Raw genomic sequence first — 71,414 nt, forward strand, 5'->3', positions numbered from 1 at the left:
GCATCAGATTAGCTCGTCAATCGCTGCAACTATAAGGATCTGATAGCAAACTAAATTCAACGCAAGGATACTTACACGTTAGCCTCCCGTTACATGTTTCTAAACAGGCGCTGCCTCCCCGAACCCAAGGCACGGCTCTGGGATCAACCCACATGTCCTAAGCTAGAGGTCTAACTACCCTAGCCGTCGGCCTCTCCTCTGCTTGTTGCTCAGGGACTCCCTTCGCCTACTACTCAGGGATTCCCTCCCCTCCCTTCATTTGCACCTCCATGTGCGTGTTGCACAGAGGCGCTTCAGTGCTCGGAGGATTATCTACTAGAGCCCTGTCATCATCCGACCACTCGGACATCATCGCACTCTACGTCCGAGTGGTCTGGTCGCCACCAAGTGAGATGTTGCTCGGCTTGCGGGGAGCTGCACCAGCCGTCTTCCTCTTCTTTTAGGCTAGCTCATTTGTGGCCCTTTTCCCCTAGACTTTCTCTGACACTGGGGGGACTCTTTGTCCGACCAGCGTCCGTGCCTTAAGACTCCAACAAGGCGCTGACGGCACCTTCCTCAGGCTGAGTTGTTGGCCAGGCATCCACTGCCTTCGGCCAATCGCTCCTCGGCATGCCCAAGAAGTACGCCGCTCATTCCTGTGAATGGATCTTTCCATAAGTGAATCAGTTCACTACTCAGCAATGGTACAGGATAAAAAAGATCAGGAACAAACAATTGAGACTTTTACCTGAGGAGGCGAGTTCGTATAGTTGAAGGCCCTGGTCTACCCTGACACGCTAAATGAGGCATTTGGAGCGAATAGCTCTACGGCCCACTCTAGCACATCATCCCTCGTTGGCCTCTCCATCCTCTCCCAGGTGTCATCGGTGTCCCCCTTAAAGTCAAAGCCCGCATGGGCCCTCTCCTTTCAGGGCTGGACACGACGCACTATGAAGCTCACCACCACAAGTCCGTTGTTCATCCTCACGCCCTTTATTAGGCTGAGGAGCTCCTTCACCTGATCCATATCACCACTGCTCAGCTTCTTCGACTAGCTCTTCTAGTTTTTTAGGATGTGGTCGACGTCATAGAGGATGGCTGGATAGCTCTGCTTCATGTAGAACCACCTGGCGTTCCACCCCTTTAGTGAGGTGTTTAGCGGTATAGTGATGTACTCGCTCACCATCCTATCGTGGAGTTGCAGATACACGCTGCCAACCACCCTAGAGCCACTGCCGCCCTTCTTCTTCAGCCAAAACAGGTGACGGAAGAGGTTGAAGTGGGAAGAATCCTGAGATACGCCTCACAGAAATGGATAAAAATAGAGATGTGCAAGATGGTGTTTGGGTGGAGATTGCATAGACTAACTCCCTAGAACTCCAATAGATCCCTCAAGAATGGATGAATAGGAAATCCTAATCCACGCCAGAAGTAATCTTCAAAAACTACTACTTCGTCAGTATGCGGCATCGGGTAGGGCTCACTGCTGGTTGGCCGCCATCCGGCGATGACACGGTCAGAGAGAACGCCCGCCTCCACCATCCTATTGAGTTTTGCCTCTCCCATGAGCGATGGTACCCACTCATTGTCACGGTTGGCTCTAGCGGCCGCCTTCTTTGGGTTCCCAACTCCCCTCTTCGACGCCATCTCTCAGATCTGGTTTGGGGCTGGTGGCGGAAGCACGTGTGAATATGAATCTAGAAGCACGAGGGCTGAGGAGGAAGATGAAGTGGTGAAGTGGCAAAGGTGGGAGCGCGGAGTCCGACGACGCATTTATAAAGCACTCCCCCACCTTTCGCATTCAAGGGTTTTTTGGGAAACCACTCCATAATTTGCGCCTCTCCAAATTCTCCAAAGTAGCATGATGGGCCATCACCTGGGCTTTCGTGCAACTGCAGACCGTATCGCCCATTTTTTCACCGCAATTTGTTGCTGCTCACTGAATATTCGCTAACTTCTCCGCAATCCATTAAGGCTCAATAACTCCTACTATACAGCCATTACTCTAGTTTTTTCTCCATGATTTGTTTTCTCTAAGATTTCCACTTGTGGCTTGGGGACTACGTCATCAATATGACTTGGTTCCTCACCACACTGGGGACTTTCTTCTGTTGACTATTGTTTCTGACTCTGGCACCACATGACCATGTCACCTACTGTTAGGCTTGGGGACTAAGTGGGCACACTTCACCTTGCGGTGAATGTGCTTTTCTCATTTCGGGGCTACACCCGGGGACTAGCTGCCTGCTCGGCTGGTCTTCTGCTTTTCTTCTACTTTGGACCCTGGCACCACGTGACTGCGTCACCTACTATCAGGCTTAGGGACTAAGTGGGCACACTTCACCTTGCGGTGAGTGTGTTTGCTTTAATCTAGAAGACTCCGCGCCTCCTGAAGTTGAAGAAGACTATCTCCCAATCTCATGGTCGGACTCTAAGTGGGCACACTTGGTCCACTGTGAGGAAATTTTCAATTTTGAACTTGAGCTCCTTACATCCTTATAGCAAGCCTTACTTGGGATACACTATTCGGCGATGGTTCACAGCTGCTCGGCGACGGTTCACAACTGCTCGGCAACTCATCACGGTGGTCGGACCATGAGTCTAACTGCTCGGCTTTGTTCACACCTGCTCGAACAAGCTCAAGACGGCGTTACATAATGAATACAAGGCGCTCGAGGACTAGCTATGGGGGTATGACCCTAGATGCCCATGGCAGACCACATGGGCTATTCCCCTAGGGGTGGCCCAGCCCACAAGACGAAACCTTATGGAGCACGGCGCTACTCGGCATGTCCCGCAAGACACCGGGAAGATATCATGAAGATACTACGAGATCTGTTAGGATACGTATGATCCCATAATTCTTGTAATCTGTTATTACTTTTCGGTTATCTCCTAGATCTAACCGACTTGTAACCCTACCCTCAGACTATATAAGGCGGGCAGGGACCACCTCCAAACACATGCAATATCATACGATAGCCAATACAAACCAATAGACCATAGGAGTAGGGTATTATGTTGCGCTGATGGCCTGAACCTATCTAACTCTTGTGTCTCTATTGCCTTCTTGTTCTCGATTACACGCATCTCTGCCGATCAATCTACCTTCGTGGGATACCCCTTGGAGGACTACGGATGATATTCTATCGACAAGGAGGGTCATTCATTGGTGATGCTGGTGAAGTGGTGATTGCCCTTCCACCAGCTGCCATAGAAGAAGCCAACGACAGTCTATGAAAGCTTCTTATGGTGATAGGAGTTAGAGATAATGCGCTTCTAGGAGTGACAGGCACACCTACAGTAGCACAAGTACTTAGTGGGAAGGTAGCAGAAGATGTCAGCAAGCACATCATCTGAGAGGCTGTCCACTGCATTCCTCATGTTGGGGGCCTCCTTCATCTAGAAGGACACCACCAGCCGAAGAGATGAGGCTGCCCTACCATGGAATTGCATCAATAAACATTAGTAAGGAGATGAGTTTTGAGGCGAAGGGACGATGATGCAAGTAAGGCCTTATTACAATTGCTTTGGATCTAGTGGTGGTGAGCATGAGGGGCAATGCAGTTGGCAGCAGCAGCTTGTTCACCGGTGGATCTGTGCGGGAAAGCCAGCAATGTGCACCGGCACGGAGCAAGAGCTGAGCAGTGGTGATGAGCAAGAGCGGCAATGATGAACAGCAGCAATGAGGACAAGAAAAGTTATGTGTGTGGGGGGGAGGGAGGGGGCGATAGGGGTGGGGGATGATGGGGTAGGGGTTGCTTGCTCTCTGCGTAACTTTTATGACATGTGGGAATCGAACTTTCATCACTTCCGCGTAGGAGGGTTCAAATGCGGGATTGGAAATTTTGCAACTAAGCGGCGGTGAATGCATAGTACCATCACCGGTGACTGGTTCCTAGTACCACTAGGAGACCTCTGTATGATACGGTGATAAATAGTAAGGCACACAATTTTAATGTTTTGGCATTTTCATCTGTAGATCAAAAAAATTTATTGTAGCTAGGTTGGAGGTGAAGGAGCAGAGAGCACGAGAGAGCACTACAAAGGAATATAGAATCTAGTGAAGGAGCAGATCCAATGCAGTTACCTTAGATCTAGATGGAGCAGAGAAGCAGGGACAGTGCGCTGAAGATTTGTGCGCCGGCGAGGTTCGAGGTGAAGGAGCAGTGAGCACGCGAGAGGCTGCCCTTCATCCGACGCTAGCAGGGTGAAGCAGAGCAAGGGAGCAAAGTGGGGAATGGATGGGAGAAAGGTGTGGTAGGACCGTAGGAGAGTGTATATACAGTTCAATAAATTGGTTACCCCTATACCAGGGCCCAGTGTCTAGAGAAGTAGTATGCCTCCAACACATCAATTGATACGTGGATCTACTATCATTTACAGTTCAATAAATTGAACACATGGTTAATCATCTTGCATTTAGTTCAACAATAGTTGTACAAAAGTGATAGATTTAAGTCTGATACATAAATTGATATTTGAATCTACTACGGTGAACTAAGCAACTTGTCAATGAACATGCCAAGAACTAAGGTAAGTACAAAATAGGTGAAAGAAGAACAGAAAACACATTTCTTTCTCAAAGGTACAAAATCTTCCATGATCTTTGTTGGAACCTGTCCATTTCATCAATCTGTGGCATAATCTCTTCCTCCTCCTGCAGATGTTCTTCATTTGTTCTAACATTGGCCTCCGCCTTTAGCTCACAAATCTTGTAACGTAAATCCAAAATCAAAGTCCTTAGATATCTTCCATATGGGGGATCATACCACTCATAGAACCCACAATCTAAGATGGGCTATGAAAAAACAAATTACCATAAGTACAACAGGATAGTTTAGCATTTGCATTGCGAAAATAGAATGAACAAGAAAGAAATCGAGTTACATCATTTGCCTTGCAACATCTATGGTACCGACATCCTGGGTTTCCATCACTCCACAAAATCCACCGAGGTGTCTTCAAACTGTAGCGACACAAAAGTGGTGATTGTTATGCGTAGGGGTGGTTCTCAACACGACACGGGATGGGCGGCCCCCTCCCATTGTAGCCTCCTCTGCTGGAAGCTGGTGTTCTCCTCGTGACGGTGACCTAGGATGGTGTCGACCACTAGGAGGAGTTGGAGCTAGATGCAGCCATGGAGCAGTCATGGTTCAAAGTGTTGCACACTCTGAGTGAAGAGGCCAGCCCAGGTCTTTTATCTACGCTTTTGCCTCCCGCCAAGGCGCCAAAATGTCCTTGAAAACCCTCGCACTCCCGCCAAGATAAAATGTTGTGTCACCGGTGGTTTAGGGTACTATCCGCCTATAGAAGAAGGCATGTTTTGGATCCTCTTTGCTTACATAGCGGTGTACACGTGGACCACAATCAAGACCAACTAATTCAATTAATAGTTCAACCGAAGTAATAGTTCAATGATTATGTAGTACTCATACATACTAATCTAGAGGTTTCATCAGTACATATAAACTTCATTAACATAAAAGTTTCACAAATTCTAAGACATAATGTCGGATGGGTAGGCAGTTGCTAAGGTACTCAATTGGTTGATGCGGTCCTGAAAGCCAGAGGTAGTGAACCATAGCGAAGATGATAGCATCTCCGTCCATAGACACATTGTATCTATAAAGTATGTCTACTTCCTGTCTAGTCCTGCAAAGCACAAAAATCTCTCCACAAACAGGGTCTTGAAAGATTCTTGTCAAATTTTGTGGTCCGAGAAGGTGATGAACAGCGGCTTCAACAATCAATAGTCGGTCCGGGTGAATACTCTGTCCCCAAGTAGCAAACAACATCATATGGGTCCTGGTGCCAACCCTAGCCACCAAAACGCAAGGTTGCTCGCATTGAAATCGCTTCTTCCGAAGTATGACATCTATTGCAATGAAGAAATTCCTAATATGAACAAAACGGATACCGAACCTAAAACTAATTGGAACCAAATGCAAACAGGGGGTGACCGAATCCATCTAACCTTCATGGGGTGTTGTCCATGATGACAATGCAAGGTGTTCGAGGCAGGGCGAGTACAGGTGATGGCTCAATATGAAGATGAAGCAATGGGTGGGGAGAATGAAGATGAAGCAACAACAGGTGTGGAGAACTAATGGATTCATATTGGGGTTTTTAGTTGGTCAAACCACCGCCAAGGCATCGATAGGACCTGAGGGGAGTTGGGAACGGGCCGGGCGCTTCTAGGTTTGTTGCCAAAAGGACGGTCTAGATTGATCGGCAGCGAGAATGGATGGCACTAGATAAGTTAAATAGTGTCTGTATTAAGCCAACCATTGCCACGCTAATCCAACACTATAATATGGTGATTGTCAGCGGTTAAACTGGTTTTAGATTCTCCTAGAAACAATCATAACCGTACATGATAGTTTTTTCCCTTTTCATTCATAAACATACAGAAAAACAAAAAAACATTCATGGAGAGATCAAATCCGTGCATTTGCACTTTAGAAGTAGTATTGGAAAGAACTTCCTTTGCATTTCATATAAAAAAGGTGGCATCAAAGAGATCAAATCTGTGTGAATAGAATTTTTTTCATTGATTCATTTTATATATCTAACATATAGATACAATTTGGACAAGTATATGATTGTACTTGTCCGGAAGCATAGTAACTAACCTAAACTATTAAAATAAAACTACTTATACTAACTATAAACTACTTAATCTAAATATGATCCACTTGCTTGGGAGGAGGCGAATCAAAGTCGGAGTCGGAGTCGTCGGAGTCGGAGTAATCATTGTCATTGTCATCGGCGTTGGTGTCGTCCTTGTCCTCGTCCTCATCCTTGTCCTCATCGTCCTCCTCCTCTTGGTCCTCCTTCTTGGAGCTCCACGGAGGACTATAATTGGACGACAACCACTCATCGGAGGAGATGTCCTCCTCGAAAGAGTGGTGGGCAGGCAAGTCATCCTCGCTGGACGACGGGCTGCTTGGAAACTTGATGGGGCTATCCAACATTTTCTCTTAAGAAGATTGGAAGAGAAAGGGGTGGTGGATGAAGAAGAAGGGTGGTTTCAGAGGGCACCGGACTTGAAGTATATGTAGAGCAGTGGGTACAGCTCTTAGGCTTCAGGCGGCAGAAGTAATGGTGATTTGATGGCCTTGGAAGTTGAGGCAATTCAACACTCATACTGAATTTACTGCCACTTGACCAAACGCTAGTTTAGGGCCGGCAGCCAAAATGCGAATCCCAGTCGGCCTAGCTTTGCATGCGATGGTGCAAATGCAAACCTAATACCACTGCCACATCTATCATTAACCCGTCGGTGGTAGAAGTTTGAACTATCAGTTTCATTCCTAGGAGGCCTCGCTATCGTTCCAACCAATGGTGGAAGTATCACACCGTCGCTTCTATCACTACGGCAGTGAAAGTGGTGATAGTGATAAATCAATCTGTAGTAGTGTTAAGAGTGTCATCAGTTAGTTCCCTGTCAAGATCATTGAGGAATAGAGCATTAGCATATGGCTTGTTTCTCTTGGTGCAGACTTCCAAGTGTTCTGGGACAAATTTCTCCCCACAGTTAAAATAGAGACCATTAACTTTTTTGTAGTCCCTTAACTGCCTGTCCTTCCACAATGTACTTTATTGTTGTGGTGGCTTGTTCTCTATCTTTGGTGTAGTATATGTTCATGCTTGAGGTGTGTTTCTGTTGTATTTGGATTTTTTTCTCTCCAATGCCCCTTGCTGAATTCTAGCTGAAAGCATCTAGGCCCCTAGTTCAGTTTCGATGATTAATGACGACACAAAATTACTGTGACTAATGTGTGTTTTGTAGAGACAACTTGAGTTAGGTCATGGTAATGGTGATTGTTTGGGCAATTATGGTTTTCATGCCCCTATTGATGGAAATTGTTTTTTTGTTTTCAAAGGATGGACGACAAGGTTAAGGACGGACTAGTTCTAAGTGTCGATTGGCGTTAGAGAGGCACTTAGAGTTGTTTAGGACTTTGTTTTTCCTTTGTCCATACTATAAAGGGGGTATGAACTAGTAGCTTGACCTAGGTAAGTCTAATGCGTTAGGTGTGGTGCACACTTGTTAAACTTAGCACTAGGTAGCTCAGGGATGGCCCAAAGATCAAATGGAACAAACCCCATTCACAAAGTTTTTGAATTGGATGTGATTTGGGGGGTTTTAATGTGAACCAGACCCTAACTGTTTGTTTGAGCCGGACTGTGGTGATGGGTCCGAAGGACACATGGTAGCCTGAGGATTCTCTCTACCAACACAATGAATCGAACCCTGACTGCATGTGTAACCGGACCAAGGTTCTTGGATCCGGTTGCTGGGGTATGTGCTAAGGGAGAACCAGACCCAGTGATTAGATAGGTCTAGACCCTATGCGGCCTCAGTTCAGTTGTACACAGTAAGGTCGAGAGAGGCCATTTTCATTTCAGACTAGGTCCAGTTGGGGCATCCGGACCATGGCTTTGGGTCTGAACCCTCCAACGGTCCTGTCTGACATAGTTCAAGTGTTGTAGCGTCTATGAGGATCGGACCCAAGGGGACTTGGTCTGGTTCCACCTCGGTCCAGTCTGGTTGCTTCGTAAAAAGAGAATTTGGCTCCAATGGTTATGTTTTTGAGTGGGGGTATTTATACTTCTCCTACTCATCCAATTTCCCTCTCTTGCCCATTTGTTCAGCTGAGGAAACACTTTGGAGTGCAAGGGAGAGCAAGAGCCTAGTGGGGTGATTGAGATTTGATAATATAATATTAATGACCTCATTAGTGCGTAGGGAGTAGCAAGTGTGCATCCACCTTTCTCATTAGGCTTGTCTTGGTCAAGTGAGAGTTTGTGCTTGTTACTCTTGGTGATCGCCATCACCTAGATGGCTTGGTGGTGATTGGAAGCTTGGTGATCATCCAGCAGAGCTTGTGGTTGACCCAAGTCATGGTGTAAACGGTTGTGGGTGATTCACCATGACAAAGTGGCGAAGAATCAGCCCACAGAGAACACTTGATCCTTACGCGAATGAAGGGGGAGCTACACCCTTGTGTGGGTGCTCCAACGAGGACTAGTGGGGAGTGGTGACTCTCCGATACCTCAGAAAAACATCACCACGTTCCTCTCCCTCTCTTTACTTTGAGCATTTACTTTTGAGTAATTCAATTCATGTCTTTACATTCCTAGTATTGCCATGCTAGAGTAGGTTTGAAACCTCTGATGCAAAACTTTTGTGTGGTAGATCAATAGATAACACATTTAGGCACTAGGGGTGAAAATAGGCTAAGTGTAGGGCTTAATTATTGCAAGAAATTTAGAATTAGCCCAATTCACCCCCCCCCCCCTCTTGGGCATCTTCATCCTTTCACTAGCTATGATAGCTGCCCTGCTGATAGTTTGTGGCGATTGAGGCTCAACTGTACTCCTGATTTCCTCCTTCAATCCCATGATGTACTTGGGTGTAAAAAATAAGTAATCAAAGTTGGCATTGTGCATGATGATGTTAAACTGTAGAGCTTGAAACTTAGTGGTGTACTCCTCCACTGTACCAGTTTGTTTCAACTCCAATAATTCATTCATTGCCGCCCTTAAGTCATCAGCTCCAAATTCCTGTTCCACTGCTGCACAAAACTGTTGCTAGTTACCTAGAGTATGGTTTTGCTTGTAAGCCTGGTACCATTTGGTAGCATTATCCTTGAAATGCAGTGTAGGGACCGTGATGCCTAAGAGGGGGGTGAATTAGGCAACTTAAAATTCTAACTCCCAAAACTATGGCCTCTTTTTCTAACCCTAGCAAAACCTATGAATAGATAAGCTATCTAGATGTGCAACTATGGTTTTGCTAGTGTGTTGCTATCTCTACCGCAAACATAGTAAAGTAATCAATGTAAATGCGGAAGCTAAAGAGCAAGGTAGAGATATGCAAACTCCCGTCGATGACTCCGGTATTTTTACCGAGGTATCGAGAAGCACGCAAGCTTCCCCCTAGTCCTCGTTGGAGCCCCTCGCAAGGAATCCCTCGCAAGGGCCAAGCTCCCGGTCAGGTAACTCCGTGGATAGCCTCGGGCCTTCCCCACGCGCAAGTGGGTCTCCGACGTGCCTTTCGGCAAGCCTCTCCCGGATGCTCCCCGCCATCTTCACTATCAAGCTTTCGGCCAAAACGCCGCGGGCCTTGTTCCCTCCGGTACACGATGGCGGCCACACCACAAACCCGGTTGGTGTGATCTCGCAAGACTTCAAGCCCCTCCGATGTACAACACTTGTGCTCGCAAGCATGGGGTGGCAAGAGGTATGCAAACCTCACTTAAACACTAGGCAAACACCTAGAGCAAGCGCATAAGCGGTGGTCTAATCAACCTAAGCACTTCGCAAAGCACTTATGCTAATCACCTAATAAAACACTAAGCACTATGCATGTGGAGATCACTCAAATGGTGTATCAACACTCTTGGTATGTTTCCTTGGCTCCACGCCACTCAAATGGCCGGTTGGGGGTTGTATTTATAAGCCCCACTGAGAAAGTAACCGTTGGGGTCGAACTCCCGCAAAACTGCTACTGACCGGACGCTGAATCGTCCTGACTGGACGCGTCCGGTCGTCCCGACCGTTGCAGCCGCGAACCACCGATCGGACGCTGCCAGCATCCAGTCGCCTGCCACCAGACGCGTCCGGTCGTAGTTTCGCGCGCCTGGAACCTCTCTGTACTCGATCAAACGCTGCGTTTCTACGTCCGGTCAGTTGCCGCCAGCGTCCGGTCCTTACGTCCGGTCGCCTGTCTGCCGAGCCACCGGTCCAGCGTCCGGTCGCGCTTCTAGCATCCGGTCGCCTCTGCGAGCTCATTTCTTCGTGATCTTGCGTACGGCTTGGTTCCTATCTTCATGCTTGGACTTTGCTTGATATCTTGGGTCTTTTCTTGTGCTCCTAAGGTCTTTCTCAAGGTGTTGATCATTGGATCATGACGTCGCCTTCGTCCAAGTCATGTCTTGCACCCTGTTGGACTACAAAACAAACACTTGCAAATTCATTAGTCCAATTTGGTTGTGTTGGTCATCAAACACCAAAATCCAAAGTAAATGGGCTTAGGGTCCATTTTCCTTACATGCAGAGTTGATGTTGTGACCCACATGCCCTCAGGTAAACTGTAGAGGTCAAAGTAACTCTTACAGTTATCCTTCCATATCTTGGGATCAGTGCTATCAAAGGTTGGAAATTGCATCTTCGGTATGGATTGTCTAGGTAATGTGGACTTCTCACCAGTAGTATTGCTAAATTGTTTTCCCTTGGAAGGGTCAGGTTTGGAAGGCTCTGGCTTGCTTTTACCTTTGTTGTCAGCAAAGACATTCTGAAAGCTTGTGTCTTCCTCAAACACTTATGAAGCAGAGTCACTATCATCTTACACCTTCTCCTCATGTTTGAACTGACGCAGGGTCAATTGGGATATGGCTTGACCATTGGCCTTAACCTGCTAGGCAACATGTGTTTCCAGCTGCTGCTGCACTACTCCCATTTCATTCATCTAAGAGAAAAAAGGTCAAAATTTTCCATGACCTGATCCCAATGGGATTTCTCTTCATCTGCGCTCTTGGACATGGTGTCCAATAGGATCTGAGTCTACTTTGAAGGTTTTGGAGGAGCCATGAAGACTGACCAAGCAAATGCAATGAACTACCGAGTACCAACTGCCGGTTTGGGTTACTCCTCCCTAAATTGAGCCCAATACCGTCACCGCTGCTTGGGAATGAGGCATAACCAAGGAATTTTATGCTAGAACAGGTGCCTCACAACCCAAGTCATGGACACTCCACCAATGCCACAACACTGGAGTGAGCGCTGAAGCTACGGAATTTTACACAGGAACAAGTGTCCTGCAACCCTCGCCCCATGTTCAACCATGCTAGATGATGAAGAAAGAGCAAAATTGAAGATGCTCACTGTGGTTTTCGCCGCCGAACTAAAGTTTGTTGGTGTAGTCCCCCAGTCAAACAGTTGAGCCTAAAAGGGGACCGTGACGCCTAAGAGAGGGCGGGTGAATTAGGCAACTTAAAAGTCTAACTATAAACTATGGCCTCTTTTTCTATTCCTAGCAAAACCTATGCAAAAGATAAACTATCTAAATGTGTAACTACGGTTTTGCTAGTGTGTTGCTATCTCTACCACAAAAAGGAGTTATGCAAACATTGTAAATGCGAAAGCTAAAGAGTAAGGTAGAGATATGCAAACTCCTATCGATAACTCTAGTTTTTTACCGAGGTATCGAGAAGCGCGCAAGCTTCCCCCTAGTCCTCGTTGGAGCCCCTCGCAAGGGCCAAGCTCCTGGTCGGGTAACTTCATGGATAGCCCCGGGCCTTCCCCATGCACAAGTGGGTCTCTGGTGTGCCTTTCGGCAAGCCTCTCCTGGACCGCTCCCCGCCGTCTTCACTATCAAGCTTCTGGCCGAACCACCATGGGCCTTGTTCCCTTCGGTACACGGTGGCACCCACACCACAAACACGGTTGGTGTGATCTCGCAAGACTACAAGCCCCTCTGATGTACAACAATGGTGTGTGCAAGCACCAAGTGATAAGAGGTATGCAAACCTCACTAAACACTAGACCTAAACATAGAGCAAGCACATAAGCGGTGATCTAATCAACCTACGCACTTCGCAAAGTACCTAGGCTAATCACCTAATGAATCACTAAACACTAGGCAAGTGGATATCACTAAAATGGTGTATCAACACCCTTGGTATGTTTCCTCAACTCCACTCAACTCAAATGGCTGGTTGGGGGTCTATTTATAAGCCCCACTGAGAAAGTAGCCATTGGGAACGAAACCCAGCTTTCTGCTACTGACCGGACGCTGATCATGTCCTGACCGGACGCATCCGGTCGTCCCAACCATTGGAGCACGCGCATTGATCGGACTCAGCTCAGAGTCCAGTCATCATCGACCGGACGTGTCCGGTCACACTGGCGCCGCTCTAGCCATGATGATGAATAGTGTCACTGGTGTGTCCGGTCACTGTTGCTCAGTGTCTGGTCACAGTTGTCGATGTCTGCTGTTGCCTGGCACTTGATCAGAGCGTCCGGTCACTCATACGGCCGCGTCCAGTCACCTCTGTTGGGCTCGTTTCTTCGTGATTTTGCATCCAACTTGGTTCCAATCTTCATGCTTGGGCTTTGCTTGACCTTGTATGTCTTCTATGCATCTTCACATGTCTTTCTTGAGGTGTTGATCTTCAGATCATCACATCGCCTTCATCGAAGTCACGTCTTGCACCCAATTGAACTACAAAACAATTACTTGCACATTCATTAGTCCAAATTGGTTGTGTTGATCATCAAACACCAAAATCCAAAGTAAATGGCCCTAGGGTCCATTTTCCTTACAATCTCCCCCTTTTTGGTGATTGATGACAACACGACCAAAGCAAGCAAATAATAAAAATTTTAGAATTTAAAATTTTTCTACTTGCTAGGATGCAATGCAAAGGGCAAGGTTATATGATGCTGAAAAGTACCACATGTAACCATCTTTGGAAACTTATCTTGCCCTTGTAAATGTCCCCATGTGGCATTATGGATTTAAGCCTCCCCCTAACTCTATAATCCACTATCCTCCCTCTCTCGGACCATTACCACTTGTAAATTATTATTATCGGGCTTGCTTTTGGTCCTACAAATTCTCCCCCTTTGGAATCAAACACCGAAAAGGAAGACATTAGTAGCACAAGGGAGGGTCAAACTTTGTGATCCTTTGTATGTGGAGTGGAATAGGTCAAAAAATTTGACTCTCACATTACATAGACTAAGCTCCCCCTAAATATATACATACATGTGATGAAGAATATAGTTTATGCATAATTGGCAAATTAACGCTCAAGGGAGTTTAATCTATATAATGCATGGAGAAAGCATATAAATACCAAAGTGGAATCAACATGATGATATCGGTTTAGAAATACCACATGTGGAACCAATTTGATTTATACCACTTGCAATAGGTGGTGGATATTTGAAGTATGATGCTTAACTCCGGGGACTCCATTTTCCTTGCAATGAGACTACTACACACATGATAAGCTTGAAAAAGGTGTTAGTCTCAAAGCATCCAATTTCTAGAGTAACCTCCCACTAAATTTGTACACACAAGTATGGAATACTTGTAGGAGACATGCACATTGATTTAAGAATCAAAACTACCACTTGAAAGATGACATCACATGAATGTGAGAATCATTTTCGAAGGTGATATTCGGGAGAAACTATCTACAATTTGGACTTTGGCACATATTAGATGAACAATTGTAAAACAAGCTATGTGCTGTGCTCCTAAACAATTTAAACCATGTAGGTTTGCTCTAAGGGTTAAGAGTGAAACCGAGCAAGCCTACCATAAGATATACCTAGTGTATGCAAGACAAAAGATTAAACAAGCAAATGCAAACCTAGGCATAAAAAGGAACTAGATGCTAATTGAAATTACAAGAAATTGAATCTAGCTACCTAATATGGGGAGGGGAATTTGGGTCTATAGTATTCACTAACCCACTTGGCAATTACCTTGTCTATAATGATGCACCCCATGAAATGCACCCATACTTTGCCAAGTCTCCAAATTCCCCGAAGTCCATCAGCCTTCTCACTTCCCTTTCGGGATCCAAACCTTCTTGGTGCTCTTCATGTTGGAAATGATCTCCTTTGGCACCCAAATGTGTTTGGCCCCATTATTGGCTTGCTTGTTCACCTTGATGACCACCACCTTGTCATTTTTCTTCTTCTTCAAGAGATAAGGTGTGGAGGCCTTTTTGTCCACCTTGTTGATGTAGGTGTTCGAGAGCTTGCTTGTTTCCTTTTTGTTTTTCTCTTTCTTCTTAGCTCCTCCCCCATTCTTCACCTTGCACTCATAGGACTTGTGGCCTTCCTTGTGGCACATGTAGCAAACCATGGTTTGTCCTTCATCAAGCTTCTTCACACCCCTTGATGGTGTTATCTTGATGAAGTTGGGCTTGCTTTGTCTTGCCTTTCACTTGAGTCAAGTCCTTGGTGAGGCGAGCTACTACTTTCTTGAGTTGCTCATTCTCCATTGCAACCTCTTTGTGTGCATGTATCTACAACAACTTTCTCAACACAAACTTGGTTGCACAAGGGTGAGTCTAAACATAAATCATTGCATGAAGTAGAGGCATCCCTTTTAGGCATGTCAAAGGTAAAACTTTTTCTTTTTTAGGTGCCTCAGTGGGGGTTGTACCGACGGCTTCAAGATTAGCAACTTTATTAGTTAGCTCATCACAATGTTTGCACATGGTTTCCATTTTAGTGAGCAAACTTTTATAATCATCTTGTGAGCTAGCTAACTTTTTCTTTAATTTTTCATTTTTCTTTACAAGTTGCTCATCATTAATTGTGTAATTATTTGTGTTTGCACTAGTCTCAAGTTGCTCAATTTTAGTAGATAGCTCCATATTAAGATTGGCAAAAGTTTCATATTGTTCAAGCAAAGTAGCATAAGCTTGTTGTGACCTATCTAGTTTTTCTTTTAATTTTTCAAGCTTCTTTTGTTGACTAGTGCAAACTTTAGCAAAGTTAAGATTTTGTTGCACAATTTCATCATAAGAAGGTAGCTCATCATTACAATCACTATCATTGTCACTATCACTAGGGATAGGCTTTTTGTTACCTCGCGCCATAAGGCACACTTCTTCACTTGAAGAATCATCCCATGATCTTATTGATGTGAGGGCTTTGTCCTTGCATGCCTTCTTCTTTGTCTTGGGTGTGGTCTTGTTTGGACAAACTTCCACAAAGTGCCCCAACTCGCCGCATCCATAACATCCTTTCTTTCTTTGCTCATTTCTTTGATTGGTGAAGATGAAATCTTAAATTTGGATGGGCATACCCTTGACATTGAGCCTTTGGATCATCTTCTCCACCTTGTTGATAAGCTTGATAGATTCTTCATCAAGGTCAGAGGTGGAGGAGGAAGCTTGATCATCATCACTTGATTCTTCGTCGTCGTCATCCTCATCTTCTTCTTCATCTTCACTTGAGGAGCTTGAGCTTGAGCTTGTCTCAACTTGCTTGCCCTTCATCTTCTTTTTGTCACTACATGTGAGAGCTTTGCCTTTGCTTGATGAAGAGGCTTCTTCTTGACCCATCTTGCATGATATTTCAAATGCCACTATCTTGCCAATGACTATGGCTGGGGTCATGGTCCTCAAGCCCTCCATATTGTGAAGGATGGTGATGATGCGGCATATTTCCTTTGTGGTAGCACAGAGATGATCTTCCTCATGATGTCCGCATCATCTAGCTTTGTTAATCCTATTGAATAGAGCTCAATGATAATTAGATGTCCTATTGAATACATATCACGAACAAGCTCATCATCATTCATTTTAAAGGAATCATAATTTTGTTTAGCTAGACAATATTTTTGCTCACGGACATTAGTTGTGCCATCATGGAGCTCTTGGAGTTTTAACCAAATTTCATGTGCCGTGTTTAAAGTGAACACTTGATTAAACACATTCATGCTAAAGGATTCAAACAAGCAATTTTTAGCTCTAGCATTGAAATGAATTTCTTTTTCTTCACTCTTTGTGGGTTTATCAGGATTCTTAATGGGTTTCATCCTGTCATGAGTGACTCTCCAAACACCCAAATCTACCACCTCAAGGTGACAAGCCATTCTAGATTTGTAGAAGGAAAAGTTAGTGCCGTCAAAGTGCAGAGGCCTAGAGATATCCATCCCAACCACTCTAAATAGTGTCGGCTCAACGGTGGTGAAGCCAAAGGTCCAAATTTGAGCCAACCTGCTCTGATACCAATTTAAAGGGGACCATAACACCTAAGAGGGGGCGGGTGAATTAGTCAACTTAAAAGTCTAACTCTAAACTATGGCCTCTTTTTCTATTCCTAGCAAAACCTATGCAAAAGATAAACTATCTAAATGTGCAACTACGGTTTTGCTAGTGTGTTGCTATCTCTACCGCAAAAAGGAGTTATGCAAACAATGTAAATGCAGAAGCTAAAGAGTAAGATATGTAAACTCCCATCGATGACTCCGATATTTTTACCGAGGTATCGAGAAGTGCCCCCCTAGTCCTCGTTGGAGCCCCTCATAAGGAATCCCTCGCAAGGGCCAAGCTCCTGGTCAGGTAACTCCGTGGATATCCCCAGGTCTTCTCCACGCACAAGTGGGTCTCTGGTGTGCCTTTCGGCAAGCCTCTCCCGGACCGCTCCCCATCATCTTCACTATCAAGCTTCCGGTCAAACCGCCGCGGGCCTTGTTCCATACGGTACACGGTGGCGGCCAGACCACAAAAACGGTTGGTGTGATCTCGCAAGACTACAAGCCCCTCTGATGTACAACAATGGTGCGCACAAGCACCAAGTGATAAGAGGTATGCAAACCTCACTAAACACTAGGCCTAAACCTAGAGCAAGCACATAAGCGGTGGTCTAATCAACCTAAGCACTTCGCAAAGCACCTACGCTAATCACCTAATGAATCACTAAGCACTATGCAAGTGAAGATCACTAAAATGGTGTATCAACACCCTTGGTATGTTTCCTCAGCTCCACTCCACTCAAATGGCCTGTTGGGGGGGTCTATTTATAAGCCCCACTGAGAAAGTAGCCGTTGGGAATGAAACCTAGCTTTCTGCTACTAACTGGACGCTGATCATGTCCTGACCGAACGCGTCCGGTTGTCCCGACCATTGGAGCGCGCGCGTTGATCAGACTCAGCTCAGAGTCAGGTTAGCATCAACCGGACACGTCCGGTCGCCCTGGCGCCGCTCTAGAACCTCTCTAGACTCGATCGGACGCTGCACTTCGTGCATCCGGTCGTCCAGTCTGTTGCGTCCGGTCACGCTAAAAATACTGCCGTGACGATGAACAGCGTCACCGGTGTGTCCTGTCACTGCTGCTCAGCGTTCGGTCACAGTTGCCGACGCCTGCTATTGCCTGGTACTTGATCGGAGCGTCCGGTCACCTCTGCCAGGCTCGTTTCTTCGCGATCTTGCGTCCGGCTTGGTTCCAATCTTCGTGCTTGGACTTTGCTTGACCTTGTATGTCTTCTATGCATCTTCACATGTCTTTCTTGAGGCATTGATCATCGGATCATCATGTTGTCTTCGTCCAAGTCACGTCTTGCACCCTATTGAACTACAAAACAATTCATTTTAAATTCATTAGTCCAATTTGGTTGTGTTGATCATCAAACACCAAAATCCAAAGTAAATGGGTCTAGGGTCTATTTTCCTTATAGAGTCATAGATGGAGTGGATCCGTGGAGAGGTGGATGGTGGATCAGGGTTTGGTGGATGGCAAGGTGGCGGAGCTCAAGGTAGGCGACACCGACGCCGCTGCTGGCCCAGTTCAACCAAAGGAGGGACCTATGAGACCTTCCATCGAACACCTCGAGAGGTGGATAGAGGTCACCTGCCGACCAGGATTACGAACCGTGATCTAAGCAAGCAAGATCGGGAAATCGCTATTGGGTTAGAGCTACCGAGGTGGTGGTTGTGGTGGTGTTAGTTGAAGATGACGGCGCCAGACCACTAGATCCGTCGTCGGAGATGAGGTAGCCAGCGGTGATGCCGAGCGGCCAGCGCCCATCACCCACACCAAGGATAGAACGTCTCTAATACCACTAGTCACACCCTTAGCCGCCGGCGAGGTCGCCGCCGACGTGAGCACACAAGAGATACAGGAACGAGGACACCGACGAGGCAAGCCCCTTTGCCTTGGCGAGTTCGATTACACGAATTGTCTGAATGTCGGATGGGGAACAGGGTTCAGGCACTTAGTGCCGTTTACGGACACTGGCCTCCTAGGCCCACACGTCAGTACACATTACTGAAAATGTAAACAGCTAAATGATAATACGCCATCACAAATACGTCTTCTCTTCAGGCACCTTCTTCCTCCGCAGTGACACCAGGCGTGACAGAGGGCTCCATGAACCAGTTTCATTATTAGAGGTGCTGATTTAGATGTAAAACACTTCTCTGGCTGAAAAACTAGATCAGCAACAGAATGACCTTGGTCACCAGATTCCTGCAATAACAAGCCTCTTTATGTATGGAAGAAATGAACCCCACGTTATCCTTGCCCATGGAAACTCTTGGGTTGACCTAAGGAAATAACCAGAGGATTATCATAATCGTATTGTACAAGAATGTTCCTTGCTTTCATCAAGATCTCACTTCTCTTCCGTACAACAAAATGAACTTCAACATCATCAACAAATTGGGTCAACTTGCCATCCTTTCTATCAGGCGAAAGAAACATCATGCTCCTAAGTTTGTTCTCGAATTCAGCTGTACTCCGCACATCTTGGAACTCAATTAGCTTGGATGCCTCATTGGGTACAGCCTGAAAACACATAATTAAAGCATCAGTCAAAAATTACCTGAAACAGCAACAACCGGCTTCCAATGCAAATGTCTATAGACAAGAAAACTTAAATGAGGAAGTTCATAGAACCCTAAGTTTCTTGTAGCCAATAAGGATAGTTTGTAAGTTAGCTCATATCACTCTGTTCTTTTTCAATAGATTTGATTCTTCCCATCATGAAACTACAAAGATATATTTGACTCAAGATTTCAATTGGTGATAAGTTTGATAATACAAAGTGCGAATTAGAGGGACAACGTATTTTCTAGTTATTCTACATATATGTTTTCTGAACCGAGCCATAGCTAGGTTGGTACTGTGGTACATACTACCTACGCCCTAAAAAGGATGCAATTATAGGGGGGTTTTCTAGAACAACGCAGGAGAGTTGCATGTCATTTCATTAAGCCAAGGGAGAAAGTACAAAGCAGGGCAGAGCATACTCCCCAAAACGCTCCATATTAAGAAAACCCGTATCTAAAGTTGACCAAGTTTATAGAAAATAGTGTCAATATTTATGACACCAAATAGGTATACCATGAAAATATATTCCATGACGAATCTAATGACACTTATTTGGTATAAAAAATATATTGGTACTTTTGTGTATAGAGTTGGTCAAACCAAAATGGTTTGACTCGGTATTATACTAGAATTGCATTCTTTTCAAGACGGAGGAAGTAAGTCAAGTCCAATTAATGAGAATATAATCAACAAAACTAACTTCACTAGATCATTATAGAGTGTACTTATAGAATTATACCATGAAAATGTCTACAAACAAGAAAAGAAGAAAAATGAAAATAGGAAGCTCATCGAATCCCAAAGTTGCTTGTAGTAAGGATAGTAACCAAGTTTAGGTCACTTTGTTCCTTTTTCTATCAAATATGATTCTTCCTATTGGAGGACTCAAGTCAAGTGTTCAATTTGAGGAAAGTATAATACTATAACCAAATTAGAGGGTCAACATAACATGAGCTTTAGTGATTTATATACATATTTTGTAACATCACATAGAGCTCACTATTGGAAGCATATACACAGGCCGATGGCTACAAAATCAAAACAAACCATATCGTTGCAGTTGAACCATTCAAAGGATTAATTTATATAGCAAAAGAAAGATTCACAGTTCAATTAACAGTAAACAAAGAACCTATACTTGCTGGAAAGCCCCATATGTTCTAGCAGAAGTAGATGCTTGATGAAGATAATACAAGTTAAGATATAATAGTTTTGTCTCGTATTATAGACACTAGACAGCAAAACTAATCATAATTCACAACGATAGTACTGTAGCAGTGTAGCTGATGAGATATGAGCACTAAAAGAACCACAGGAAATCAAGCAGTTCTTGAGTTCCCTTCCTCTGGTAAATCAGGAAGAACCATACCTTGGAGAGAAAGTGTGTGATAACCAGATCAGAAATTCTTGGCCAGATTAACTTTGCAAAAGACTTAACCCACTTGCTATTTTCCACGCAAATGAATTTGCACGCAAACTTGATGACATCAATTATTCTTGAGTATGGATTTGAACCATCTTTGTCCTTTAACAGTAAAAACCAGCTATGTAAGGTAAACAAGAAGCAAGTTTACTTAATCTGCAGAGTAATGGAAATAAAACTAATTACTGATTGTGGTTCCAGATGAACAAATATCTAATTCCCCTGCTCAATATTGCTAAAAAACAAAATATAATATTTACCGATTGAATTGTTTCTTAAAATGAAGATACACACTCAGCACATATATAGTAATGTGTTGAAAAACTATGGCAAAGGCACACAGCTGACAACAAACTGGGTCAAGGTAGCCCTTGAAAACAGAAAGTTATTACTTAGAATAAATGTATTGACAAACAATTTTCTTTAGAAATCAGGAAACACGATGAAAGCCTTACTTTTATTTCCTCAGAAGGGACTACACTCAAGACTGATACAGAGTGTTCTGGACCACCTTCCTCAAGAACTTCTAGAAACCGTGACCTGTATGTTACTGATTGCTGGAACCAGAATATGTTTCATCATCAAGTCTGCAATTTTTGCCATCCCATAGCCTAGGGCATCAATAGTCTGCGAAACAAAGAAATGAAAAGATATACATTTGGAGTACAATGCTATCATATAATGTGGTTCAACACTGGCAGCAACTGCCATCTCAAAAAAAGGGAAAAAGTCTACTTCAACCCCCCCCCCCCCCCCCACCTTTCATACTTAGTCTACTTCACCCCCCAACTATGAAATCGTCTGTTTTACCCCCTGAACTTTCCAAAATCGTCTATTTTACCCCTTGGGCGGTTTTTCAGCGGCGGCTTTGCTACAGTAACAGCGGGCTTGCTACAGTTACGGTGGGTTGCTACAGTTTCGTCAGTTTTGAATTTCCTTTTTTTATATTTATTTTCGGTGACTTTTTGAAAAATCATAGTAAATCATAGAAAAATCATAAAATGAAAAATCTAATTTTATTGGACTCCACATGAGTAGATCTACACAATGAATATATAATAAAGTATGCTTTAGTACAAATTTTTTTTTTAGCTTTAGATTAATTGGAAAATCCAATTTTGTCTGTAATTAATTGGAATAATTCATAGCTGCAGCTTCTATGGTCCAATTGTGGTGAAATTTTTATGCTATGCTAATTATTGTATGCTTGAACTATAGTAAAAATTTTGTACTTATTGGACTATGTATAACTTAGTTATAGATAAATTCTAATTAATTACAGATAAAATTGGATTTTCCAATTAATCTAAAGCTACAAAAAAATTTGTACTAAAGCATACTGTATTATATATTCATTGTGTAGATCTACTCACGTGGAGTCCAATAAAATTAGATTTTTCATTTTATGATTTTTCTATGATTTACTATGATTTTTCAAAAATTCACCGAAAATAAATATTAAAAAAAATTCAAAAATGCGACACTGTAGCAACTCACCGTCACTGTAGCAACCCTCTGTTACTGTAGCGTAACCGCCTCTGAAAAAACCGCCCAGGGGGTAAAATAGACGGTTTTGGAAAGTTCAGGGGGTAAAATAGACGGTTTCATAGTTGGGGTGGTGAAGTAGACCAAGTATGAAAGGTGGGAGTGTGAAGTAGACTTTTTCCTCAGAAAAAGCCTAGAAGAAAGCGTCTATAGTCTGGGCCTTAAGTAACCTACGTTAGAGATACAGAACTACAGAAGTAAGGCATAAATAGAAATTAGTTGCAGTTAAGGATGCTCCCATCAATTACTTGTTTGTTGTCAGCAAACTCCCCTGTTTACAAGAGAGGAAATTATCAATAAATGGCTAACTTGGATTGATATTTAGATCCTACTTTCTCTCTGAGCAGCATAGGTCTACCCAACCTAGCCATGACACCGCCTTCTGCACAGGCTACCCCTCCAAGGTGCACAACATCGCCCTACCATCTACTCCTTCCAATTCAAAATACTTGTTGCTTTAGCCTCTTCTACTATCTTCAAAATACTTGATGTACAGTATTGAGGTAAATTTGAGTCATTTTTTTCCTATCTTATGCATCCTTAATTCCTTCATTGACTAGTATGGGGGAGAGTGAGCATCAGAGGTGTGCTTTTGGCATAATAAATGACCACTTTATAGAGGATTAAACATTGGTAGGATGGTCATTTCATTTACCTCCTTAGTTCCCATGCAAAAGTTAAAACAACAAGTGTTGTCAGTTTCAATCTAGTCCACACTCCGCAACATATCAAAAGAAGATAGCATATTAACTCAGGGAGCTGGTGCCTGGTGGAGCTTCTAGTGTCACAGATATCTTTTTTCCCAAAGTTGTCGCAATTTTAGCTGGCGAAGGATTACATCAGTGTCTGAAATGTCCAGCACAACAGCCCACAAGGCCACAATCCTTGAACAACAGCTATCTTTAACAACAATTGTATTCATCATTTCTATAGCGATGCAGCTTAAACTATGTACAGCTTATGTTCCACTCAGTGTCCATGAAAAGCTCCCAACTAAGTTCCATTACCAATTGCATATTTTGTTTACAAGTTAGGATGGTCAAATTTACTGGAGCAGTCAAGCTGTGATGCAGAAGTACCGACTGAATTTTCTCAGTAAAACTCACCTCCAATGCCTGCAGGGCAACATGAAGCTCAACACCATAACTTCCACCAGAGTGGCGTCTCGGAGTAGCCCTCACCACCACCTTACCTCCCTCTGGCGCAAATTCCGCACACTCCTCCACATTCTTTGCAAGCCCCACTTGCAGCTGTATCACCATCATAAGGACAACCCAACAACAACAATTAGCACAAATGCAAACCCTGACATAAGTTGAATCATTCTAAAGTGGAATTTCCTCATCACCTCGTCGACAAGTTGCTCCCAGTCGCTCCTGAGGAGCCCAAATACGACCGGATCATCTTGAGCAGATTCAGATCGCTCGGGATCGATCAGGAGGGTCTTGAGTTCAGCGACCAGCGGCAGTGTCAAGGGGGCTTGCTGCGGCACGGGCCTCGCGGAGGCGGGCAGCGAGCGAAGCAATTGTGGAGGCAGCGGCGAGGTGCTCCTGGTGCTCGGCGAGCTCGCGGCAGGCGGCGAGGAGGCGGTCGATCGGCAAGGGCCCTAAGGTCGGAGAGGTCGGGCGAGGAGGCGAGCGGGGCAAGCGTAGGGTCAAGGGAGGACTCGAGGGAGGCGGAGGAATCGGCGGCGGAGGCTGCGCGGAGGAGCGCATTGGCGAGGGCCCCGTGATTAGAGGCAGCGAAGGAGAGGGCCGAGGCGTGCAGGCGGTCGGAGCGGAGGCGTAGGCGGTCGATGAGGAGGCGGAGGTCGGGCCCTGAGAGGGGCGTGGACGGATCAGAGGCATCGGCTGTGGTGGAGAGGAGGAGCTCGCGCACGTTGTCGACTGCCATCGCCGCCGGCGGCGAGGGGGTGCTCGGCGGCGGCGCAAGGATCCGGACGGGCTTGGCTTGCTGACTTGAGCAACTGCGCTGCGGGAAGGAATTTTCCGCGTGTTGAGAACTTGAGATCTGTATTTCGTCAGATTTGCCGTATTGCCCCTAACCATTTTGTTTCTTTCAAGTTTGAACCTTTAGATCTTTGCTAGAAGAATTCAATTTTCAAGTTTAAGTTTGCATTAAGAGCTATAGCAAACTAGCAACATGGCCCCTCTTGGTAACAGTAACTCTCCGGCAATTTCATATCCATGCATACGTGCCAATTTGAAGCCGAACCATTTAGGCACAAATGTAGGGGGGGCTACCACTGCCAAGTTGGATTTTGTGAATTTTATCCAACCTATTGTCATGTGGTTCATGCAATGGACAATCGGATCAAAATTCCAAACCAAGTTAGCAATTTACTATGGTGAAATGCTAACTTGAAAATTTTTGGCATTTTCATATCTTTGTTAGGTTGTCATCCATTACCAAAAAGATGGTGGCTGAAAGTCCTAGTTTAATTTTGGTGATTGAGTGACAACTAGTGAAATAATGCTTTGCTTGAGTTGCTAAGCTAGGTTAGTCCTTGAGATGAAATTGAGCTAAGATAGGAGCATGGTGGAGATGATACTGACCACAGTGCAAGTATTCAACAGGGAAGAAGAGTTGCAGTTGCAAAGAGTTACAAGTTCTAAGGAGTTGAAAACAAGACCGAAGCCAAAGATACGATCTATAGGGGTTTTGTTTCGTCGGCTGAGGTGCAATAGAGTGTACAGTCAAGTTTAGAATAGATAGTCGAACTATAAAGTCATTATGGTTATCTAATATCACTAGGTGAGAACTAACGGTACAGATGAATGACCTAGTGACATGGTGAGGAAGCAAGAGAAAATGATTTGAAAATGGTAACTTAATGCTAAAAGGTATTGTGATCCTTTAGAACACGTTTGGAGTTAGCATATTTGAAAAGATGTTTAAGAGAAAGGCTTAGTGCAGGGTTTCTGCACTCACTGGATTTTTCTAATGCCCCTATGGGGGAGCACCAGAGCTTAGGTTCCACTGTTAATTTCGTTGGGGCTTTTAACTGGGCACCTATTCTTCCGGTGACCACCGGAGCACCGGAAGAATAGGTGGACACATGGCGGCAATCGGCAAAGGATGGCAATGTGCTGGAGTTTTCAAATTGCATCTGCATTTTGTCTGGTAAGGGTCCAAAGTGTCCTGGTGGTTCCTAGAACCAGGGACGGATCCAGAAAAAAAATTAGGAGGGGCTGAACAAAAGAATAGAGGTTTTTTTTTTATCTTCTCTTAACTTTAGCCTATCCTACTTAATACATATATGCATAAAATTTCAAAAGAGGACTTAGGGGGGCTCCACATGCCCAGGATCGGTAGGGGGGGCTAGAGCCCCCCCAGCCCCACCGCTGCCTCCGTCGCTGCCTAGAACCTTCTCCAGAGAAGTTTCAAACCCATTGGATTTCTCTGGTAGTGTCTCTAGGGGAGCACTAAAGCAAAGGCTCCAGGGTGTTCCTCTCTGCAACGAGTTCTCAGACACCAAATTTGTCTAGTGGGTCACCGGAGAGAGCACTAGAGAAAACAAGAAAATCAACTTCACTGCATGGAATTTTTCCAGAGAGTGAGTGGGCACCGGATTTCTCTGATGTTGGCGATTGGGGAGCACCAGATAAAAGAATCCCCCAACGGCTAGTTTTGAATAGTGTCAATGACTGTTAACTGGTTATTGGGGTAGCTCCGGTAGTTTTCGTCAATGACCACCAGAGCTTTCAAGTATTAGCTCAAACAACCCATTGAAAATGAGTAACGACTAGTCCTTGAGGGGGCTTATAAATATAGTGTGTGGTTGGCCTTTTCAGCTCTCTTGTCTATTTATACTGATCACCACTCACACCTAGAGGTCAAGAACACGTTTCACTCACTTTGCTTACGTGAGACTGCATATTAGAGTGAGATTGGAGAGAGATCTAGTGTATTTACTTTGAGAGTTAGCGTCAGTGGTACTAGTTCATCGTCCTACGGTTTTCTTATTTTTATTGGTGGTTTTTTGAAAGGAAGTAGCTATATTAGAATCGAAGCAACGGCTCTAACAAAGTGCAGCTATTTTTAGCTGGTACCTTTGCTACCGACCAGTGCGTGCGTGGCATACCTGGCCAAATCAAAGCATCCACGGAGTCCCAGGCGTGCACTCTTCATCGTTGGGTGCACACACACACACACACACACAAAAAAAAAAAAACTTGAGCACCCTTCACACCTGAAACATTACTCTTTCTGTTCCACGAGCACATTGCAACACGAAGAAAGTCTGAAACCAACGGGTTCATCATGCTACAATCCTGAGAGTTGAGACGTGTCATGTTAACAGCAGGTCGAATTCAGGCACCGGACAGATCCTGTGATTAGGAAATTTGTAGAGGACGAGCAGAAAGGATACATGGGATAGAATACATGAGAGCAACCAGGATAACATGAGTAGATAACATTCAGCTAGACATGTTGAGAAATGGCTTGGCATCAAGACACGCAGAGTTTACCTTGTCCGAGGTACGTGTACTACCCGGACACAGGCAGATACATATGCTGTACTAGACTTAACTTGTAACACGGTTATATGAAAGGTCACTCAACCCTAGGGATGTGAGGTGTTTATCTTTCTCCAGTTATTCTCTACTGGAGCTGAAAGGCGATGCATTACCCTTGTAACACAGTTGTTCAAAAGCAGTGTCGGTTTCTGTTCGATATGGTTGTACGAAGCACTGAAATCTGCGGAGGAAGTACCTGATCACCTCTAGCGCCCCTCCGGTGTTGCGAGGGTCATATCAATTACGCAGCTTTCTCCTCCTCCTGCTTCACCAGTTTCATAATGCCTCCTTGCAAAGTATGTAGGCTCCCTAGGCTGTGGGAGCTCTATGCCTTCGTTATCAAGGCTCGCGACCACCCATGGCATAGGTGGACGAGCATTTGGGTTGTCTTGCACCAACAGGAGTCCGATGTGGATACATCGTAGACTTTCGCCAAGTGAAGAGCCCTCAACAATCGATGGATCAACCAAGTTCCGCATGTTTCCATCCTTCCATAATTTCCATGCCTGAGTCAATGATCACGTCAAGGTTGCATTTCATATGGGTCAAGTTTTAACTTTTGAGAACCTGAAAGTACTTACGTAAGCTATAAGGTTGGGTGAGCCTGTGACTGGGCCTGTCGTGCTGACCTTTGAGCCACTCACAATCTCCAGAAGCAAGACACCAAAGCTATAAACATCGGATTTGACAGAAATGATGCCTTCCAATGCATATTCTGGTGCCATGTAACCACTTTTTTGGAAGATGAGCACACATCACAATTTTAACTAATTAGTTCAAGAACAATGGTGTGTTGCTTCAAAATTACTTCATGTATGAAATCACTCACAAAGTTCCAATGACCCGATTAGTACTTGTGGTACTTGATTGTTGCTCGTTGACAATGAAAGTCTTGGCTAGACCAAAGTCAGATATTTTGGGGCTCATTTCAGCACCCAACAACACATTGCCTGCTTTGAGATCTCTATGAATTACTGTCAATCTTGAATCTTGGTGGAGATATAGAAGGCCTCTAGCTACACCTTTGATTATCATGAATCTTGTGGGCCAGTCAAGCAGTGATTTTCTTGCAGCATCTGTCAAGGGTAGAATCAAATGAAGTTCTTATCAGTGCTTCATGTTTCTTTCATCAAAAGTTGAGCTTTTGCAAGAAGTGAACAGAACGTACTGAACAGGAAGGCATCCAAACTTTTGTTAGGAAGGTATTCGTAAATCAATAGTTTTTCATCTGCATGAATGCAGAAACCTAGAAGTTTAACTAAGTTTCTGTGCTGCAACTTGGCAATCAGAGCTACTTCATTTTTGAACTCCACTGCCCCTTGGCCAGAACCTTTGCCAAGCCTTTTCACAGCGATTTCCTTATCTCCCAATGTTCCCTGAATAAATGAAAGGTTCTTGAATGTTAGAAATTACATTACTTTCCAACCACCAAAAGTTACCAGCAAAAGCCTTGCTTACCTTGTAAACAGTACCAAATCCTCCTTGTCCAAGTATGGTGGAATCAGAGAAATTCTTTGTTGCAGTGGCAATTTCTCTAAAGCTATATGATGGCAATTCTACACTTTCACCAGCAACTTCATTAGCAGTGCTCATATCTCCTAGCATCAGTCTATTCTGGATCTCTGTATTTCCTTGTTTGTCTGAAAGGAACACAGGGGATTTGATACAGTTTCTCCAGTTTGCAAGAACTAGAGAAAGCAAATAAAAAGGGAAGAAAATACTTCTCTTGTCTACCTCTAAACCAGTAGGTACAAATAACCCCTATGCATATGAATACAAGGAAACTTGTCACAGCTGGCAGTGCAATTTCTAGGGTTTTGGTCTTTGTCATGTCACCTGCAAAAACTAATTCATGGAGAATCAACAAATTATTTCCAATCCACAGACTATATGTGAGTATTTCTCATGCAACACCTCCTTTAGTTTAACGCTTCACAAATATAGATCCCTCTTCACTTTACCAGGAAGAGTTCAAAAACCTATCTGGGAAGATAAACATACAATTAATAGCAATAAATCATACCGCTTGATTTGTTGATCCGAATATAGAGGGTCTCCCCTCCTTGGCTATACCTCTCCATGTCAATCATCTTCCCAGTCCATATCAAGCACCTTGTGTCATCGCCATTGATGCCTTTGGTGCTCATGTTGGCATGAGCATATGCCACACAGGAGCAGTTGCTCCAGCATTCAGCTGCACACTCATCAAAGCTTTTGTTCCGGAGGAAGATGAAATGATCAGGGGCCTTCATGTGTGGCAAGGTCAAGAAACCATGTCCACCACATCTTAGCGCCGTCTTCTGGCGACATCCCTGTGAAAATCTGCCACTGACCCAGCCTTCATCATCATTTGGCTCAAAACCATCAAGGCACTTGCATGTTGGGGCAGTTCCAGTGTTGTCACAGTAACCATAAGGACCACAGTAACCATACTCATTGCACTTATGTGCAGGCTGTGTGTACAAGCCTGTCCATACTGACATGTTACTGTCCCAGCTTAGAATATTTACCTTGCCTGAGTAATTTATCTCCATTCTAATCAGCAAAGACAAGCTGGCAATCGGCATGCCGAAGGACATGTATACCTCCTCATCGGCGTCACGATGTAGTGCCATGTAAATGGTAGAATGAAGGCTTTCCATGTAGCCACCGAGAAGGAAATAGCTAGTCCACACTGGGCTTCGACGGTGCGGTCTTGTGCCATTCCAAATGAACTGCTGCAGAATACTGTTGGGGTCTGCACCATAGGAGAAGACCCCAGGGGATGGGTCCTGCAGGCCATTCCAAGAAATGAGGTGTTGTATTTGATGCATCTTGTGGCTGATCCTAAGTTTCATCCCAGGCAGAAGAGTATCAGATGGATGGTCGAAGCTCTGCCATAGTGTGGTGCGGTTAACGTTGCCCAATGACCGGAGGATGAAGTTTCCGGTGTTTTCTAGTGTGGCTTCTGCAGAGACGGTGGTGGCAGGTGAACAACTGATGGCATTGGCTTCTGTTGTTGAACTCCAAAGGACACGGCCATTGGCATCAGACAGGACAAGGTTTGTGCTACTGTGCAAGGCGAGCATTGCAGACGAAAGATCAGTGATTGGTGCACCACGGTTGGCAACCCACACAACGGTGCGCTGCGGGATGTTGTTATACCATATACCAAGGTAATAGTGTTTCTTGGTGGATTTGGATGGGGAGAAGAAGCCCAGGGCGAAGGTGCCATCATCGGACACAAGAGTGTTACCTGGGGAGAGCGGCCTGCCGGGGACAAGGCTATTGCGGGATGCGCATAGATGCATCAAGTTGAATGAACATGAAAGAAACAAAAGGATGGCATCGATGGAAACAGAACGCACTGGCATTCTCAGCCTCCTAGGCAGTAAGCAGTTAGGGACCATGGAAAATGATCATGAAATCATGGAAGAGGGAGTATTATAGGAATCTGTGGGTGAGGTTGCCTGGAGAATTGGACTACAAGGAGCAAAAGAGTGGTTGAGTTGTCCCAAAATTAGCAGCCTCACAAGGTGCCAGTGTTTTTGCTGGAGACGCTACTAATCATGCTGCCTTTCTTTTATTTTTATTCATTTACTGGTCCTCTAGATTCTAAGCTATTGGTTAAAAAAACATTCAGAACACGTGCTCCATAATAACAGAAAGAATCGACAATGTAATGTGACCAAGGGTTACATGAACAAAGCAATACGAGGAGAACTAAAGCATTGAAACTACAGGAAAGCAACCAGAGCTGACACAGCAGCCTCCAGCATGAACTCATTCAAGCCTTTTTATGCAAAGATTTCTGGTTAGGATGAGCCGATGCAGAGCTTCGTGTTTGTTACCTGGCACATACCTACTGTGTCCGAGATGCCCACACAATTAAGTCATCATGATATGAAACTAACTACCCGAATCAATTCCACCACAAATCTTGAGCTCATCATGATATGAAACTAACTACCCGAATCAATTCCACCACAAATCTTGAGCTGATGACATGACATCATCATGATGACCTACGTTGCCCCTTGTTTCAAGCAATTAAGTCATCATGATATGAAACTAACTACCCGAATCAATTCAATTCCACCACAAATCTTGAGCTGATGACATGACATCATCATGATGACCTACGTTGCCCCTTGTTTCAAGCTTTCAATGCGCGTATAGCTAGTAATCTGAATACACAAGTTTTCTTAGCAGAATTTAGCGTCGAGAATATGTCCTTCAAGTGGGTCCACAGGCTTCGGTTCGAATTGTAAATGGCACGGGGTTTACACTACTACACAGAATCTTTTACGAGGCGTTTTCAAATTGGTCTCGGCCACCCGTCTCGGTTATTCGTGGTAGGGCAGCCGGCCCAGCAACCACGTCGGTTAATCGTTAACCGAGACAGGCAACCTAACGTGACCGCCTTGGTTAATATTTATTAACCGAGGCGGTTTCCCTAACGTAACCACCTCTGTTAATACATTAACCGAGGCGGTCAACTTATAAGGCCGCCTCGATAAATAGTGGCCTAGCTCCCAGTCCAGGCAAAGTCCATATCCATTATTCTACTGGGCTCATATATAACCAAGCCCCTATTCTTCTCACCTCCCCAGGCCTCTCTCCCGGCCGCACCCTTCTTCACACCTCGCACCCCTCCTCTACGGCGCGCAGCCAGCCACGCCCTTTCCCTCCCCTCTCGGGCCGCGACCCAACCCTTCCTCTACGGTGCCCCACCCTTCCCCCCCTCCACAGCAGGCAGCGGCGCCCCACCCTTCCCCTCCTCCTCAGGTGGTCGAGCAGGCACGCCGCGCGCGCGGGGGCCCTTCCGACGGCGGGCGAGCCACGGCGGCTCCTCCCTCCTTCACCAACGGCGGCTCCTCTCCCACCCTCGGCGTGGCGGCGGGGCTCCCTCTCCCTCCGACGGCGCGGCCTGCCTCTCCCTTCTCCGGCGGATCTGGCGTCTTCTCCCTCCTCGAGCAGCGCGGATCCTTCGGCGACATGAGTGTGGAGGCCAGATCCGCGCATGGGCAGGCCCGATCCGGCGGCGGCTCCCTCTTCTCCTCCCCTAGCGGCGCGGATCCGGCGGCGACGCACGCAAGGAGTCCGGATCCGGCGACGGCGGCGCGTGGGAAGGTCGGATCCGGCAGCGTCTCCCTCTCCTCCCTCCCCGAACGGCGCTGATCCTGCTTCCCCGGCGGCGGGGAGCATGCAGGGGCGGCGGCGCGAGGCCTAGATCCAAACACGGTTTGGGCTTCGACCTTTTTTTCTTTTTTTTTTTTGTTATTTTAATTTGATTAGCCTAGGCGGGCATTTGAACCGCCTAGGTTAAGATTGATTTAGTGTGACCTTTCGACCGAGGCGGATGAGATGCCCGTCTCAATAAATCATTTTTGTCCAGCTCGGTTAAGATTTCTGTAGTAGCGTTAACTTACATTCAATTTGGGACAAAAAAGTGGATAACCTGTTAAGGTCTAGAGAAATGAAAGTTGTGTGTGTGTATATATATATATATATATATATATATATATATATATATATATATATATATATATATATATACACACACACACACACAAAAAAGAAACGTACCAGTTCCTACAGTTCATCAGAAGTGACGACTGGTGAGAGATGAGGAGGCAAAACCAGCTTATAAGTTTTAAGCAGGGGTAAACCAGCTTATTTCTTATAAGCAGAGGTGACTTATAAGTTGGTGGTATTTGACAAAATCAGTCACTTATTTTACTTTTTAACTTATAAGTAGATGACTTATTTGGAACAAAACAGGTCCCTAGTGTTCCTGCAACTGCACCTGCAGAGAACCTCAGTAAGTGAGGGTGAGTCGTGGGAGCATCCAACCAAACCACCCTTTCTTCCACAGGATTTAATCGACGTTCACCTTTTTTTAACCTCATTTCAGCGACAGAGAGAGGGGACAGGGAGGAAGAGCCGGAGATTGCACTTGCACCAGGGGGAGGGAGAGGTGGCGGGGTTCAGGGACGGCAGGGTGGTCGGCAGTCGGCGGCGCCGGCGCTGGCGCTGGCGCTGGCGGAGGATGCTAAGAGGTCACGAGCCTGGCCTGGCAGTCTCCCAGGCGCATGAGGCAGGACGGCAGCGAAGGTAGGCAGCTGGGCCGGCGTTTGCAGTTGGACCATCCAGGGTGTTGGGCTCTACGCTCTAGCCATAAGGTGGGCGGAGCAACGCTTCCTGGGCCAGCGTTTGGCTCTAGTGATAAGGTTGGTACATGGTAGCAGCACCCTTTAATTTTTTTCTTTTATTGGTTTTGTATAAAAGGAAAAAATTGAAGCCAGTCAAGCACTCATCATGTACACGAACAGCCTGCTGAGATATCAGGCAATGGATTTCTTAGTAGCTGGCAAAACAATACATACATAACCACCCAATAAATGAAGGAATGCTATACAATGACATGTAACTCTGATGCATCACAAAATGCATCCAGTTCATCCCTTATTCTGTTTAATTTACATCCCCTCACAGGGGGTGTTATCACTCTGTTCTATATTTCTCTTCACATAGATGCAGGTCCAATATCAGAGCTTCTTTCTGCTGTTTATGTGCATAGAATTTGATAATTAGTCCAAGTCTCCAAGACATGCTGATCTGGTGTCTGCAGTGTCAGTCAGTCCTCGGAGTACTCGTAAATTGCACCAGTATGATTGAAGCCACACGATACATGGACCGCTCTTGCATTCTTGCCAAAGGGAACCATCATAGGTTCAAAATAGTCTACGTCGCTTCCATGTCCCTGCAAGTAGCAAGGCAGTTTGACCATATGACTGGCGTCCTGTGGGGATTATGCATGCTGCACATCATCACCATCAAGTAGAAACAATTGTAGTGGTAGAAAGCAACTCACTAGCTGTCCACCGGAAGAATGCCCCTCTTCAAAAAAAGTTCCATTGGCGCCTCCCCAACCCCATGTGTAAATGTCATCACCTGGATGTTTTGAGGTGCTCAGAGCACAAAGCGATAAAGTATAGCTGAAAAAAAAATCTTTTGACAACTAAAACTACCCAATACATAACACAGCCAATCTTGTCATCCATTCACCTTAAAAAGCTAGACCAAAAGAAGAAAAAAAATGAACTTCACTTGATACTCTGCCCCAAAAACCTTACATTATCCATATTGGCACAGTTTGGGCCACTACCCAGAACCCTGCCAGAGCCTTCGTTGTTTTTAATAAATTTACAGTCCTTTTTATACCTAGAACTATGAGTTCAGAAGATCCAATATCAATTTTTAAAGATACACAGTTAATCTGATTCAACCAGCAAATGACCTTTAGGACCTGTTTGGAAGGGGGGGTTGGGATCCAAATCTTTGGGATACAGTTCAAATTTTGACCTAAATCCAAGAAATTCCTAGACCAGTTCCTAGCAGTATGTTTGTTAAAAGGTTAACACTCACCATAGTAGGCACATTGCTAATCTGACCCTCAGACAGACAAGTGTCAGATTATAGTAAACACAAAAGAATTCAACTCAAAAGTGTCTGTCACATCAAAGTATAGTCTAGTCTACTGTTCTATATTATTCTTGCTAGAGCTTTTAAAACAACCTTTTTGACCTACAAGATACTATCAAAACAAACCATGTATGGAGCCCTTGATTGAGACAGCTGTTGTCAAGACTAAAAAAGGAGTTTCTGTTAGCATTTCCTACTAATTAGAACCAACATACTAGTGAAAAAGAAGCATAAATTATGATACCTGAAATTACAGCTGTGTGCTTCCAACCACAAGATACCTACAGAGGGCAAATGGTCAAGGACTCCATGTCCAACATACATTTGAGAGCTTAAATGCCCAACATACATTTGAGAGCTTAAATGTCCAACATACATCAAACAAGAACTGTCTTTAAGTGGTGCAATATATAAAAATATGAGATAGGTGCCCAGAAGCACAAACCTTAGATACAGGAAGTTTAAATAGCGAGCTTTTCAAAATTTCTGGAGAGCGAACCATATCTGTACCTCTGGTTAGAGATAATCATGTAAGAATACAACTTCGGCATTGGATGCACACTGATATAGGTAGGATACAAGATGATGTACGAAAGTTCTTGAAAAAGTCATAGATGAAATACCCCAGACCAAGGCAGCCATTTTCATTTGAACCCCAAGAATACAGATCACCGCTATCTGTAAAAGCATCAGCATATATGTTTCAAAATTGTATGACAAGTTAACAGCTGAAAATTTTGATAATTCCACATTAACAAAATACAAAACAAAGATTGCATCAAACACCAATACCTGTTACGACACAAGTATGATAACCTCCACAAGCAACTTCTTCTGAAAATGGTATCTCTTCAACAATATTTGGTCTGAATGCTTCGTTTGATCTTCCAAATCCCTAAAATGTTTTGTTAAATCCAAGGAAATGAAGGGAGATAAAAAAGCATTTTGGTAAGGGAAGGGAAAAAACAAATGCCAAGGTGGCCTGATTGGATACCACCTTCTCAGTCTTCTGCCCAAATATGAATAAAGTACCTTTTTCTGCAATTTTGACATAGGGAAATCATAAGATGGGTAATTGTGATTTGTACAATTTGAATATTGCTTTTCTGTATGCTTACCATCAATGCAAGCTGAGTGCAACATTCCTGCAGCTATCTTTTTAATCTAGCCAATCCATAAACAAATAGAAATAGAAGACAATCACTACATAACAATAAGAGAACCTTTTCTGATTAATAGGCATGTTGAGTTTCAAGTCAAAATACCTTGATACCATCAAAGTTTTTGATCAATCTTGGAGTATATTCACTACACAAGTGAAGATATAGTTATCAATCTATTATCTTTCAAACAATTTAAAACCATATAGTACAAACATATCCAGAATCGTCAGACCTATTTTACCCTAAGATATCTGACAGAAGCCTTCCAAGTTTCAAACTTCTGTATCTATATGTCATCAGGCATTTTACTCAAAACTCACACTACAATACTACATATCTGACAACCTTGTTCAGTTTAAGGAGCACAAACAATACCCATATATGCCACACCAATTCATTCGTCACAAGCTTTAACTGCTTAAGATATTTAGAAGGCCCATTCCCTCTTAAAATCATGCACATAACTCTCTTGTGCACTTAGGCACGCCAGCTTGTAGTAGAAAATTTTCCATCGCTTATGGTTATGGATTTTCTTATCTTCTTAATAGATGACAGTGAATCATTCCATGACATAGAGTACATACACAATTAAGTTCCAGCACAAATTTTTTACAGAGTAAGTTTTTACGAAATATATTTTAACATACCTTGAGGTCAGAGAAAATCCCAGGATGCTAGATTGACGGCCATGTCCGAACCTACCAGAACCAGCAGCTCCCCAACTCAAGACTTCACCTTTCTCTTGAGAAGTAAATGATAGCAGAGATTTAGACTCTTGAAGGTAGAAATATTCAAATACAACTGGTATAAAGCACCAATTTCTTAGTCACCTGTAACAGCAATTGAATGCTCTGATCCCAGAGCAACCATTTTTACTCTGAAGTCAGTCAAACAATCAACCTTTGCTGGGGTAGAAACTACTTTACCTGCCCCTAAAGAAAGAAAAACTCCATCTCAGAAATAAAACTGCCAAAAGGATAATTGATGGAAAATTTTCCTTAGCACGATCTACCATAGTCCCTAGCAATATCTTAATAGAAACATGATTATGCTGCGTGAAAAAATAATATAAAGACATGTATGGTGAGTTGAAACAGTGGTCAAGTAATACCAAATTGCTATGAAGCTATCTATTAGGATTTCCTAAACTCATACAGAGATTTTATTATTTTTTGTGGGATCAAGCACTCATCAATGTCAGTAAGTTGCTGTTGATAGTGTCAGAGTATAATAGATACCAGAACATTCAATTATGATATCACATTAATAAGTGGCATTAAGGAAGTAAAGACCGGGGATGACACTATTACCTTTACCAAGGCCAAGCTGGCCACCTGAGTTTCTGCCCCAAACAAAGAGCTTACCATCCGCTGTTCAAGAAAGTCAAAACACAAAATTTTAGTGGAGATTGGTAATACAATTATTACAATGCAAATATGTGCAGCACAAATAAATTTGGGAAAGAAATAGAAGAGATGGTAATCACACTTCTTTTCTGTTAGACTTATCCAGATATCAGTAAAACATTATTATAGTGTAATGTGTTGTATGCTGCAGTGCAGCATTCAGTGACAATAACCTTAAAAAAATAAATACATTTTACAGAGCATATCACAGCTCAATTAGCAAATGAGCAATAACATATTTCAATTAAGGTGCTATCGCACTTAGGTCTAGGGAGAGTGTACAAATCCATATGGCCCTTTTTGCTTGAAAGTGCAACCTACCCAATATGTATTTTGGTTTATCAAATCCGTTGTCAATATCTAGTAGAGTAACTGGGGCTATAATAAATATTATAATGAACTTATTACAGCACCATACCCACATGTAGCTTCCAAGCGATAAATGGCAATATTCTTGAATCATGAAGACTCAGCACTAGATTAATATTCAAACAACTAGAAAGGCCAAAAAAGTTTATTTCCTCATCCCGTACTTGTGTGTTTTGGCCCACACAAACAAGAAGCAAGGAAGCACAAACTTCTACACCCGAGAAGCTTGAACTACCTGCTGCTCCATTAAAAATCTATAGTAACAAAGAAGATGGCTCCCTCCCTTCCGTCTGCTATCATCAGTTAATAAATTCACCTTATTATGGTGAATAAAATCAGGCACCTAGAGAATCTAATTATTTTCTATTACCGGTAACTGCACAAGAATGATGGTTGCCAGCTGAAACTTCTACAACTCTCTCGTGAAATCCAGAAACTTCAACAGGCTCCTACATGAAAAGGAAAAAATAAATTATATACTGTAGACAAAGGAAGGACACAGTATGTGGAATAATCAAATTCATATGGTTCGTAGCTTATAGAAAAAAAAAACATCAAATTCATTCAAAGCACGGATAGGAAAACCAAAGCTATTGAAGTTATACAGAAATAAAGTGTAAATAAATGTTGTCAATGACCAGTAATACCTGCTTTGCTTCTTAAGTCTGATGTATCTAGCAACTGATGTAAATGACTAAACTTGACTCTAAAAAGTGCCAGTAAAATAATATTGTCTACTTCGAAGGGTATCCAAGCCCTCGCGGTAATACAAAATGTACTTTTTTACTGAAATGCATGATAAGTCCTAAGTAAATTGGTTAGCGTTGTATGAAATAGGAGACACGATTGTTCCCCCCAGTTAAATGTTAATGCATGCAGCTTTCAATTACTTAGCCAAGGTTTTTTCTTCCCTCAGCTAGGATCCATGCCAAAGTTCTGCTAATAGACAATGTGGAAGCAAACATATGAAATAAGATGGGCAAGAATCAGTACCAGTGTATGTGTAACAGAGGATCCTATCCCGAGCTGCCCAAAGTCGTTCAGCCCTGTAGCAAACAACCGCCCACTCTCTGCATAAAAACAGAAAGGAAAACCTCTGCCGCATCACGACACCACAATTCAAACAGAAATAAAAAAATGCTGATTGTTCACTTGCTTATGCTAATTTATTGGCCGGAAGAGCAGGGCAATGTGACATTGTGTATTAGTATAACAACGATCACTCCAACTCAGAGCATATGGTCAAAATCAGCTCATTACATATCTAGCAATGTTAGTATGGTAGGTAAAAATAAAATCATTTTAACTGCGTGAACCAAGACAATGAATCAGCTCTAGCATGATCTCTGCTCTCGTATAGTCGTATTACTAGACGGGCAGATGGTGATGTTAAGTGAATGAAGATGAAAAGGTGGGGAAGGAAAGCGGGGGCTTACGGGTCAGAAAGAGGGTGTGTGCGCCGCCACAGGCGAGGGAGGCGAGCGGGTCGGCGGCGCGGGCGAGGAAGAAGGGGCAGACCGTGGGGCTCCACCGCGACTCCAGCGCGCCCAGCCCCAGCCGCCCGTAGTCCCCGTTCCCCCACAGCGCCGCCACCCGCTGCCGCGGCGCCTTGGAGACGGCTGCGTCCGACGAGAGCCACCGCAGCAGCGGCGGACACCGCCTCGTCGCTCGCCACATCGCGCTCGGGCCGGAGCGGAGAGAGGAAGGTGGAGCTCGTGGCGACGGCGAGCCCACGTCGGCGACACAGGACCCAAGACAGCGTTCGCTCGCAGGCGTTTCCAGAAAAAAACAGAGAGAGGCGGAACAGACGGGGCAAGCCCAAGGTGTGATGGCTTGATGGGCTACAGTGGGCCGTAAGCGTTAGGATGCAAAGATCCCCGCGGTTTGGTGAATATTGGGCTTACAATGTTTTTTTTTTTGTTTGCCCTTGCCCATGTAGGATGAGGTTTTCGCTCAGAAAAAAAATGTATGGAGGAGGTTGAGGTGGCAGAGTAGATTCATGTATTTGATGCTCTGATTATGTGGTACACCTTATTCAAAATTGCTTATTTCCTATATCTTGATTCCTAATGCGTTTGGACCATTTTATTCCTTGTAATTAAATCTATGATTTAATACCCATGTTTTGATGATTCTATATTTACAATCTAGATTCTGGAGAGTAGCAGTGTAGTCTATTTCGATCCTTAGATTATATTGTTGTTGAGTCGCTAAATACCAATAATCTCCTATTAGCAGGTTTGATGAGATAATGAGATTTTAATTAATAATCAAGTTATTGGATTATTATAATGATTTTTTTTCTATAATTTGGGGTGTTTGAATTGCCTGCATATTATTTATCATATTTCTATAATCCATAGACGACCTAAACAACCTAAAAATCATGTTGTTCAAATGAGATTTTTGGACCAGCTAACAATTAAAATGAAACTACATCCCCTTGTCATATTTTATCACAAAGCCACACTCTAGATGTAAACATTCACACACACTTGTGCTATGAAAGACTAGGCTGATTGATTTTGAGAACGACAAACTTATCATTAGTGTCTCCTGGTTGTCGCACATGTTGTCTACCACCAAAGAAATAGCCACATTGTAAGATACATGAGATGCTTACATAGGTAGGACTCCACCTTCCTACCTTAGGTATATCATGATAGGTAGGACTTAGGAGTACAACCATTGGGTAGGACTCCGCCTAGGTAGGACTCCACGCATGTTGTTAAGTATTGCCCTGTCTCCCTAGGAGTACAACCAAGCAAACATTGATGCTAAGTATTGCTTGGTTCTCAACCTAGGGAGACATTTGGAATTTCAAATTTTGATTTCTTAAACTATACAACTAAACATCAATTAGAATTGATTTCATATTATTTTTGTTTTAGCAACTTATTTGATAACCAAACAACATAGTCAACATAGTCCAAACACCAAAACATTTATGCATAACCAAAGCGACCAACAAGTAGCTACCGTTCCTAGCAGAACTAAAGTTTTTTAAATCCTCCCAAATTCCTGAAGCCAACTTCCAAACATATGAGGAATACTATGAGGTTGAGGAAGACCAAATGTAATATTTAAAGCGGAATTCACGGGCAAAACGATATTCAAAGAAAAGGTGTTTAGTTGTCTTATTTTTGTGGCAAAAGCAACATTTTTCATTGTCATGCCAATTACGTTTGGCTAAGTTATCAATTGTTAGAATCACTCCTCAAATGGAGCCTATAGTGAGGTTATATGAAGTAGAATGTGGTCTAGTTTAATTTTTTTTAGAAAAGGGTGGTCTAGTTTAATTTTGGGTACTAGTTTTATCTCTATGGTATAAGTCAAAATTGTGTACCCTCCTGTATTCCTCCGATCCAGACCATATAGCATATGCAGAAATGCCGATGTGCACCCAAGTACAGAGGAAACTACGGCCGTGGTTGTTTCGGCTTATAACATACTCAGATTATAATCACTGTACTGCATGGATTTCTTCTATTCTTGATTTTACTAAGGCGGAAGCAAAAATAACTGAAACTTTTGGGTTGATCGAAATCGATCATAAGCGGAAATAAACAAACAGACTCTGCACCCATTAGTGTTAAAAAGTGGTACCACCGGTCAAGCAAATACAAGATACTATGCACGATGCGTTCTCAAATTTTTAAAGTGCGCTCTAAACGCCGCCGACACTGCCATCCGGTCTTCCCCATCTCGAAAAATAAAAGAATGTGGCGAAACCAACGGTTTCTCCGATCCCTAGCCGCGTCGCGCGCCGAGACCGACGGCAACGCCGAGCACCTCACGTGACTTGATCGACCACCGCCCACCGGGGTTGCATGCATCGCAGTCAGCGCCCCCGCGCTTTCTCCGCGCGCACCCCTCGATCTCCTCACTCGTGAATCCCGGTCCACACTCACACGCCACACTCCTCTAGTCCCATGGCCGCGTCGGACGCCGCCGCTTCGGCGGCGAGCAAGAAGGGCGCGGCGCCAACGAGGCCAAGCCGCGCGCGCGATGCCGTCGTCTTCGCGACCGGCGTGGCCGCTGCCGTGCTGGCGTTCCTGGGGCCGGCGTCCATCCTCGTGCCCGACCGCGCCGGCCTCGTGGCCTTCCCCGTCCCCGGCCCGGCGGACGGGCCTCGCACGTTCTACGACGACTCGGATCTCTCGTACGCCCTCGGCCGGCGCGTCACCGACTGGGACGCCAAGCGCGCGCAGTGGCTGCGGTCGCGCGGGCTCCGAGGCCGGAACGGCGGCGGCCTGGAGCGCGTGGTGATGGTGACCGGGTCGCAGCCGGAGCCGTGCAAGGGCGCCGGCGGCGACCACCTGCTGCTGCGGTTCCTCAAGAACAAGGTGGACTACTGCCGGCTCCACGGGATCGAGTTGCTGTACAACAACGCGCTGCTGGAGCCGTCCATGGTGGCGTTCTGGGCCAAGATCCCCATCGTGCGCGCCGCCATGCTGGCGCACCCGGAGGCGGAGTGGGTGTGGTGGGTGGACGCCGACGCCGTGTTCACCGACATGGACTTCTCGCTCCCGCTCGCCAGGTACCGCCCCTACAACCTGGTGCTGTACGGCTGGCCCGAGGAGGTGTACGAGAAGCGGTCGTGGGTGGGGCTCAACGCCGGCGTGTTCCTCATCCGCAACTGCCAGTGGTCGCTCGACTTCATGGATGAGTGGGCGCGCATGGGTCCCGCCTCGCCGGAGTACGCCCGGTGGGGGAAGACGCTCAGGGACACGCTCAGCAAGAAGTCCGACGACCAGTCCGACGACCAGTCGGCGCTCGCGTACCTCCTCCTCACGAATCGGGAGCGATGGGGCAACAAGACCTACCTCAGCATCGACTACTACTTCCAGGGCTACTTCGCGGAGATCGTCGACAAGCTCGACGCCGTCGCGGCGCGGTACGTGGCGGCGGAGCGGAAGGGTGGCCCGGCCCTCCGGCGGAGGCACGCGGAGCGGGAGCACCTGAGGTATGCGGCGGCGCGGAACGCCGCCGTCAGGGCCGTCGTCCCAGGCCCCGACGGTGGCGGGCAGTCCGGGTGGCGCCGCCCGTTCGTCACGCACTTCACCGGGTGCAACCCATGCGGCGGCAAGCGGAACAAGATCTACACCAGGGAGATCTGCGAGGACGGGATGCGCCGCGCGCTAGGGTTCGCCGACGACCAGGTGCTCCGTGCGTACGGCTTCCGCCACGCCGCACCGCTCAAAGACAGCGTGCGCCCGCTGCCGTTCGACTACCCCGCCGCGCGCACCCGCAACCATTGACGGCGACCGCGGCGAGGTGCATGGAGCGCTGCGGATTTCTACGCGAAACTATGAAGGAACTGGGCCTTAGTTGTATCACATTTTCTACCTCTTTGGATCGTTGATAATTGATACTTAAAAAACCTTTTTAGTTCGATCGACGAAAGCTAAACAACGACGATACTACAATAGAGTGTGTTTTTATCAACGTCGCCCCAGCACCCGTTTTCCTGTCTGTTCCATTGGCACTTGATTTGAGCTCTCTTCGTTTTTCTCAGCATTGGAGTGACGAGCTGTGATGGCAGTGGGCCTAGGCAGGTGTAGCAGTAGTTGGCCATGGGCCGTGTACTTCTATTGGGCCGTGGTCGGTCCCCGTGCGTGAGTGTGTCCGCGCCTGGCGACAGTTATAAACGGCAACGAAGAACAGAACCCTGATTTCCCCCGTCTAATGAACTCTTCCCCTCGGGATTCAACCGAGTTCCTTCACTGTTCTTCCTAGATTCTTGCTACGTTTCCCTCCCAAACTCCATTCAGTTATCCAAGTTCGTTACATTTGGTATCTGGAGCCCGGTTGATTTGGATTCCCCACATTCCTCCAGTCCAGGCTTATGCTTTGGATGATGATTCGGGCCATCACAATCCTCCGTTTCCGAAGATGGAGTTTCCCAAATTCGATGGATCTAACCCCCGTTGGTGGCATGATCAATGTGAAATTTATTTCGAGGTCTATGCTGTGCACGCGACGATGAAGACGCACTTCGCCACGCTGAACTTCAAGAAGCCCGCGGCGACTTGGTTGCAGACCGTGCAGAGGCATGGGCGGATTGTCGAGTGGGAGCGGCTGTGCGAGTTGGTGATGGCGAAATTTGAGAAGGATCAGTACGAGGTGCTTCTACGGCAATTCGACGCCCTGAAGCTGACTGCCTCGGTGCTGGAGTACCAGGCGGCGTTCGAGAAGCTGGCCCATGGCGTGTTACTCTACAACCCAGCGTTCGACGACACCTTCTTCGTCACGCGGTTTGTGGGTGGCCTCCGCGACGACATCAAGTCGGCGCTGCTGCTACATCGGCCTCGAGACGTTGACACCGCGAGTGCTCTGGCGCTGATTCAAGAACAAGAACTGGAGCACGGTCAAGCAAAGTCATCTGGGCGGGATTTCACCAGATCGACTGCGCGTTCATCATTGGGCTTGGACAGGGCAAAACCTACTGAAGCAAACAGACCGGTGATCAAGACACATAAAACTGAAGCTAAAGACAAGTTGGCTAGCCTCAAATCCTTCAGGCGCCGCAATGGGTTGTGCTTCAAGTGTGGTGAGAAATGGAGTCCGGTTCATACCTGCCCCCCCTCACATTTCATTACATGTGTTAGAGGAATTTTTGGATGCCTTGGATATTGTCCAAACAAATGTGAATGATTAAAGTGAAGATGAGTCCGCTGTGGAAGAACAGGAGGTGTTAGCTGTCCAAACTGAACCCAATACTCAAGTTACTCCCAGACAGACATTGAAGCTTTTAGCTCAAATTGGGAAGCATAAGGTGCTTTTATTAGTTGATTCTGGTAGCATTGGCACATTTGTGAGTGAGCAGTTGGTGTCTCGTCTGAAGCTGAAAACCACTGCATGTGAGGCATCAACTTATAAGGCAGCTGATGGTGGTCTTATGCTATGTGATCAAAAAGTGACTCAACTGCCTTGGTTCATTCAGGGTCACAAGTTTGTTTCTAATGCCAAAGTACTGCCTCTGAAATGCTATGATCTCGTCCTAGGAGAGGATTGGTTGGAGGATTGCAGTCCATTATTGATTGATTATAAGCTAAAAACAATGCAGTTTATGTACCAGGGCAAAACAATTAAGCTACAGGGAGTGGTGAATGATTCTACACATTGCACAATTAGTGCTCAGAAATTGAAAGGTCTTCTGAAACATGGGGCTGTCTCTCATTGTGTGCATTTGTTAAGTGCTGCAAATGAAAGTGAGGTCAAGAGCACTGGTCCTGCAGAAGAGATTCCAAAGACAGTCTCAGTATTGCTTGATCAATATCAGCATTTGTTTGCAACCAGCTGGTATACCTCCAAAGAGAGCTGCAGATCATAGGATTCCACTAGTTCCTGGAGCTCAGCCAGTTAAAGTTAGACCTTACAGATATTCTCCAATTCAGAAGACTGAAATTGAGAAGCAACTGCAACTACGGATGAAAACGGAACGGAAATATCCCGAACCGAACCGCATCGTTTTTTTATATTTAATCCGATCGAATCCGTATTTTCTTGTCCGACTTTACCGTTTTCGCTTTCGCATTTCAGATGTTTCGTATTTCAAATGTAAAAGTAGAAAACGGTTTAGACATTTTTCCGACCGTTTTCTACTTTTCTACTTTTAATTTGAAATATTCCGAATTGAAAATTCGGTTTAAACCGAATTTGGCCAACTGCACAGGTCATACAGCCCAATTACAGGTTGTTCACCACGCAGTTGTGTTCTTTCTACTGGTGGCCAGCTGCCCTCTCTTATAGACGACGCTCAGCCTCGTCTCTCTTCACCTCATGAGATGTGCTAAATGTCAGGAAACCGACAGCATCTACACGAAAGCCCACCTGGGCCATAGCCCATCAAGCTCATCGGTTTAACCCCCACCTGCAAAGTCAATCATTTGATAGTTTTTGCATCAGCCGAATAAATCTTTGTTACTCAAAAGAAAAATCTGAATAAATCTTTAAAATAAAATACTACATCTATTCTAAAAAGATTAATAAAATTATTCTGACTCAGTTCGAGTTCATGTTTCTATAATATGCACTTGTTAATTATTATATGCACTTGAACTTGATCATGTATGCACTTAGTCATGCACTTGGTCTACGGGTCGGTATTCCGTATTGAGTTTTCGTATACCGACCGTGTTCGATATAATTCCGCTCGAATTGTTTCGTTTTCGAAATTCTCGATATTCCGTAAGTTCGTGTTCGTTTTCGTGTTCGGTTTGTCCGCTTTCGTTTTCGTTTTCGTTTTCGTATTCAAATGTAAAAGTAGAAAACGGTTGAGGAGTTCTCCGTTCGATTCCGTCCGTTTTCATCCTTAACTGCAACAGATGCTTTCACAAGGAGTGATTAGGCCCAGCACAAGTTCTTTTGCCTCTCTTGTGCTTTTGGTCAGAAAGAAAGATGGAACATGGCGTTTTTACATTGACTACAAGCATTTGAATGCAATAACAGTCAAACACAAGCATCCTATGCCTGTGGTGGATGAACTTCTGGATGAATTAGCTGGTGCTAAGTGGTTTACTAAGCTAGACTTTAGATCTGGGTATCACCAGATTTGCATGGCTGCAGGAGAGGAATACAAGACTGCCTTTAGAACCCATAATGGTCTCTTTGAGTTTCTGGTCATGCCATTTGGACTCACAAATGCACCAGCAACCTTCCAAAGCTTCATGAATGAAATTTTTGCAGAATTGCTCAGGAAGGCAGTCCTGGTTTTTATGGATGATATACTGGTGTATACAAAAACATTGGAACAGCATGTTGCTCTATTACGAAAGGTGTTTGAGTCTGAGGAGTGCAAAAAAGGCAACTGCGTGGAGGGGGAGCATGCTGGTGAGGGCGAACGGGAGGGCAACGCCGGGATAGGCGAGGGCGAACGAGAGCGTGCCGGGACCGTAGGTGCTGGCTAAGGCAAACAGGAGAGCGCTAGGACTATCGGTGCTGGCGAGGTCGATGTTGCCAAAGATGCTGGAGCACCATAGAGCAGACGGGAGGGGAAACGGGAGCTGTGAGCAGGGAGAACGGGAGGGCGACGGAGGCGCCGGAGACCAGCGCGAACGGTTGGGAGGCGAATGAGAACGGGAGCGGGAGGTCGACATGGCGTGGGTGGCAGAGTTGTAATAAAGGGTGAGGAGAATGGGGTTTCTCAATAGACCAAGCGTGTGTGGGTGGAGAAACGGGTACTGGGTGTTTTAATAACGGGAGCGGTGCCTCGGGAACCACAACCGGCCGGCGCGGCACCGGTGTGGGTCGCCTCGGGAACCGAACCACATTGTTTTGGGCTAAGCCATCCAGATCGTGTGCAACGTCCAGGATCAAGTGCCATAGTGCAACATCTAACGACTGTATCAAACGCTGAGACCCAATTGCCATGTTTTCAAGGCACTTTAGAAACTCTAATTTTGGTTTTGGGGGATAGGATTTCATCCTTGGGTTTTTGCATTCTGCGACACATTTTTTGGCCCTAGGTGCAAATAAATGCAGATATATTACTCATACATATAGCTAGTGTTACCAATATCTGAAGTGTTTTGGAGTTCGTACCCTCAGGTTTAGGGTGAAGGGTGAAGGGGTCATTTTTAAATATTTTAATCCACTGGTTATTCAAACTCACGAGTAGTTGTGGACCAGCAGGTCTCAGGTTCGATCCCCGCGGGGGACAATATTTTTTGTCTTTTTTCTAGTTTACAGACGCAGCTACCCTTTTTTAAACATTAAAACCACCCGTGTTTTGGAATTTTCCATTAGGCTACTCTAGAAATTCCAAGTTACAAGACTAAAACGGACTGCGGATTGGCTGCTTCGGTGCTTCAATAGTCACATGTCTTCTTTTTTCTTATATTCATTCATTCTAAATTTTCATACGTGGTTCACAAGGTTCGGAGGATGATGATTGACTTCCCCGAGACGTTCGACATCCCCGCGCTGTAGAACCTTCAAGAACGGAGCGCTCATAAAATCCCAAGAGGTTTTTTGGAACTCACCTTGCTCCACTACGATCCCCCTCCCATGACGTCACTCCCCGACCCAAGGGTCCGTCATTTGCAGCCGCCACGCATTTCCTCGTTCCATGGAGAAGCTCCCAATGGATGTGGCTATTGAGATTGCTAGCCGCGTTGCTATGGCTGCAGTGGATCCCATGGAAGATCTTGGCAGCCTGTGGGCAACCTGTTCACAGATGTGTAGGGTGTGCGGCGATGCCGTAGTGGGACAGATCATACAACTACGGTGGGTGCTGCTGTGTGGACAACTTGGGACCTAGAACCGGTTCTACGACCACGAGTACCATGCCAAGCGCATCTCTAGGATTGCTAGCGTCAGCAACCCAGAGGCTTGCTTCTACGCTGGGATGCGTGTCGTCTTCATGGAAGACCGTAGTGTGCTCATGCCGTGGCTTGATATGCTTGAGCGCTCCGCCACGGCAGGCCATGCGATTGCTACATTTGTTCTCTCCCTTGTGCTCCACAGGTCCAATAGCGGTGCCTGCCAACAACGACAACATTGCCCGACAGTTGTTGAGGAAGGTCGAAGGTGATGAAGCGGGCCCAGCAGCAAATGTGACGCGGAAGAATGAGAAATGTACACGACGCCTCCAACAGGCCATGTTCGTGTTGCAGGACTTGGCTGGGCTGCCGGCCCCGGGTGAGTCTAGTCCACTACCTCCTCTGGACATGCTAGTGCGTCGCCAGGATGGACATCAATGCAGAGGTGGAGGCTGCGGCGACCACATAGGATGGGAAGGTTGGGAGGAGTGGGCTATGTTCTGCAACGAGGAGTGTAGGATCCGCAATGAGTGTGATAGGTTCTTCACAAGTATGTGGTAGATTCTGCGCAGATCAATGTTGATATGTATATATCTGGTTGACAGGGATTTGTATGATAATCTCTTCATTCTCCTTAATACAATGATACGCCAAGTATGATTCCTTTCTAAACCCATTACAGTCACCTTCCTTCTCGTATGATGTGGTTCAGATTCCCTTGCATTTGTTTCCAATTTCTTAATACAAGTTATTCAAGTCATCTGCACTAATAAACACAATTAATATCAGTATAAGAAATATAGAAGGCTGTCCCAATGCTAGGAACTACATAGTTTCTATACCTATTAATTTTTATAGACACTATATATAGAAACCATGGTCCCAATGGATAGTTTATATAGAACAATTTTATAGAAACCATGCCAATATATAGAAACCATGCCACATTTGATTCCCTGACACATTTGATTCCCTGGCACATTTAATCTAATAGCACAGAAGTACACTGTATGATATGATGATTTACGTAAACCGCTCATGTCACAGCGATTCAGTTATTAATTGTTTTGTAAGGCAAAAACTATATATAAATAACATAGTAACAATCATCATAGCAATTTCATTGCTAACTTTAGTTACATTCCACAGTTGTACAATAACAAAGAACTATCGAAGACTACTAGGTGTACAATAACAAAGAAATGCGATACTGCTCTAGAGGAAGGAGGATCGTCGGGGTGCCGGGACTAGTGAATCGGCAGTACAAGAAATGCACAGGGCAGAGAAGAGAAGCGGGTTGTAAGCTGACAGCCGGCTTAGACACAAGAATCGAGAAACTTTTGAGAGAGATAAGTGGACCATGTATTAATAGTGAAGAGCTAACTACTATAAGGGTGGGTTGAGAGAAGGCTGCAAAGATCCTTATAGCTGATCTCTAAGAGAACCCCCTTAATCGCAAAAGTTCCACTAGCACCTAGATCGATCAGCCCTCACTGCGCCTACATGCTGATAGTACCCAATCTTGAAGGCCTTCTCCCAACACCGCTACTACCGCCGGAGGAGTTGGAGAAGGAGCACCATGGACATGAAGAAAAATATAAATGGTTGGCTCAAGAGCTTTGTCTGTATCTAAGGAGGAAGGAGTGTGTCGATTGCCAAGAAGTGCATACAACCTCGGCTTAAATAGGCCACCCTTAAAGATGGAGAAGCGGAGAGGAATCTGCATGATCTATGCATCCGCATCATTGAAGACGTCGGTTCTCGATGAAAGTGGTGAGACGGTGTTGGAAGCTGGGGCATTCATTACTCACACACTGAGTCGGTGTTCCATGCGATACGGTTTAGATTCCCTGGCATTATAACTTAATGACGCGCAATATCTGGCAGACCAAAGGGAGGCGTAGAGATCTTAAAAAAAGAGACGGGCGCATGCGTACATGGGAACTCAGAGTTGATATGCTGACATACACCGTATGAATGCGCATTAATAAGAGCGGTGTAGATGAGGGATCATTGTACTCATAGATAACCGCTTCTTCATAAATCCTTCTATAAAAGCGGAAGCAGAACGAACATGGGTACATGGCAGCACGTGTATACACAAGAGAGAAAATTATTCGAGCCATCAAAGTACCACTATTCTAATTGCGCATATGTATACCATATGATGCGCCTATGGTACTAAACAAATCACCTTTATTTACATTGGAAACCCTTGCCGCTTGATGAAATAGCACACATGTACACTGTATCATCCTCCTAAAAGACTCAAACGAGGCAAATATTACACAATAATAAAGTGGTGCAAGCAACTCTTTATTGATAAAGTCTGTTACATTAATAGATTTACTCAAATGCAGTTGCCTGATATTTTGTTTTCTTGTCAGTCAATTTTCACATAACATCATATGTATAATGTTGGAACATCACAAAATGCATCACATACCATTATAAAATACATCACAGAACATCACGTTTATTTTAGCAGCTGCCTGAGAACATCACAGAACATTAAAATACATCATAGAACATAATAGAACACAACATGTGTATCACTTGAACATCACAAAAAACATCATAGAACATCATATGTATACTATGTGAACATCATAACATTATAGAATATCATGTACTACATGAACATTACATGTGTCTCCCGTGAACATCACAAAATACATCACAGAACATGACTGATAGTTAAGCAAACCATCAGTCACCTACCACAGAGATAGACCCTTACATTAAAAAGGTTTACAATAATAAATAGGTTTACAATAATAAAGACCTATCGAACCCATACCCAACTGCGGGAAGGGGAGAGCTTCGGGAAGGAAGGAAAACAAGCGGAGTTGCGTACGAGATTACGACGGTTAATATATCGCTACTACAACGCGATGGAGCAGAGGGCACGATGCAGTTCAGATTCCCTTGCACTTGTTACCGTTACTTACTAATAAGAGAACCAGTGTTGTTTGATCTAATAGCACACATGCCCACCATTTGATACGACTATTTACATAAACTGGTCACCGTTGGTTACTTCGAAAACTAGTGTCATCTGATCTAACGGAGTCGAACACACAAACAATAAAGTTGGTAAATGAACTTTTTATTGATAAACTCCATTACTTTCGATAGGTGTACAATAATAAAGACCTATCGAATACTTCTAGATGTACAATAACAAAGACCTTTCAAGTATGGGGTTTACCCATACCCGACTACATAGGACACCTCCTAGCGGTGCTGGAGTCGATGCAGGACGAGAGAGGCTTGTGCTTGTGCATGAGAACTAGTCACTTGTACCAAGCGGACACCAGAACCCCTTCAAGCGCTCTCTGCCACGTACCCGATGAATTCCGGCGTGGAGAAGGAACCCCGCGAGGAGACCAACCCGCACAGGAAACCAAGCGGAAGAGAAGGAAGGAAAACAAGCGTGTTCCCTTGCATGATCGCATCTTAAAGCGCTCCCTTGCACTGTCACATCTGCATCTACGATGTGGACGAAGCCACCACCCCGCACAATGCGTCTTACATCGCGATGAAGCTCCATGGCTGCATGCTTTTCTCCCTATCATCGCAAAACTTCCACTAACACCAAAGTAACGAGAGGACATATAGCCGCACATAGGTGTCGGCGGAAGCTGATTTTGAAGGCTTTCTCCTAGCGGCACTGGAGGCGATACAGGATGAGGGAGGTCATGGCGATGGGAGACTATGTGCAACTCAAGGTTTTCTCTTGTTTTTTCTGATGCTAAGGGAGGAATAAGGTTGGAGTTTGCCAGATAGGCTCCCCTTACCTTGGCTTAAATAGAACCACCTCAAGACGCGGAAGGCAACAGTTAGGGTCCATGACATCCATGGCCACCCACGCGAGTCACAAGCGACGGAGCGATGAACACGATGCCACCTTTCCCTGGCACATTTGATTCCCTATCATATTTGATTCCCTACCACATTTCATCCTCATCTATAACAGTACTTAATGATGCGCAATATCTAGTTATTAATCCGAATACCCTCACATGCATACATGGGAAGTCAGAGTGTTTGGGTTATAATCCGAATACCCTCGCACATGCACAATGTATGATATGCCTATTGTTCAAATCAAATCACCGTTAGTTACTATGAGAACTAGTGCCATTTGATCTAATAGCGTGGAAGTGCACCGTATGATATGACTATTTACATAAACCGCTCATGTCACAGCCAATCAGTTATTAATTGTTTTTAAGGCAAAAACTGTATAGACCAGATTCCCTTCCATGTGTTACCGTTACTTACTAATAAGAGAACCAGTGCTGTTTGATTTAATAGCACACATTTTCACCATTGGATACGGCTATTTACCTAACCTAGTCACCATTTGATCTAGTTTGCTAGAGATGCTCCCCTTACCTTGGCTTAAATGGCGCCACCTCAAGACACGCTCGGGGAGGGCAACAGTCAAGGTATGTGACATCTGTGGCCACCCCACATGAGTAACGGGCAACTGAGCGGTGAACACGATGCCACCTTTCCCTGGCACATTTGATTCCCTGCCACATTTCATCCTCATCTATAAACAGTACCACCGCATGTGATCACCACTCCTCCCACCTACCACCGTTGCTCACACTTATAAACCGGCCACCCCGAGCACCATTGATCTCCCACGACATGCAGTTCATCAACGTACACCGTATGATAGTCGTATTGACAAGAGTGGTGTAGATGATGATCATTGTACTCATAGATAGTCGTAGGAGAGGACCGAGAGGCAGAAGTCAGAGCAGCTATCACAGTGCTTTTCCATCGTGGAGACGGCAGTCACCGGAGCCAACTAGGAGACAGCCGTGGCCGAGGCAGCGGCCACTGAAGCCCAGACGCAGGTCGCTAGTAAGCATTGGTAATATTTTTCATTAACTCATGTGGACACCATCATATCATTGCACATAGTTTCATACATCAATGGACGTAAACCGTTCACGTTAGGTACTACGCGAACCACTTAGATGAAACTAGACAACAAGAAAGTTCAAATTGTAGTTGATTATTCGCTCAAGAGAAATAAACCAATTTGCAAACACAACAAAGATGGCACACTAGTTTAGCTACAATAATGACAACATCCATCCTAGAGGAAATTAACATGTCCATAGACAATCAAACAACATTGGTCCATTTGAACATGCCATGACAAAGAGATACATCAAATGCAACTTTATTTACTCCTCTGCTAATGAATCTGAGAACAAGGGTACATAAGGAATATAGTAAGGTCTGCTCATGTCCTCTTTCATGACCCTACAACTATGGTACCGAATGACAAGTGCAGGGATGACATGAACTTTTCTACGGTAATGTCATATGCGATGATGGTTCTTTGTTCCCCAACAAAGAAAATCATATTCCATCCTGGGTGAACTGCAATCACTGTGTAGTCCGCATCACAATCTAGGAAACCAAATTGAATATTAGTCCATCCAAACACATTTAGCGTGCTGACAGTGTGCTTCAATGTCCATTCATTAGTACCATAGTCTTCAAGGATCCAGATTGAAAGCTGGGACATATTGCAACCACCAACACCACCAACAATGCATACACACAAGTGACTGTTGGTATTTATTAACTTGTCACTTGTTTAGTAGTCACCTATTATAAACCTATATCCCCTAACATTACTTTACTAGGTTGTCATCCCTAGTGATGATGCCAGAGATGCTTGCTAACATTTCTTAGTGTCGCTACTAAGAATAGAGTTTTAAATCTAGCCTCTAGTAACAGCACTAGGAATGCTTTTGGGTACTACATAGCATTACAACTAGAATAATACTAAGTAGTTCTTTATCAATTATGTGACTAGGAAGAATAAATATATGAATGAAAAGGATCTACAAGCGCACAGATAATATACCATTGTAGAATTTTATCCGAGAGTAGTCCAGGTATCGTTATTTATATTTTTACCATAGGCAAGGTCTAGCATGGACATGTATTGATAACTTATACTATTGAAGGAGAAGTAAACCATAACCAATATTCTACTCATAACAGGGGTAAGTCATAGGATAAGATATAGATATATACAATAAGTATTGATCAATGATAATGACAAATCACTCAGAGTACTCCTTTCTATGGCATTAGTATGGTCAGGTAGAATATTAGAGGAATAATTCCTAAGTCATTCTTAATTTCAAGTCAAAGCATACATTGATTAGTGCAATTATGCCTAGTAATCATTGCTAAGACCATCGTCATATCTACACATAAGGGATATTACTAAGAAAGATTAAAAACATAGCTTGCCCTTTTTTCATAACCAAACAATTCGTGTGCCTATATTTAGGGAGTGGACTACAAAGGACTCAATGGAAGTGTCACATCCGTGATCTACCACATGACCAAGAATATAGTGTGTATCCATAGGTAAACAACGTATAAGCACCACGTTTACACAATATCGACCACTCACCCATGGTACCTTAGAGTGAGCGCTATACGAACTTATGCATGAACATGATGATAATCTAACTATACTAAGCATATAATAAAAGTTGACAATGAACATTGTAATGAAGAACATGAATAAGATAAATACTAATATTGTCGTAAAATTGTAACTAGCATATAAAAGTAATGAAGGTATAAAAGAGAGAGGGGTACAAAGATTATACCGAACCACGCTCTTGACACGATCGGGAATCCAAGTGAAGCCTGCTTGCCTACCTCTAGACCTAGCCTAACTAGCGATGCCCTAAAATATGGTAGAGCTCTAAGGATGATTAGGGTTTCTATCTTCTCAAATGACTTATACCTTTAGAGGGGGAAGGGGCTGATATATATAGGCCGGAGCGTCTAACATGAGCCCTTGGATCAAACCGACTTAAAGGACGGCGTAGATGCAACCTAGGAGGTGGTGGAGAATCGACATTATGACATGGAGGCTGACAGTGGGCCCCAGGGTCCAAGCGACCTACAGGTGGGGCCGAGCGGCCCCACTTGGCAGCCTTTCGCCCTCCGCTTAGGTGTGGAGTCCTCTCGAGTCTTCTAGAACTTTCTGGTGTCTGTTTTGCTATGGATAAGTGCAATTAAATCTAACATGTAGGTCCACCATGATGGTTTTCTGGATAAACCCTGCAGAAAATACAGATTCACCACAACTCGTGGAATTTGTTACTTTAAACCCCTAAACCTTTGTTGGTGATTATATTTATGCCCTTATGCATGTTATATTGATGGTTTATAATGGTTGTTAACTACCGTCAACACTTGTGCAGCAGGTGTAGCGATAGTTTGGGAAAATGTACTTCAGATGGATGGCTTTACTCTTGATTATCCTACAAAATACTTCAACAAGAGCACAAAAACTCGTGGCATAGATTAGGATAAGGGGTTAGAGGTCGGCCATTCATTGATTTTATTATCCTTGGAGGTTTAGACAGATTTCCTAATTGGCAAAGTTCTAGCAGGATGTCTTTCTAATATCTTTTTGGATTTTCTTATTTAGATAATGCAGAAAATATGTATGTATGGTATTTTTATTTTTATGCCACCACGGTGAATATTCCTGCAGACCTTTACACACCGTAGATTTATTCACATGGGGCTTTAGGCTTTAATGATGCAATGATGTAATTTTTATTTTCTTTCTACTAATGCAGAAGAGTAAACATGCTAAAAGTGAAAAATAATTCATGCAATACTAAAAGGTAAATATGGATAACTACCGATGTGACCTCATGGCCAGGGTTCAGATTTTTAAATCCTCTAGACTGGACTCTTTTCCTATCTTGTTCATTCCTTGGTGCATCAGTTGGTCCCGAGGATGGAGACCCTGATGGTTGCACCTCTTGTAACTCTGGTAGCGATGTTACCTTTTCTTTCTATACCTGCTTGGTCTGTGGACTTGACTTTGGCGAAGCAGGCTCATCTTTTACAACTTCTTCGGGTTCATCATCTTCCTCCCTACTTTTCTTTGGGGATTGATTCTTTTGGTTTTGGGATGGTCAATGTCTCCTCCTGGAGTGGGACTTCTTCGGTTGCTCGTAAGTGGTATAACTATTAAAATAACAGCGTACCTTTTCTCTAGGGAATTGGAAGTGGACTTGTCCAGATCCGACATAGATGATCACATTGGTTGTGTTGAGGAATAGTCTTCCATGAATGATGGGTGTATCGTCTTCTTCTTCTCCCATGTCTAGAACCATGAAGTCAGCAAGGGCATAGTGATCATGTATCCTTACCATGACACCTTTTGCTATTCCCTCCAGAAATTAGATTGATTGGTCCTCCATCTATAATTGCATATATGTAAGGAACAAAGGTTCATCACCAAATAAGTATTCATACGTTACCTTGGACATTATATTGACACCCGACCCAATGTCGCAGAAGGTCTTGTGGAAGATTCTTTGTCCAATGGTACACTCGATCATTGGTACGCCTAGGTCATCCTTCTTAGCAAGGAATGGTGAAGCGAGGAGGTTGTCATACTCTGATCGGAGTGTGTTGATCATGTTGACTGATTCTTCTTGCGGCTGCCTGGCCTTGTTCTTCCTCCTTCTCTTGTTATTCTTCTTCTTGGTCACTATTATCTCTTTGGGCAGGTAAAACGTTTGTGGATGTCCTGGAGATTACAAGATGCGGTTCTTAAAGAAAACTTCTCCTTTTCTATCCTTGATTGTGAAGCAGATCTTGGTACTATCCGTGTAGATGATGGCTTTAACGGTGCTTAGGAAAGGTCGGCCCAAAATAATGGGTGCCCTTATATCTCCACCTGTTTCGAAAGCCACAAAGTCTATGAGAACATATGATTGTCCCACTCGAATAATAGCATCTTCAAAAACTCCCTTGGGGTAAAAGAGTGACTGATCTGCAAGCTGCAAACACATATTTGTGAACAATAAAGTACCTCCATTAATTTGATTATAAAATACCTTAGGCATGATGTTGACACTTGCTCCAAATTCACAAACAACTTCTTGAAAAATGTGAGGTTAAATGGCGATGGGGATGATAGGTCTCCCTGGATCACTCTTCTTCTCCAGCAAGGTATAGTCTATCCATCTTCCCATCGATGGTTGTATATAGTAATATGCTGCATTGTGAATAATGACAAGATTTATAGTTTCTAGATCTTTCGGTTGCCCCAGAATCTTACCTTTGTCGGATGGAGGAACAACAACAGCCAGTTGAGCTATTTGTGATTCTATCATTTTATTAAAGCTATGCTGGTTCTTAATGGCAGAAGCAAAGCTATCCATTCTATTATTTCTGTTCTCTAGAATTTTATCATTGGTAGCTACCTTTCTAGATAATCCCTCTATAAGTTTGGATTGGCCAACAATTAATTCTCTCAAGGGCGGTTGATTGAAATTATTAAAGTTATTACCTTGATAGTAACCTTGGTAGTTCGGCCTTTGTTGCTAATTCCATCCTTGATTCTACTGAGGACGAAAGTAGTTGTTGTTGTTGACAAAGTTCACATCCGCATGGGTTTCATGACAGTTGCTCCCTGAATGCCTAGTGTTTCCACACACTTCTCATGTCATGCGAGAATCATGAATGCACATGACTTCTTGCTTCTTATTGGCTCGATCTTCAAGCTTCTTCATCAGTAGGTCCATCTTAGCAGATAGCATGTCTACCTCCTTGAGTTGATACATACCTCCACCCCTCTTGCGGGATTGAACATGTTCTTCATTTCAACCTTGATTGGAGGCCATTTTCTCCAGAAGAGCTGTTGCAACTAGTATGGTGAGTGACAGGAATGCTCCTCTAGCGACAGCATCCATAGTCTCACGGATACTGTTGGTCAATGCATGGTAGAAATTCTGCACGAGTAGCCAATTCTCCATCCCATGATGAGGACATTCCGCAATGTAATCTTGAAGGAGTTCTCATGACTTAGGGATAGATTCATCATGTTGTTGCTGAAAGGTTGAGATTCTCCCATGCAGAGCATTGGTCTTGCCTGTGGGAAAGAACTTTGCTAGAAAGGTAGTAGAGCAGTTATCCCATGTAGTATTTCTATGTTTGTTGGCGTAGAACCATTGTTTTGCCTTCCCCAAGAGTGAGAATGGGAAGAGGTGAAGTAATATGGCATCTTGGGTTATTTATTTGATGGTGAAAGTGCTATAGATCTCTAGAAAGTGTTAGAGATGCGCACTCGCATCTTCATGTGCTTTTCCACAAAACTGGTTTACTTGCACCATGTTGATGAGAGCTGGTTTGTGCTCGAATCCATTGTCTCCAACATTGACTGTTGGTCTAGTACGGATGTTGGCCGTAGTTAGAGCAGAGAATTCACGGAGAGTCCTGTTAGCCATAGCTTCAAATTCTGGTGTTAAGCTTCGCCTTATATGGTTGTCTTCCGACTTTAAAGTTGGAACTTTCTTGAGTTTGGCTTTAGTCCTTCTGATTAATGTTTTTGGATCTTCAACATAGTTTGTCGGAAGGTCAAAACCGGTCATACATTACCCTACATAAGATACACAAGTAGACAAAACAAGGGTAAGCCTGTTTGAGCAGAGGTCTATGGTTATCTTCGATCACATCAATAAGTATAAGTTTATCAATACTTCCTTTGCCTAGCTACCTTCTCCGACAAAGGTACCAAAAATGCTTGTTGGTATTTATTACCTTGTCACTTGTTTAGTAGTCACCCATTATAAACCTATATCTCCTAACATTACTTTACTAGGTTGTCATCCCTAGTGATGATGCTAGAGATGCTTGTTGACATTTCTTAGTGTCGCTACTACGAACAGAGTTTTAAATCTAGCCCCTAGTAACAGCACTAGGAATGCTTTTTGGTACTACAAATCATTACTACTAGAATAATACTAACCAATTCTTTATCAATTATGTGACTAGGAAGAATAAATATATGAATGAAAAGGATCTACAAGCGCACAAGTAATATACCATTGTAGAATTTTATCCGAGAGTAGTCCAGGTATCGATATTTATATTTTTACCACAAGGAAGGTCTAGCATGGACATGTATTGATAACTTATACTATTGAAGGAGAAGTAAACCATAACCAATATTCTACTCATAACAGGGGTAAGTCATAGAATAAGATATAGATATATACAATAAGTATTGATTAATGATAATGACAAATCACTCAGAGTACTCCTTTCTATGGCATTAGCATGGTCAGGTAGAATATTAGAGGAATAATTCCTAAGTCATTCTTAATTACAAGTCAAAGCATACATTGATTAGTGCAATTATACCTAGTAATCATTGCTAAGATCATCATCATATCTACACATAAGGGATATTACTAAGAAAGATTAAGAATAAAGCTTGCCCTTCCTTCGTAACCAAACCCTTCGTGAACCTATATTCGGGGAGTGGACTACAAAGGACTCAACGGGAGTGTCACATCCGCGATCTACCACATGACCAAGAATATAGGGTGTATCCGCAGGTAAACAATGTATAAGCACCACGCTTACACAATGTCGACCACTCACCCATGGTACCTTAGGGTGAGCGCTATACGAACTTATGCATGAACATGACGATAATCTAACTATACTAAGCATATAATCAAAGTAGGCGATGAACATTGTAACGAAGAACATGAATAAGATAAATACTAATATTGTCATAACAATTGTAACTTGCATATAAAAGTAATGGGGGTACAAAAGAGAGGGGTACAAAGATTATACCGAACCACGCTCTTGACACGATCGGGAATCCAAGCGAAGCCTGCTTGCCTCCCTCTAGACCAAGCCTAACTAGCTATGCCCTAGAATATGGTGGAGCTCTTAGGATGATTAGGGTTTTTGTCTTCTCAAATGACTTATGCCTTTAGGGGGGTAGGGGCTGGTATATATAGGCTGGAGCGTCCAACATGAGCCCTTGGATCATACCGACTTAAAGGATGGCGTAGATGCAACCTAGGAGGCGGTGGAGAACCAACATTATGATGTGGAGGCTGACAATGGGCCCCAGGGCCGGGTGACCTATAGGTTGGGCCGGGTGGCCCCACTTGGCAGCCTCTCGCCCTCCGCTTCGGTGTGGAGTCCTCTCAAGTCTTCTGGAACCTTCTAGTATCCGTTTCGCTGCAGATAAGCACAATAAAATCTAACATGTATGTCCACCTTGACGGTTTTCTGGATAAACCCTGCAGAAAATACAAATTCACCAAAACTCGTGGAATTTGTTAGTTTAAACCCCTAAACCTTTGTTGGTGATTATATTTATGCCCTTGTGCATGTTATATTGATGGTTTATAACGGTTGTTAACTACCGTCAATAGTGACCCTGAGCCTGATGGATGGAGGGTGGAGCACCACTAGGCCTACGAATTCTCCTCCATGTGTTTTCCTCCATATCCACAGCAAGTATCTGAGAGTACCCATCTGGGTACCCCAAAATGTGTAGAAAACCGTTAAGAAACACACTTGCTGATCTAAAACATGTCACATCAGTACCCTGGCCCCATTGAGATTGCTTATAGATCCACGTTGTAGTTTGAGATTAGTAGATCTCCACACCTACGCACTCACCCTCCTCCTCCACATATTGAATCACATGGAAGTGTGAGGAGGCTGTCGAATTAAACCCCAAGCGAGCCTCACCATCATAATGGATGCTAGGCGGCAGTATCTTCAAGTTCTGGGTTACCTGATTGCAGATGACATAGCGGTATCCGGCAGTAGCCCCAAGGCAGACGCATAGGATGAGGCCGTTACAACAATCTAAGATAGCTATATTGTCAATGAGGAAGGGCAAGAAGGTAAAGTCAGGGCATTCATCGGTGACGCTGGTGAAGTTTTGATTGCCGTTCTCGGTGTCATAGAAGAAGCCAGCCATAGTCTACGGCAGCACCTCATGGTTGTTAGAGATGAGGCATGTCCAGGAGCGACAGACACATTTACAGCACAGCAAGGAGCGGATAGGGAGGCGGCAGAGGATCTCGAGAACAACATCCTCTGTGAGACTAGCCAGTGCATTCCTGTTGCCTAGGGCCTCCTCCATTTTGAAGAGCCTATGATCATTAGTGTGCAGTAGGATGAGACCTTCCTTACTAATGAGATCAAGATCTTGTTCGGCTATAGTCGGATTCGCATCAATCCATATGTGTTGGGGTAGATTGAAATGGATCTTGAGCTAAATTTTACAGCAATCCACCTCAACACATGTGGATTGAGATGAATCTGATAACATCCAAACAAGGCTTAAAGAGGAAAGTAATCTGACAAAGATTCATCATTGAAGTGCTAAAGCATACCTTGCCTTTGGATTTGGCGGCAGTGTGACTCGAAGCGTGCACACAAATAGCGAGACAGGAACAATGGGCCGACCGTGCAGGAGGTGGCGGCGGCTAGCCAGCCTTTTTAGGGCTTAAGTCCAGACAAAAAGTCCAGATTCAGTACGCACTAATGGACGGCATAGATTTCGAGCATCAACCATCACCGTATGAACATCCCGACGGTTATAACACCACCATAGCGCACTGACGTTGACTTCGGATCACCGTAAGTTACTAGGAGGCGCGCATGAGTACATGGAAGTCAGAGTTCTTGGTGAAGATTCCGTTACCTGAATACCCTCGCACATGTAAACGTATGATACGCCGAATGCTCGAAACAAGTCACCGTTAGTTATTAGGAGAACTAGTGACATTTGATCTAATACCACACATGTGCATCGTTTGATACGCCTACTTACCTAAATCAATGACAATTATCTTATGCAGCCATCGATTGCTAGCCTTCTTTATTGAAAAATGGATGAGTTACTGGCAACTGGCACAGTACGGCATCATCTACATGGCTGCACACTTGATAAGAGAGATATGTTGACGTTGTTGCCAAATTAAAATAAAGTAACTTTGAACAACGAGATACATATATAGTTGATTTGTTGCCAAATTAAAATAAAGTCACAAACCACATATATACATATATAGATGTTTAACACAAGTTAACATGCACTAATTCAGAATTAATCTACCACACTGATGTGAATAACTTATAGCAGTCCCGTGAGATCCTACACTCCTCGCTGCAGAACGTTATAGCCTGCCTCGGCGGAGTGCTGAAGTCGTTCCATCGGCAACGTCAATGACATGCAGGCTTCAACGAATACGGGACGCAAGCCAGCGAGGAAGCAGGCCTCTAGGTTGCCCACCCTAGGCAGCCTGGTGGTGAGCAGGGCGCGATAATCAGCGTCGTACTAGTAAGGCTCCCAGAAACCTTGACGCTACAGCACCCGACGCAGTGGTATGCGCCAGCCGACTTCGGCGGTGCCGCACACCATGCGCATGTCAGAGCAGGTTGCCCGTAGGATGGCAAGGTCATCCATGGGGGCATATGACTGCTCAGCGACGCGGCCAATGATGTCCCCGGCCACTTCCATCGGGAGCCGATCCATCACGACGTAGCCGAGGACGGAGCAGAGTCGGAGCGTGCGCGCGACGAACGACGATAGATGCGGCGTTAGAGGAGAGTACGATGATGCGACGACGACGAGGCGAAGAGTGTTGGGGAACTGTGGTCGGCGGTTTATGCAGGCGGAAACTCCGTGTTTTTAAAGGATCACGTACCGTGTAAACGTGTCTCGAGGAAGTGAATCATCCAATGCGACGGTTCTTTCTCGAGGAGCCAGACGCCGCCTCGCTCGAGTTCCAAGCGTCCGTGTAAACGTGTCTCGAGAAATTGAATCGTAGCCATGAAAGCAACAACGACCTGCATGGCGGACCAGGATCGCCTGAGAAAAATAAGAGAAAAACACAATTTGTGTTCAGCGAGGCCTATTGGGCTCGCAAATCCATCTGAGAAAAATAAACATGATGGAGAAAAGAAACAGGCAAGAAATTGCAATAGAAAAAGAAAAGAAAAAACAATTTGTGTTCAACAAGGCCTATTGGTCTCGCAGGTCCATCTTCCGAGTTTGCAACGTCCCTCGCCAACGAATACGGCCCAATGGCGAAGACTACCTCCTTGCTATATAAATGCGAAGTACGACTACCAAATGGAGAAACGCGTCAACGATATTGGAAATTGGATAGAGCAGTAAATAAAGCTGCATTTGATGTATCTCTCTATTATGCATTTTAAATGGACCAATGTTGTTTGCTTGTCTATGGACATATCAATTTCCTCAATGATGGATGTTGTCATTATTTTAGCCAAACTAGTGTGCCATTTTTTGTTTTGTTTGCAAATTGAATTATTTGTTTGGTGCACACATGCGTTACGGTGGTGTTACAATAACATTTCAACACCAACGGCTCCTCTGCTTGGCTTTTAATAGAGGGACGTGGTCACGTGTACAGTCTTTTGCTTGGCTTTTAATTTAATTCCTCACAAAAAATGTAACGCGACAATTGATCGGATGAACTCTGTTATGCGATGAATATGGAATTAGACATCAATTCTCGTCTTGCCTGGCAGCGCACCCAACGCATCCATTCAAACAATGGTTGCTTCACCGCTGGTTCATATGGTAATCCAACGGTGATAACTTGATCACCGCCGGTTCTTACTGTAGCGCACACTTCCATCTTGGCACCGACGATAAAAAAACTATTATCTCTGCCGGTTTGTCCGAGCGTCAGACATAGGATGAGCAGCCGGCGGTGAAAACCTTTCTACCACTGGTTCGGCGGACGACACGGCGGTGAACGGCGAGATTCTACTCCCCGCTGGATCATAGGTCATAAGCCGGCGGTGATACGTATCACCGTCGGTTATCTCAAAACCGTTGGTGAAGGTCCTGGCGATGAATTGACTTTCTGTAGTAGTGCAAGAAATCAGGCTCTGTTAGTTTATGAAAAGGAGTGCATGGCTATTCTATTAGCACTTGAGAAATGGAGATCATACCTTCAGCATCAGCCCTTTATCATTAGGACTGATCATAAAAGCTTGCAGCACCTTATTGAACAGAGGGTTGCTACCAAATTGCAACATAAAGCTCTGATCAAGTTGATGGACCTTCAAAATACCATTCAGTATAAAAAGGGGGCCACAAATAAAGCTACTGATGCCTTATCCAGATGTGAACCATCAGCAAAGTTCAGGCCATTTCAGAGTGCATTCCTACCTGGATATAGAAGCTAAAAGAAGGGTATGAAGAAGACGATCAAGCTAAGTAGCTGTTGATGGAATTAGCTATATCTCCTGAGGCTCATCAGGACTAAACTCTGAAGGAGGGAGTACTCAGATACAAGGGCAGGGTATGGGTAGGCAGTAACACCACTGCTCAACAACACATTTTGATTGCCATGCATGATAGTGGTATAGGAGGTCATTCAGGTGTCAGTGGTACTTATGCAAGAATTAATCAGCTGTTTGCTTGGCCTAGCATGAAACAATTTGTTCAGGAATTTGTTAAGCAGTGTCCGATTTGTCAACAAGCAAAAACTAAGAGGATTAAATCTCCTGGCCTCCTACAACCTTTGCCCATTCCTGATCAAGCCTTGGAAATATTTAGCATGGATTTCATAGAAGGCCTACCAACTTCTGACCACTACAATGGATTGCTGGTGGTGATTGATAAGTTCAGCAAGTATGGTCATTTCATTCCTCTCAAACATCCATTCACGGCATTACAAGTTGCTCAGCTGTTCATGAATTATGTCTATAAGCAGCATGGATTGCCAAAGACAATTATCTCATACAGAGATAGGGTATTTACAAGCTCTGTATGGCAACAGTTGTTTCGACTGTCAGACACAAAGCTTATGATGAGTTCATCATATCATCCGCAGACAAATGGACAGACAGGGCGGTTGAACCAATGTGTTGAGGGCTTCCTGTGGTGCATGGTCCACTCATGTCCCCGGCAATGGAGCAAATGGATATCGGTCGCAGAATTCTGGTATAACACTTGGGTACATTCAGCTTTGGGCAAATCACCATTCGAGGTCCTGTATGGATATACACCTCGCCAACTCGGTATTGCAAATGAGCAGTTAAGTGTTGTGCCGGATTTGGAACAGTGGTTGACTGACCGTGAACTGCTTTCTCAATTGCTCAAACAACAGCTGCTCAGAGCACAGCAATGGATGAAATCTCAGGCTGACAAGAAACGATCAGAACGTGAATTTGCTGAAGGTGATCTAGTATTCCTGAAGTTATAGCCTTATGTTCAGTCAACTATTGCCAATCGATCAAATCAGAAACTGTCTTTCAGATTTTATGGCCCTTACAAGATCTTGCAGAGGATAGGGAAGGTAGCATACAAACTGGATCTTCCAGTGGGTGCCAAGATTCATCTGGTGGTACATGTGTCGCAGCTCAAAGGCCATGTGCCCCCTTCAACTCCAGTAAGTACTGATCTTGCTACTGTCAGTTCAGATCCTGATCGGGTTTTGTGGCCTCAGATGATTCTGGAGCAGCGCTCGATTCTTCGAGGTGCTAAGGACAGTACTCAGTTGCTCGTTCAGTGGCATGGACTGCCAGCAGATATGGCGACATGGGAGGATGCTGATTGTATATCGAAGCATCTATCAGTTGATACAGCTTGAGGACAAGCTGTTGCTCGAGCAGGGGAAGATGTTATGGCAGTGGACCTAGGCAGGTGTAGCAATAGTTGGCCGTGGGCCGTGTACTTCTATTGGGCCGTGGTCGGTCCCCGTGCGTGAGTGTGTCGGCGCCTGGCGGCAGTTATAAGCCAGGACGCTCCTCTCTAAACGGCAACGAAGAACAAGACTCTGATTTCCCCGTCTAATGAACTCTTCCCCTCGGGATTCAGCCGAGTTCCTTCTCTATTCTTCCCAGATTCTTGCTACGTTTCCCTCCCAAACTCCATTCAGTTATGCAAGTTAGTTACCCTAGAGAAAAGCCACGGTAGTAAGACCTTCCACAGCGCACGCATGCAGCGGTGCTTCAACTGGACAGAAGTTTTGGCGCTCTTCTCTTTGCACACGTACTCGAGCGAAGCTAATGGTGCCGGCCTGTGCTAGGAAATTTGGGAGCAGCGAGCACAAACAAATACGTAATGCCCACTCTAATTTAGGACTCACTCCTACACCTCCCCTTTAGGACGTGGGATATTTTTTTCTAGAAAAATGTGCAATGTAAATTATCTCTTCGATAGTATCGTAAAAAAATCCTCAGAAAAACATACATAGTAGTTTTTTTTAAAAAAAAACAATGCACATCTATATAGTACATCTATAAATTACATTGTCAAAAAAAAAATAAGATTCAAGCTTATTACTTTCTACTGTTCATGGGTTAACTGAAATTAAAATGAGTAAAACTACAAGCTAGCTGTAGGTAAGAATGAAACAAAACATCACAGTAATGTGGAGAACACAAGTAGTATGACATCACTCATGCTGTGGACAGCCTAATAAGAGTGCAAATAGCCGAAGAAGACCCAACCATTTCCTGTGCAGCCGCCCACCGGATTGGCCGTCGGCGACATGTGCTCCCTATTCGACGTCCGAGAGCGAGTCTTCCTCTTCAGCTCTTCCGAGACCATCGATAACCAGCCACGCTTCTCCCATGAGATGCCACGAAACCCTTCTGAAACCTGCGTGCTCAGTCTCGCGTCTTGTCTAATCCACCGGCTAGTGCAATCTCAGGGTATTAATCAAGTTATCACTGCAATCAAAGAATAATAATAAGCAACTAATACTTACAGGCGCAAAACCTGCAATACGTACTTGTTTATATCTATGGCCAAGTCAGGAAAAAAAAACATTTCGGACTTCGGAGTCAAGGGGACAAAGGAGGTGCTCTTGGTAATAATTAACCTAGCTACACCCTGCAAGTCTGGAACAAAATCGAAACGTGTGGTGCCCTTGCGCATTTTGCGTGCACCGACGTGTGCAGGCAAACATAGAGTAAACTGTACACCGGCCTCGGCGGGCGTGGATCTTCGAGCTACTAGCTAGTATATATGGATTACTCCCTTCTGTCTTCGAAAAAATATTAATTTTTAGAGCTTGTGTAGGCCTGCTTGGCTTCACTCTTTTAGCTGTATTTTCAACTTTGCTAGTCAAATAGAGACAACTCTACAAAATCTGCTCCAAAAAAGATAGAGTTAAGAACCAACTCTAGATGTTTTGTGAATAATCTAAAGTTGTACCGTAGAAACTCCATCTTTTTTTATAGAGCTACTCCATATTGGAGTTGGTGAAGCAGTTCTAAACAAGCTCTTAAAGATGTCATTTGGTTCCAATGGTATAAATAGTAATTGGTAAAGCAAATTAGACCACATCATAGTACAAATAGTTTAAGGGAACAGAAAGCGCTGGTTGCTTGTTTGATTGTGGCAATGGTTTCGCTTCCTATCCCTATGAGAAGAAAATGATGAACTCGAAACCCTAGTGGAAGAAGGGAGTGATGAAAAATAAGTAGACGAGGGGGGGGGGGGGGGGGGGGGGGGGGGGAGAGGAAGAGGTTCAACGAAAACCATGGATTCAAGAGCTATGGCATCGTGAGAGAGGCGCGAGGCGTCCGCAGCGCGCACTAGAGCGAGCAGGGCATCTGTCTCTAGTGATGGTTGATTTTTCTCACAATTAGCGAGAGAATGACCAACGAGATCGAATAGCGTTGAGAGGGGAACGTTATGCATGTTCCATAGGCTCGTAACAATTTCACATCATGATCCATTACAAATAGGCCTAACCAAACGGTAAACAGTGGAATTAGATCACACCGTTAACTGATAAGGTCCAAAAAGCCTCAACCAAACAACACCTTAGGGCCTGTTTGGATCACATCATGATCATAAATCAAGTTTTTGTTAAGGCGATACTATATAAAAGAATAGACTAGCATCTATATTTTAATGTTATATCTAACTATACTAATTTTGTATCATAAATGTTTATCATTTTATAATAGACTTTAGTTAAACCTAAAAAATTTGACCTAGGCTAACTCCATAAGTTGATTTATTCGGAGACAATGGAATAGCTTGATAGAACTTGTAGAGTGAACAACTCATGTACACATGGGCTTACGGCTTACCTACAGGCTAGAGCTTAGCAAGACAATTTAATTGTTGAGACATATGGTTTGTTTGGCAGCATGAATTGATTCTAATTCTAGCAAAAATAGCTATAATCACTGTCAAACAGGTCAGAAGAGAAATATTTCTCTTGAGAATCATTAGAATCATTTATCGTTTTTATGCCTACCAGGCAGAAACGACCGCTAGCTAATTTCGCATGCTGTTTCTTGCCGGCCTCAACCATATTTTTTAATTAATCTTTTTAAGTGCAACAAGTTAAAATGAGTTGTATTTAAGTTGTTCTTAGCCCATAAAAACTTCTGAACTATTTTGAAGATTTCTTCATTTATATTTTTATGAAAATATACTTTTTGCGAATCAAAATCTAGTATATTTTAACGAAACTAAAATATATAAATGGACATAGCTGAGGCCCACATGATTGCCTATAGTTACTTGTAAGGTAAATGTAGAGCAAACTAGAGGGGAGTACTTGCCTTATGGTCGTATAAATCTCTGTACTGTACAGTGGAATTTTAACGGGACTAATAATTTCTGCATTTTTTTAGAGGTGCATTTGCAAGCTCTAAATAGAAAGTACGTTGGCCCCTGCCTGGAAGGAGGGAGTACTGGCTTGATTTTTTTGGACTTTGTGTTAAAAATATAAAGGGTACTTCCAAGCATTTTGTCGGCAGAGATGAGAGATCTCGACTCTCGAGTGCCATATGATACACAGTACTGTACGAGGCTACGAGCATCAACGGCTCTGGTGGATAATTATATTAGAATTAAATTAAAAAAAACAGGCGCCAGCTAAAATAGCAGTCCCCTTATTCAAATCTATAAACACGATACAGTCGAGGCCCAAATAGGCCCAGTTCCTTTGCCTCTCATCTCGCCGCTTGTGGTGAATTGTGATCAGTTGTTGCGCGCGTGCGCAGCGGGGTAGTCGAACGGCAGCGCACGCACGCTGTCGTTGAGCGAGGCGGCGTGGCGGAACCCGTACGCGCGGAGCACCTGGTCGTCCGCGAACGCCAGCGCGCGGCGCATCCCGTCGTCGCAGCTCTCCCTCGAGTACATCGGGTTCCGACCGCCGCTGCAGGGCTGGCAGCCCACGAAGTGCGTGATGAGCGGCCGCCGCCACCCCTTCACCCCGCCACCGGCCGGGCCCGGGACGACGCTGCTCACCGCCGCGTTCCGCGCCGCCGCGTACCGCAGGTGCTCCCGCTCCGCGTGCCGCCGCCGGAGCCCCGGCGTGCGCGAGCGCCGCTCGACGGCCTCGTACCGCGCGGCGACGCCGTCGAGGCGGTCCACGACCTCCTTCCAGTAGCCCTGGAAGAAGTAGTCCGTCTCGACGAAGGTCTTCTTCCCCAGCCTCTCCCAGCCGTTGAGGAGCATGTAGACGAGCGCGGACTGGTCGCACGCCACGTCGGAGTCCACGTCGCTGAGCGCGTCCCTGAGCGTCTTCCCCCACCGGGCGTGCTCTTCCGGGTAGGCGGGGCCCATGCGCGCCCACTCGTCCATGAAGTCGAGCGACCACTGGCAGTTGCGGATGAGGAACACGCCGGCGTTGAGCCCCAGCCACGACTTCCTCACGAAGAACTTGTTGGGCCAGCCGTACACGACGAAGTTGCGGCCGGCGTACTTGGCGAGCGGGAGGGAGAAGTCCATGTCTGTGAAGACGGCGTCGGAGTCCACCCACCAGACCCACTCCGCCTCCGGGTGGGCCAGCATGGCGGCGCGCACGATGGGGATCTTGGCCCAGTAGGCCCGCATGGCCGGGTGCAGGAACTCCCTGTTGTAGAGCAGCTCGATCCCGTGGAGGCGGCAGTAGTCGACCTTGTTCTTGAGGAACCGCAGCATCAGGTGGTCGCCCGCGTCGCCGGGGCACGGCTCCGGCTGCGAGCCCGACACCATCACCACGCGCTCCGGCGCGTTCCGGCGGCCGAGCCCGCTCGAGCGCAGCCACTCCGCGCGCTTGGCGTCCCACCCGGTGAGGCGCCGGCCCGACGCCACGGCGTACGACAGCTCCGGGTCGTCGTAGAACGTGCGCGGCCCGTCCTCCGGGCCGGGCACGGGGACCGCCAGGGTGACCAGGCCACCGCGCACGCCGGGCTCGAGGACCGACGCCGTGCCAACGAGCGCGACCAGTGCCGCCGCGACGCCGGCCGCGAACACGAGCGCGTCGCGCGCGCGGTGCCCGCGGCCCGCCGTCAGCCCCTGTGGCGTCGCGGTGCCGTGGTGCATGCCGGCGTTGCTCCCCGCCGAAGCGGAGACGCGGAGCGAAGCGGCCTTCGACGCGCCGGCCATTCCGTGTTACCTACAGTTCGGCGTTCGCGCGGCGTGCGGCTACCTCGCTTCGGTCGTCTCGTCGCCGATTTGTGCGGTGGTGCAGGACTGCAGGCAGCAGGCCGCGCTTGGTGTGGGAACTGCGGACGTGTTTGTAGCCCCGCCTGGGCCCTTATGCTAGGGAGTTGGAGCGATCACGTGAGGCCGAGAAAGACGACGGGGGTGGGGTGGTGTGATCCGCGAAACAGGCTGGGGTTATATTATTTTCCTTTTTTTTTCAGAGGCTCGTAGCCTCATACAGTACTTACTTGTTTGTATAATATATGGCACTCGAGAGTCGAGGTCTCTCATCTCTGCCGACAAAATGCTTGGAAGTATAGATGTCTATGCAGCTCGAGCACGGCACGAAGTCCGTTTTTTAGCGTGACACGAGCACGGCCCGGCCTGCGTCGGTCGGCCCAGTAGCGGCTCGGCCTCCCCCCTCCCCCTCCTCACTCCTCCTCCCCTCCCCGTGGTCCAGCGCGGCCGGCCCAGCGTCCCCGCTGCCCCCTCCTCATATGGCCCCGCGCAGCCGCAGCCCCACGCTCCCACCCCCGAACCCTAACTCCCTTCCCCTCCCCCTCCCCGTCGCCACCTCCCATTCCCCGCACCGCACACGCGCGGATGCAACGCAACTCCGCACACACGCGGCGTGGACGCGGCCTTCTCCTTCCCCGCCGTTCACCTGCTTCTCTGCCCTACAGCCGCCCGCCTCCTCCTCGCGCACAAGCTGTAGAACGCCACGGCGGCCATCCGTGACATGCCTCGAGCTTCTCTCCTCCCGTCCCTCCACGAGGCCGTGCCTTGGGTGCGAGCACGGCGTGCTCGAGCTCTGTCCCGCCGGCCGCCGACGCCTCGAGCTCCTGCTTCCCGGCGGCTCGCCGAATCCCACCTCCACTCCAACCCGCCTCCGCCGACGGTGGCCACCTCCTCCTCACCGCCACACGCTGCTGCTCCTCCACATGCCTCCTCTGCGCGGATTCGACCTCCTCATCGCTCATCCTCCGCGGATCCGGCCTCCTTATCGCTCATCCTCCGCGGATGGAGACGTCGCGTCGTCCATGGCCTTTCGAAGCAACAACAACAGCCTGGCCTCCACCTCTCTCTCTCTCTCTCAGTGTAGTGGGCCTTGGGCCCGCCTGGCACGCTGGATTGGCCGTGCTTCTTGGGCCGGCCCGGCACAAAATATGGCCCAGCAGGCTGTGCCTGGGCTGTCGGCCAGGCACGAAGCCCATCGGGTCGTGCCGGCCCAGGCCGTTGCACATCTATACTGGGAAGCACACCCTTTATATCTCTACAACTAAAATATTAATTAGAGAATCGTTGATAGGCGTGCGAAACAAATCATCGCTCGCCCCCACTCCCTTCATGCGAAACAAATCCCGACGCCTCCACCGCTTCCCTCGGCTTCCTCTGCCACGTGCCCCCCTTGCGCGAAGCGCCGCACCGAGCGGGCAGCCGGCCACCGCATCGGCGCGAGCGGGCAGCCTAGACCAGGCACGGCGAACGACGTGGCTGAGGCGGAGAAGGTCGCTGGGGACTGCCGGTTTCTCAGGCGCTCGCCGGGGCACGGTGCAGCCAGGCCCGATCCGGTCGGCGCTCGGTCGGAGACGGCGTAGCTGAGGCGGAGAAGGTCGGTCAGGAA

General features: G+C 45.3%; 4 protein-coding genes, 1 long non-coding RNA gene and 1 pseudogene across 6 annotated transcripts; 1 reads left to right on the top strand and 5 right to left on the bottom strand.

Annotated features, from left to right (window-relative positions):
• Positions 1–19,062: 19,062 nt before the first annotated feature.
• LOC136482388 (uncharacterized) lies at positions 19,063–20,889 on the bottom strand. Its single transcript, XR_010765058.1, has 2 exons — positions 20,723–20,889; positions 19,063–19,308 (listed from the first exon to the last, which is right to left on the bottom strand). It is a non-coding gene; the product is annotated as an uncharacterized lncRNA (long non-coding RNA).
• A 34-nt stretch (positions 20,890–20,923) lies between these two features.
• On the bottom strand, positions 20,924–24,318 carry LOC136480292 (centromere/kinetochore protein zw10 homolog; annotated as a pseudogene).
• A 2,323-nt stretch (positions 24,319–26,641) lies between these two features.
• On the bottom strand, positions 26,642–30,213 carry LOC136482389 (G-type lectin S-receptor-like serine/threonine-protein kinase B120). 2 transcript variants are annotated; one of them, XM_066479602.1, is made up of 7 exons: positions 28,865–30,213; positions 28,576–28,677; positions 28,300–28,481; positions 28,010–28,217; positions 27,671–27,917; positions 27,423–27,573; positions 26,642–27,347 (listed from the first exon to the last, which is right to left on the bottom strand). In XM_066479602.1, the coding sequence occupies exons 1-7, from the start codon at positions 30,192–30,194 to the stop codon at positions 27,048–27,050; spliced, it is 2,520 nt and encodes an 839-aa protein (XP_066335699.1). In that variant the 5' UTR covers positions 30,195–30,213; the 3' UTR covers positions 26,642–27,047. The 2 variants fall into 2 exon arrangements, with proteins under 2 accessions (XP_066335699.1, XP_066335698.1); XM_066479601.1 differs by having other exon boundaries at positions 28,576–28,686.
• Positions 30,214–33,144: 2,931 nt separating this feature from the next.
• On the bottom strand, positions 33,145–39,029 carry LOC136482391 (ultraviolet-B receptor UVR8-like). Its single transcript, XM_066479603.1, has 15 exons — positions 38,683–39,029; positions 38,240–38,316; positions 37,617–37,695; positions 36,782–36,841; positions 36,302–36,403; positions 36,119–36,212; positions 35,574–35,616; positions 35,427–35,472; positions 35,306–35,346; positions 35,101–35,203; positions 34,932–34,986; positions 34,754–34,820; positions 34,553–34,589; positions 33,698–33,777; positions 33,145–33,586 (listed from the first exon to the last, which is right to left on the bottom strand). The coding sequence occupies exons 1-15, from the start codon at positions 38,921–38,923 to the stop codon at positions 33,461–33,463; spliced, it is 1,251 nt and encodes a 416-aa protein (XP_066335700.1). The 5' UTR covers positions 38,924–39,029; the 3' UTR covers positions 33,145–33,460.
• Positions 39,030–41,104: 2,075 nt separating this feature from the next.
• On the top strand, positions 41,105–42,684 carry LOC136482392 (probable glycosyltransferase 6). Its single transcript, XM_066479604.1, has one exon. The coding sequence runs from the start codon at positions 41,179–41,181 to the stop codon at positions 42,505–42,507; it is 1,329 nt and encodes a 442-aa protein (XP_066335701.1). The 5' UTR covers positions 41,105–41,178; the 3' UTR covers positions 42,508–42,684.
• Positions 42,685–68,354: 25,670 nt separating this feature from the next.
• On the bottom strand, positions 68,355–69,455 carry LOC136482393 (probable glycosyltransferase 6). Its single transcript, XM_066479606.1, has one exon. It carries the CDS (start codon positions 69,356–69,358, stop codon positions 68,360–68,362), a length of 999 nt encoding a protein of 332 aa, XP_066335703.1. The 5' UTR covers positions 69,359–69,455; the 3' UTR covers positions 68,355–68,359.
• Positions 69,456–71,414: the final 1,959 nt, after the last annotated feature.

Source organism: Miscanthus floridulus, chromosome 9 (genome assembly GCF_019320115.1).
Source record: "Miscanthus floridulus cultivar M001 chromosome 9, ASM1932011v1, whole genome shotgun sequence".
In the NCBI taxonomy this organism is placed as follows: domain Eukaryota; kingdom Viridiplantae; phylum Streptophyta; class Magnoliopsida; order Poales; family Poaceae; genus Miscanthus; species Miscanthus floridulus.

Excerpts from the sequence above, each read along its gene's own strand:
- LOC136482389 (XM_066479601.1), bottom strand. The coding sequence starts at position 30,194 with ATGCCAGTGCGTTCTGTTTCCATCGATGCCATCCTTTTGTTTCTTTCA. Across the intron at positions 27,918-28,009 it reads TTTGGATGCCTTCCTGTTCA|ATGCTGCAAGAAAATCACTG; the intron begins GTACGTTCTGTT and ends TACCCTTGACAG. Across the intron at positions 27,348-27,422 it reads CACCCAACCTTATAGCTTAC|GCATGGAAATTATGGAAGGA; the intron begins GTAAGTACTTTC and ends TCATTGACTCAG.
- LOC136482391 (XM_066479603.1), bottom strand. The coding sequence starts at position 38,923 with ATGTGGCGAGCGACGAGGCGGTGTCCGCCGCTGCTGCGGTGGCTCTCG. Across the intron at positions 35,617-36,118 it reads GGATTTTCTCTGACCTCAAG|TGAATATACTCCAAGATTGA; the intron begins GTATGTTAAAAT and ends TCACTTGTGTAG. Across the intron at positions 35,473-35,573 it reads AAAACTTTGATGGTATCAAG|ATTAAAAAGATAGCTGCAGG; the intron begins GTATTTTGACTT and ends TGGATTGGCTAG.
- LOC136482392 (XM_066479604.1), top strand. The coding sequence starts at position 41,179 with ATGGCCGCGTCGGACGCCGCCGCTTCGGCGGCGAGCAAGAAGGGCGCG.
- LOC136482393 (XM_066479606.1), bottom strand. The coding sequence starts at position 69,358 with ATGGTGTCGGGCTCGCAGCCGGAGCCGTGCCCCGGCGACGCGGGCGAC.